A 72,089-nucleotide genomic window follows, 5' to 3' on the forward strand; every position below is an offset into this window, starting at 1 on the left:
AATTTACAACAAAGCTCTATAGGACCATTTTTAGGTAATAATGCTAGGTTTAATTTAACTTTCCTGAATGAGGAATTATGATCAGGGAGTTGGAGCAAGAGAGAAAAGGTAGTGAACTTGAGTTAGAGAGAAAAGCTGCCTGAAGCTTCTCCTTTCTTGGCAATCAGCAGACCCTCTTTGAAGTTTCTGTTAATCATCAGGCCATAAATAGCAGCCATAGCTGATTTTTGATCCATGTCTTCCACCTCATCCAATCCTTCCCTGATTTCTCCTTACATCTCAAATACAGTTCAGGGTCAGATTCGGGGTGCAGTTGAGCCTAAGGAATCCACCCTGTCAATCCTACTATTCTTATAATGCAGTAGGGCTTTCAAAGCTGCTCAGATTTTAAGGACGGGAGGAGCTTTCAGGATCCAAGTCTGCAGCCCTGGGGTTACCTCCCGGCGTGTTCTGGGTGACGCCACTGATTCCTCCATTCCTTGGATTGGGTCTGAGTCCCCAAATCACCTGTGTGTACCAGCACCCCAAAATCTCCCCTCTCCCTTTCTGGCATTACCTCGTCTCTGATCCACTGCCTCCCTTCTTCCTTAGAGACCGGGTTCTTGGCGTCATGGGCACCTGTACCATCAGAGTCCCCGCAGTTATGAAAATATTTTTTTTGTCTGGCTTCCTGTTAAAAAGATAAATCTTCTCCACCAAGCCTTGTGTGAGGGGCATTAAAGCACTCTCTACCACCTTGCAGCTCAGACTCCAATAACTGTAGTTGAAAATGGAACCAAAATCCCATTTGGTCAAGGTCTGGAAGAACTGCACAGTAAATAGTTAATTATTTAAAAGAAATCAAATTCTTCCATGTTTACATATATGAATCTCTCTCTCTCTCTATATATATATATATATGTATATCTATATACAAATATATATGTGTATATATGTATATATCTTATGAAATAACATAGTCCTATTTCGAACTCTTCAGCACACAGAAGTGTGCATATATATACATATACAGTTTATGTGGAAAAGATTCATAGATATATTCACATGTAGGTGAATATATACATGTGAACATGTGCATATATGAAGATCATAATTATACATGTTCATGTGCACGTGAACACATGCGTATGCACGAAGATGCATGTAAACATCCATGTGTAGGACAGTGAGCCATGTTCTCTTCTCCAGCCACAGAATGAAAGCAATAAAACCTCCTGGGTTGAAAGCAGTGATTATGTTCCTTCTCCCACTTTGCCCCAAGAATCTCCAGGTGACAGGATTTACAGAGAAGCAGCATGGCCTAGTGGAAAGAGTGTGGGCCTGGGAGTCGGAGGTCGTGGCTTCTAACACAGGCCCTGCCACCGGTTTGCTGTGTGACCTTGGGCAAGTCATTTAACTCCTCTTTGTCTCAGTTACTGCAACTGTAAAAAGGAGATCAAGACTGTGAGCCCCAAGAGAGACATGGACAGCGTCCAACCCATCTTATATCTACCCTAGCACATAGAACAGTGCTTGGCACATAGTAAGCACTTAACAAATACCACAATTATTATTGTTATTATTACCCTCAATCCCCAGATTGACATAGTCATTGCCAATCAATTAATCGGTCATTGGTATTTATTGAGCTTCAACTGTGCAGAGCACTGTATTAAGTGATTGGAAAAATATAATACAATAGACTGGGTAGGCACAATCCCTGCCCACAGGGAGTTTACAATTTAGAAGGGGGAGATAGACATTAAAATGAATGAATAGAGGAAATGTCAGTGTATAAGGATATGTATTTAAGTGCTGTGGGGCTGGAGATGGGGTGAATATCTAAGTGCTTAAGAGTTGCAGACCCAAGTGTATGAGTGATGCAGAGGGGATGGTGAATAGGTTGGGGAAATGAGGAGTTAAGGAGGTTCTCTCGAAGGAGATATTATTTTAGTAGGAATTTGAAAATAGGGAGAATGGTGCTCTGTGAATGTCAAATGGGAGGGAGGTACAAGTCAGAGGGAGGATATAGGTAAGAGTCCTGCAGCAAAGTAGTGTAAGATTGAGATACAGAGAGTAGTTTGGTGTCAGAAGAGGGAAATGGGCAGACTGGGTTGTAGGAAATAGTAATAATAATAATAAAGGTATTTGTTAAGCACTTACTATGTCCCAGGCACTATACATAGCTCTGGGGTGGATACAAGCAAATCAGGTTGGACACAGTCCCTGTCCACGGGGCTCACAGTCTCACTCCCCATTTTGCAGATGAAATAACTGAGGCCCTTAGAAGTGAAGTGACTTGCCCAAGGTCACACAGAAGACATGTGGCAGTGCCGGGATTAGAACCCCTGGCCTTCTGACTCCTATGTCTGTGTACTATCCTGTGGATAAGGTAGGTGGGGGAGAACTGATTGAATGGCTTTAAGCTAATGGTAAAGAATTTCTGTTTGATGTGAAGGCGAGTGGTCAATCACTGGATGTTCTTGAGGAGTTGAGAGACTTCTTTTAGAAAAGAAGTTTCTGAGCAGCAGAGTGAAGAAATGACTGGAGCAGGGAGAGACAGGAGGCAGAGAGGTCAGTGATAAATCTTATGCAATAGTTTAGGTGGGATAATATATGTACTTGGATCACCATAGTAGCAGTATGGATGGGGAAGAAAGAATGGATTTTAGCAAGGTGGTGAAAGTAGAACAAGCAGGATTTGGTGACAGACTGAATATGTAGGTTGAATGAGAGAGATAAGTGGGGCTTCACTCTATAGAAACTACCCTCTCAAAGTTCATCAATGACCTTGGTCTTGGGGTATAGAGTCTAAAGGGTGAGTGGCTATGGGCAGCAAGGTTCAAGGCCAGGGAGTGTTTCCAGGTTACATACAGCCCCAAGAACTCAAAATCTGTGGGGTCTGACATTCAATCAATCAATCAATCAACCGTATTTATTGAGCGCTTACTGTGTGCAGAGCACTGTACTAAGCGCTTGGGAAGTACAAGTTGGCAACATATAGAGACAGTCCCTACCCAACAGTGGGCTCACAGTCTAGAAGGGGGAGACAGAGAAAAAAACCAAGCATATTAACAAAATAAAATGAATAAAATAGATAGGTGCAACTAAAATAAATAAATAAATGGAGTAATAAATATGTGCAAACATATATACATATATACAGGAGCTGTGGGGAAGGGAAGGAGGTAAGATGGGGAGGATGGAGGGGGGTCGAGGGAGAGAGGAAGGAAGGGGCTCAGTCTGCGAAGGCCTCCTGGACGAGGTGAGCTCTGAGTAGGGCCTTGAAGGGAGGAAGAGAGCTAGCTTAGCGGATGTGGGGAGCGAGGGCATTCCAGGCCAGGGGGATGACGTGGGCCGGGGGTCGACGGTGGGAAAGGCGATAACGAGGCACAGTGAGGAGATTAGCGTCAGAGGAGTGGAGGGTGTGGGCTGGGTTGTAGAAGTAGAGAAGGGAGGTGAGGTAGGAGGGGGCGAGGTGATGGACAGCCTTGAAGCCGAGGGTAAGGAGTTTCTGCCTGATGCGCGGATTGATTGGAAGCCACTGGAGATTTTTGAGGAGGGGAGTAACATGCCCAGAGCGTTTCTGGACAAAGACAATCCGGGCAGCAGCATGAAGTATGGATTGACATGGGGAGAGACACGAGGATGGGAGATCAATCAATCGTATTTATTGAGCACTTCCTGTGTGCACAGCACTGTACTAAGCGCTTGGGAAGTACAAGTCGCCAACACATAGAGACAGTCCCTACCCAACAGCGGGCTCACAGTCTAGAAGGGGGAGACAGAGAACAAAACCAAACATACTAACAAAATAAAATAAATAGAATAGATATGTACAAGTTAGATAAATAAATACATAAATAGAGTAATAAATATGTACAAACATATATACATATATACAGGTGCTGTGGGGAAGGGAAGGAAGTAAGATGGGGAGATGGAGAGGGGGATGAGGGGGAGAGGAAGGAAGGGGCTCAGTCTGGGAAGGCCTCCTGGAGGAGGTGAGCTCTCAGTAGGGCCTTGAAGGGAGAAAGAGAGCTAGCTTGGCGGATGGGCAGAGGGAGGGCGTTCCAGGCCAGGGGGATGACGTGGGCCGGGGGTCGATGGCGGGACAGGCGAGAACGAGGCACGGTGAGGAGATTAGCGGCATAGGAGCGGAGGGTGATGAGAGAGAAGGCTGATGCAGTAGTCTAGACGGGATAGGATGAGAGCTTGAACAAGCAGGGCAGCAGTTTGGATGGAGAGGAAAGGGCGGATCTTGGCAATGTTGCAGAGCTGAGACCGGCAGGTTTTGGTGATGGCTTGGATATGAGGGGTGAATGAGAGAGCGGAGTCGAGGATGACACCAAGGTTGAGGGCTTGTGAGACGGAAAGGATGGTAGTGCCGTCAACAGTGATGGGAAAGTCAAGGAGAGGGCAGGGTTTGGGAGGGAAGGCAGGGAGTTCAGTGTTGGACATGTTGAGTTTTAGGTGGAGGGCAGACATCCAGATGGAGATATCCTGAAGGCATGAGGTGATGCGAGCCTGGAGGGAGGGGGAGACAGCAGGGGCAGAGATGTAGATTTGGGTGTCATCAACGTAGAGATGATAGTTGAAGCCGTGGGAGTGAATGAGGTCACCAAGGGAGTGGGTGTAGATAAAGAACAGAAGGGGACCAAGAACTGAACCTTGGGGAACCCCCACAGTAAGGGAATGGGAGAGGGAGAAGGAGCCTGAAAAAGAGACTGAGAATGAACGACTGGAGAGATAAGAGGAGAACCAGGAGAGGATGGAGTCTGTGAAGCCAAGGTTGGATAGTGTGTTGAGGAGAAGGGGGTGGTACACAGTGTCAAAGGCAGCTGAGTGGTCAAGGACGATTAGGATAGAGTATGAGACATTGGATTTGGCAAGCAGGAGGTCATTGGTGACCTTTGAGAAGGGAGTTTCCATGTAATGTAGGGGACGGAAGACAGAATGGAGGGGGTCGAGGAGAGAGTTGGTGTTGAGGAATTCGAGGCAGCACGTGTAGATAACTCGTTCAAGGAGTTTGGAAAGGAATGGTAGGACGGAGATGGGGCGATAACTAGAAGGTGAGGTGGGGTCAAGAGAGGGTTTTTTTAGGGTTTTGTATCTCTCTCATTCAGCCCATAGAAGGGATAAAACTGAACTCTACCTTTTCCTATCCAAGGCCTGATCTCCCCATGACTTTCCCCTCACTGTAGTGTAGACGACACCACCATCCTTACTGGCTCCCAAACCTAAAACCTTGGTTTTGTCCGTAATTCATCTCTCTCATTCAACCCACACTTTCAATCGGTCATGAAATCCCGTTGGTTCTATCTCTCAATGTAACTAAAATCCGCCCTTTCCTTTCCAAACAATGTGCCCCTCCAATCGAAAGGGATCCATTCAAAGTCCCCTTCCCTAGCTATAAACCTGTTCATGGCATTCTTCAACTCCGTATTTCTCATGGGATTCAACATGGGGATGACTGCTTTATAGAACACAGAAGTCACTTTGTCCAAGTCCAGGGAGTAGCTGAAGCTCTGCTGCATGTACATGAAAACTGCGGTCCCATAGAAGCTGGTCACAGTTGCCTGGTGGGAGGTGCAGGTAGAAAAAGATTTGTGCCTCTCTTCGGCAGATCCAATCCTCAAAGTGTGGTGAGGATGAATATATAAGAGAGGAGAATTTCTAGAGATGTGAACACCCCCAGGAAGATAGCAAACAGGAGAAGTGCAGTCTCTTTGACGTGTACTGTTCCAGCAGGGGAGGGAGTTCACAGAAAACGTAGTTGATGACATTGGAGACACAGAAAGATAGACGGAATTTCAGAATGGTCTGGGTGGGTTGCATTCACAAAATCCATGAGGTATTGTCCGATCACCAGCTGGGCACAGATTTTGGGCAACATGGTAACCGCATAGAGCAGCAGGTTACAGATCGCGACATAACGGTAATAAGCTATTGCTGCTGAAAGGTAGCATAATGTGCTTTCAAAGTGACAACAAATGCATCTGGGTAGCACGGTAGCTGAAAGAAATTGACTTACCCTTCCTTAAGATGTCTGATAGCATGTGTGGAGTGACAGTGCAGGAATAACCAAGAACAACCGGAGACAAATGACTGATAAAAAGTACATGGGAGAGTGAGGTTGAGAGTCAATCCAGATTAACAGGATCATTCCAAGATTTCCCACTAACGTTACAAGATACATGCCTGAAAATGTCATGAAACATCCATGTATTAACAGTCAGGCCCAAGAGGATGAACCCTGCAACTCTGTTTCCACCAAATGCCCCACCTCCAGGACTCATGCTCAACATAGTTTTAAAGTAGATTCTGATTAAGAGATGGAAACTAAATATGGAGAAGTCAATCACTTTGCCCCCTCTTACCTTACCTCATTTGTCTCCTAATAGCCTACACCCTCTTTTCCTCTAGCATTACTTATTCACTGTACCATGATCTCACCTCTTTTTTTGCCTATCTCTTTCCCACGTACTCCCCATAACCTGAAACTCCATTCCCTTCCATATACGCCAGATCACCATTTTCCCCACCTTCAAGTCTCAATAAGGTCACATCTCCTCCAAGAAGCCTTCCCTGATTAAGCCCTCTTTTCCCCTCTCTCTTCTGCATCGTCTATGCACATGGATCGATGACCTCTGTACCTTTGATATTCACCACATCCTCAACCCTGTGGCAGTTTTGTATAAATCTATGAATTATACATTATGAATTATTTTCAGTAATGTCTGTCTCCCCCATAGACAGTAAAGTCATTGTGCACATGAAATGCGTCTAGCAAATTTGTTGTATTGCACTCTCCCAAGTCCTTAATACGGTGTTCTGCACATAGTAAGTGCTCAATAAATACCATTGATGATGACTACGATGATGATAAGTCAAACACGGGAAGTGGGCTCACAACCCTGTCTACATTGGTGTCAAACCGGAGATCACCAGCAGGTATCGTCTCCACTCCCGGCCAAAAATCCTTTCCTTCTGCAAAACTCCTTTGGGTTGGTTATAGACAGCAGTATGTCACCATCAATAATTATTAGGCAAAGTTACTTTTTCTACTCATCTAGGTTTCTCTTCCAACACAAGCCCCCTCATTATATAGCATCCTTAACCCTTTTTAAAAATTTAAAAGAAGCATCCTGGCCTAGTAGATAGAGTGTGGGCCTGGGAGTCAGAAAGACTTGAGTTCTAATCCTGGCTTTGCCACTTGTCTGTTGCATGATCTTGGGCAAGTCACTCAACTTCTCTGAGCCTCAGTTACCTCATTTGTAAAATGGGGATTAAGGCTGTGAGTCCCATGTGGGGCATGGATATGATTAGCTTGTATCTATCCCAGAGCTTAGTACAGTGTTTGTCACGTAAAAAGCACTTAACGAATACCATTTTTTTTATTTAACAAAGCCTTCCCCATGGGCAGGTTGTCAGACCCTAGGGAGTTGTAGGATCATTTTTCTATAAAGGGCTTCAGTCCATGTTTCCCCACTCAAGAACCTCCATTTGTTGCCCATCCACCTCAGTGTCCAACAGAAACTCCTTACTATTGGCTATAAAGCACTCAACCACCTTGCTTACTGCATGCCTACCCCCTCTGTACTCTCTCAAGCACTGAGTACAGTGCTCTGCATGCAGTAAGCACTTAATAAATAGGATTGATTGATTGTAAGTGGGGTATGATGGAAGTTGGGCATGACGGGGTATGAAGGATAGCTCTTCATAGACCAGACGGCCTCACTAAGACATTGAACGAACCCCTTCTCTACATTCTATGCCAGCAGGGAGAGCAAGGATGGGGTGGGAGCTTAGTTTGGTGAGGGTGCATGTGGGTGAGCAGAAAAGCCTGAGTTGGGAGCACGTTTAGGAGGATGGAACACTCTAATTCCCTAAACCCATTCTGTTACCCCACTGCTTCAGTCACTGAATCCATCCTGCTCAGGCATAAACTCTATCCACTGGGCCGTGCTGCTTCTCTGCAAGAACAGGGCAAAATATGGCCTGAGAAGAAGTATGTGTTTATGTTCTTTCAACCCAGGGAGAAAAAGGAAATAGGGGTGTATTGGTAGATCAATCAATCAATCAAATTTATTGAGTGCTTACTGTATCCAGAGCACTGTACTTAGTGCATGGAAGAGTACAGTACAATAGAGAGAGTAGACATGTTACTTGTCCACGAGGAGCTTACAGCCTAGAAGGAGATGGGAGAGGCGGGGAATGTTGGGAAATATTTTATAGCCTTATGAAAATTGAACACTACTAGTAAAGCATGTTTAAAGTGATTTTCGTATTCAGTAACCAAAATATTAATTGGGGTATTTGTTCAGCACTTACTCTGTGCCAAGCATTATATTAAGGTCTGTGGTAAATACAAGATAATCAGTTCAGACAGTTCAGACCTTGGGCTCATAGTCTAAGTGGAAGTGAAAACAAGTATTGAACCCCGTTTTACAGATGAGGAAATTAAGACACAGTGAAATATTTGCTCAAGGTCCCACAACAGACAGGTGGCAAGAGATGGAATTAGAATTCAGATCTACTGGTTTCTAGGTGTGTGCTCTTTCCCCTAGGCCATACTGCTTCTCAGGCATGTCTGCAGGTCTCTGCCCAATATGTGGAAATATTGGCTAAGACTGTGTCTGGGCTGGATTAGGGGGACTGGGAGATCTGTTCCTTATCATCCTCAGTGATATTTATTGAGAGCATAATGTGTGCCAAACACTATACTGAGCACTTGGGAGAGTATTACAGAGTTGGTAGACAGGTTCCCTGCTCAAAACAAGTTCAAATAGAGTGGAATTGAGCAGTCTATGAAGGAAGCAGAACAGGTAATTATTCCTCATTTAACAGATGAGAAAATTGAGTAACAGAGAAGCATCCAAAATCACTCAGGAGGCACGTGGCAGAGCTGCGATTAGAATATAGGTCCTGTGACTTGCAGGCCTCTGCTTTTACTACTGTGCCCACTACAATATGAGTCTCGTTAAGCATCAAGTTTCCTTGTACGCTTTCCTTTCAGAGGTCCTTGAGACAGTCATCCAAGTCCAATCAATCAATTATACTGAGCGTTTACTGTGTGCAGAGCACTGTACTAAGCATTTGGGAGAATACAATATAAGACCATAACAGCTATATTCCCTACCCACAATGTGCTTGCAGACTAGAGGGGAAGACAGGCATATTAATATGAATAAATAAATTAGAGATATGTACATAAGTGCTGTGGGGATGAGGTGAGCGGTGAATAAAAAGAGCAAATCAGGAAGTTGCAGAAGGGGTTGGGAGAAAAGGAAATGAGGGCTTAATTATGGAAGGCTTCTTGGTGGAGATGTGTTGTTCAAGAGTTGAGCAAGAGTTGCTCCAGTTTGGTGGCTGCTCTAAGAGGACACAAGTAAGGCGATGTGCAGAGCAGTCTAGTCCACTTTGCACAGAACAATGACAACCTGAAGGAAAATGTACCAGAAAACTGCTTGGAGAAGAAGTGTGGTGTAGTGGAGAGCCCAGGCCTGGGAGTCAGAAGGACCTGGGTTCTAATCCTAACTCGGTCACTTGTCTGCTGTGCGACACTGGGAAAGTCGTTTCACTTCTCTGTGCTTCATTTACATTGTCTGTAAAATGGGGATTAATTATGTGAGCCGATGTGTGACAGTGTGTTCAACCCAATCACTCCAGGGCTTAGTACAGTCACATAGTAAGTGCTTAACAAATACCACAATTATTATTATTATCATTATTACTAAAACCTTTCACAACTAAGGACTTAATTCAACACTGCAGAGCTGAAATCAGAAGCTGAATTTCTCCCTTTGCTCTCTGTGAGAAGTACTCAGATTCCTATGCCTCTACCTGTCGGTATTTGCTTCCCAATATCAGGGATTGAATCTATCAGCTGTATTGTAATAATAATAATAACAACAACAACAACAACAACAACAACAACAATAATAATAATAATAATAATAATAATAATAATAAATTTGTTAAGTGCTTACTACGTGCAAAAAAATGTATTAAGCACTAGGGAAGAGACAAAGGCTGGCTACAGCCCATCTGCTAAATGAGCTTCACAATCTAAGTTAAGAGGGAGAACAGTCACTTAATCCCCAACAGTCACTGAATCCCCTTTTACAACTAAGTAATTGGAGGCAGAGATAAGTGAAATGACTTACCTTCGGACCCTCTGCAGGCAAGTGCCAGAGTTGGGATTAGCACCCAGGTGCTCTGACTCCCAGGCCCGTGCTCTTTCCACTAGGTCATGCTGTGACAATGCTCAGCACAGAATAGAAGCTCCATAAATAATAATAATAATAATAATAATAATAATAAAACATTTATTAAGCGCTTACTATGTGCAAAGCACTGTTCTAAGCACTGGGAAAGTTACAAGGTGATCAGGTTGTCCCACGGGGGGCTCAAAATCTTAATCTCCATTATGCAGATGAGGTAACTGAGGCACAGAGAAGTTAAGTGACTTGCCCAAAATCACACAGCTGACAATTGGCAGAGCCAGGGTTTGAATCCATGACCTCTGACTCCAAAGCCTGTGCTCTTACCACTGAGACACGCTGCTTCTCTAAGTAATAAGTTTCTTCTCTAAATGATGTTGATTGAGTGATTGATTGAGGATTTTCTGCAATCTCTTTTCTCCTGCCTCTTTTCAGATTTTTGTCCTGAGGCAGAAATAGGAGAAGGTAAGCTCCTGGGTACACACAAGAACTACTGAAACTTCTCTCAATCTCTTTCTTGGAAAGATCGTAAAAAAATTGCTCGTTGCACTTTTGCTTTGCCTCTTCATTTCAAACTGCTGATCCCTCATTCCTTAGTGAAGGGACAAAATCCCACTTGAGTTACAATAATGTGGAAATAATTCAAAGATTAATTATATTTAGATAAAGCACAAAAGGCCAAAGGTAAATTATTTTACAATGTTAGAAATAGAAACCCTAATCATGAATGTTCCTTAGCACGAGGTATTTCCTTTGGCAAAATGGCCTGTGGAACATTGATGAAAAGAATTCCAGTCCCTCAGTCATGGCCCTAATTTCCAATGATTGGGTCGTTTCAGCAACATTTGAATACAGGAGGGATTACCCTCCTGAGGGCAAAACCGTCCAATGAAAGGACTACATGGAGACGTTAAAGACAATTCAGTCTGAAACCATTCTGCTTTAGAATTACCTAGATAATGGCCTTAATTTTCTCCTTAGATATGGGTTTTCGCACCTCACTTGTTTATACAGGCATAGCAGGCCCTGTCTATGGCATTTTAGCAACTGCTGTTGAATGTAAATATCTTAATCCCTGATCCAAAGATACAATGCACAATTTACAGAACGACCTTGATGAGAACATGCATCTTGACAGAAATTCATCATTTGACATGGGAAATGTATTACATCCTCCAAGACAATTGTTTTCTTTGTGTTATTTTCCACAATGCATCTTTCACATCCTTGTTTCTCAGGCTGTAGATCAGAGGATTCAACATTGGTATCACAAGAGTATAAAACACAGAAACCACTTTGTCATTCTCTGGCATGTACTGTGAACTGGGACAAATGCATATGAAGATGGCGATCCTGTATGATAGGCCAACCACCGTTAGGTAGGCGGCACAGGTGGAGTAGGCCTTCCATCTCCCTGCTACAGAACAGAACTTCAGGATGGTGATGAGGATATATATGTAAGACACAACAATTTCCAGAGAGGTGACAGTTCCATTGAAAACCCACAGGTTGAAAAGCAAGACCTCACTGGGGATGGTGTTACTGCATGATAATTTTAATATTGGGGGGAGATCACAGAAGAAATGATTGATGATATTTGGCTTGCAAAATGGTAGACAAAATATTAGCAGCACCTGAATGAGTCCCTGGAGAAAGCCAATGAGATATGAACCAAGCATGAGCTGAGTGCAAACACTGGCGGACATAACAACCATGTAGAGCATAGGGTTGCAGATTGCCATGAAGCGATTGTATGACATGACTGCCAGGAGGTAACACTCATCGGATACATAAGCCACAGAGAGATACATCTGAATGATACATTTTATCAAGGAAATAGTTCTTGCCTCCAGAAAGAAGTCTGTGAGCATCTTGAGATCAATGGTGGAAAAATATTAAAGATCCAAGGCAGACAAATTGCCAAGAAAGAATTACATTGGGGTGTGAAGTCGAGAGTCGATTGTGATTAGCACAATCAATCCCAAATTTCCCAAAAGGCTGATCAGATCGATTGCCAGGAACACCAAAAAGAGAAGCAGCTGGAATTCTGGGAGATCAGTGAGTCCCATAGAATGAATTCATTGACAGCAGTTAGATTGCCCTGGTCCATCTCCCTAATGCATGTGGATCATCTGAAAATAAATGGAAAAGAAGTGGCATTAGAGTAAATGATGACAAAGTTACATTTGATTCCATTAATTCAGACCCAAGCATGATTCCTTTAGTTCCTGAGAGAGGGCTGCTCACATTCTTCCTGTGGTCCTCACTGGGCTCAACTATCTTCCAGCCCTTATTCTATATCTAAGTATGCAAGCCTCCTGAAGTCAGATCCCGAGTCTTCTGCTTCTGGTGTTTCCTCAGTCTTAGTGCAGGTGCTCAGTGACTTGACTGGTTGTTTATTATGCACTCAGTCCCTGTGCAATAAATTAATCCAACCACTCAGGAGCCATCTGGCCCATCACTTAATATAACCCTCCCCACACAGTAAGAGCTCAACAAATACCAATGATTGACATTTTCCAGTACTGCATGAACTGCTAAATGGCCACTAGTTGACTCAGTCTGGGAATGCATCTTTCATAGTACCTGACACACTAACAGGGAATGACTAGGGTAAGAGGGGATTTTTATTTGCTCTGTAATGTTCTTCCATCTATGCTACCATAATGTTGACTCTTACATTTCCAAATATAAATTATAGGTTCTTATCATTCAAGAGGATCTGGCCCTAGAATCCACTTTTTAACTGAAATTTCCCAATTTTTTTTTGTTATTGCAGGCAAATTGGGTTGGGGTTATTGTAAATATAACAAAATCATATGTATTTTTGTTAAAGTAAGCAAAAAAAGTATTTGTTAAGTGCTCACTTTTTGCCAGACACTGTACAAAATGCTGGGGTAGATACAAGCTAATCAGGTTGGACATGGTCCATGTCCTACATGGGGCTCACAGTCTTAACCCCCATTTTAAAGATGGGGTGACTGAGGTACAAAGAATGAAAAGACTTGCCCAAGGTCATACAGCAGACAAGTAGAGCTGGGATTACAACCTAGGTCTTTCTGACTCCCAGGCCAGTACACTACCTATTAGACCACACTGCCTCTCAAATGTTATGTCACATTCAGTATGTTGTATTTTAAGCAATGTCCAAGTCAATTTCAAATAAAATAAATTTGAGATTAAAAACTGTAAAAAGCCTGATCTTTTTGGGAATAGCTTCTTTTCCACCTGATTTTTTTTTGGCGGGGGGGATTTGATTTTATGGGGCCATTTGCATGAATTTATTTGACAACCTATTTTTTAAAAAAATCCATCTGCAAACCTTTGTCTCATGCAAAAATATAGCAGCTTAGATGGGGCAGATGTACTCATTTTTACTATTTCCCCAATGTCTGTAGAGAAGGAACCAGAAAATCAAAGAAAATCTGCCATTCTTGCTCATTCATTAATTCAATCGTATTTATTGAGTGCTTACTGTGTGCAGAGCACTGTACTAAGAGCTTGGGAAGTACAAGTTGGCAACATATAGAGACGGTCCCTACCCAACAACGGGCTCACAGTCTAGAAGGGGGAGAGAGACAATAAAACAAAACATGTGGACAAGTGTGAAGTCATCAGAATAAATCAGCCTATCCCTACCTCTAGAACTTTTCATTGTTATTTGAAAGGAAGGGAATATTCTTCCAGGTTCCATGCTTCATTCTGTGCTGCTCTCTGGGAATTGATTTCATTGGAACAGCAGGTGAGATGCTTATTGGGTTTTGTGCATCATTAAATTGAATTCAAAGGGACTAAGTTATCTCAGGTCATAGGATATCAGAGCAGGAAGTACACAGTGAACCACAAAAGATGAAGGACTGATGGAAACACTGAAATTTGGAAAGACTGAAATGAAAGAATCATATTCTACAAAAAAACTCTCCAAAGGCAAAAAAGACAAAACTCTTAAGATAATTTAAATATGATAACCTAAATCAATCAGTCAATAAATCAATCGTATTTATTGAGTGCTTACTGTGTGCAGAGCACTGTACTAAGCGCTTGGGAAGTACAAGTTGGCAACATATGGAGACGGTCCCTACCCAACACCTGGCTCACAGTCTAGAAAGGAGTCTGCTCCTTCTGTGCAGGTGGGAGACTTGTGTATGTTTAGCTAAAGGACCTCTGGGATCTGATTACCCAGAGATGACAACCCTACAGAGCTCTTGTTGAGTAGAAATTTAAGCAATTATAAAATATCACTGGGGCAGGATGTTGATAATAATATCTCCATATATTGTGCTCACTCAACTCCAGCTGCTTCAAGAAGCAGTGTGACCTAATGGGTAGAACACAGATTTGGGAGTAGAAAGTCCTGGGTTCTAATCCTGATTTGACTAATCACCTGTAACCTCCTCAGCGCTTAGTAAGTGCTTAATAAATGCCATTATTATTATTATTATTATTATTACTCCTCCTTGCCCTAACCGAAGCATGGCTCACTCTGGATGACACAGTCTCTTCTGCTGCTCTCAACAGTGGAGGCCTCTTCTTCTCCCACTCCCCCAGAGTCACCAGAAAAGGAGGAGGTGTTGGCTTCCTTCTCTCTCCCCAATGTCGCTTTTGCAGTATCCATCCTCCTCCTTCCCTTTCCTTCCCCTCCTTCGAAGCCCACATTATTCGCCACGACCACCCACTCCAAATTCTTGTAGCCGTCATCTACCACCACCCTGGCCCCACTTCCAACTTCTTTAACGATTTTGACCCCTTTCTCATCTTCCTTCTCTCTTTTTCCATGCCCACTCTGATCCTCGGAGACTTCAACATCCACATGGATTTTCCTGGTGACTCCTTTGGCACCCTCCTTCTATCTCTCCTTGACGCTGCCAACTTCCAGCTCCACCTCACCTTGCTCACTCACCAACTTGGTCACACCCTCAACCTCATTATCTCCTACCGCTGCACTTTCTCCACCCTCACCAACTCTGAAATCCCTCTCTCTGATCATAACCTTCTCACCTGCCTCCTCACTCACAGTCCTCTCCCCTGTAAATCTATATAACTACCTCATAGAGGACTCCACTCTCTCGACCCCATCCATCTTTCTCAGCGCATCATATTCCACCTCGCCTCCCTTTCCTCTCTATCCAATCTTGATGACAAGATTACTGCTCTCAACTCTACCCTTTCTACTCAGCTCAACGTGCTCACTTGCCTTTCCCTTCACCACTCTCGTACCACTAAACCAGAGCGTTGGATCACTGCCACTGTCTGCCTCCTTTGCTCTTACACTCGGGCTGCTGAACGCTGCTGGCGAAAGTCTAAACACCAAGCCAACCGTGTTCACTTCAGGTTTATCCTTTCCTGCCTTAACTCTGCCCTCTCCTCTGCCAGGCAAAACTATTTCTCCTCCCTTATTGACACCCATGTCCATCATCCCCGTCAGCTCTTCCGTACATTTAATTCCCTTCTCAGGCCCGCTGTTCCTCCCCATCCTCCATCCCTCACCAACAAACTAGCCTCGTACTTCATTAATAAAATTAACTCCATCAGGTCTGAGCTCCCCAAAGTCACTTCTCCCCCTTCTCCAGCTCCACCGCTCTCAACCCTCTCCACTACTCTCCCATCATTCCCAGAAGAATCTTCAGATGAGATCTCCTCCCTCCTCTCAAGTGCTACTCCATCCACCTGTGCTTCAGACCCTATTCCCTCTCATTTTATGAAATCTCTCTCCCCTTCCCTCCTCCCCTGTTTAACTTCCATTTTCAACCGCTCACTCTACACTGGTTCCTTCCCCTCTGCCTCCAAACATGCCGACGTCTCCCCCATCCTAAAAAAACCTTCTCTTGAACCCACCTCACCTTCTAGTTATCGCCCTATCTCCCTTCTACCATTCCTTTCCAAACGCCTAGAACGAGTCATCTACACCCGCTGCCTCAAATTCCTCAACGCCAACTCTCTCCTTGAACCCCTCCAATCTGGCTTTCGTCCCCTACACTTCACCGAAACTGCCCTCTTAAAGGTCCCCAATGACCTCCTTCTTGCCAAATCCAACGGCTCATACTCTATCCTAATCCACCTCTATTTCTCAGCTGCCTTCGATAGTCTGAACCACCCCCTTTTCCTCAAAACGCTATCCAACCTTGGCTTCACTGACTCTGTCCTCTCCTGGTTCTCCCCTTATCTCTCTGGCCGCTCATACTCAGTCTCTTTTGCAGGCTCCTCCTCCCCCTCCCATCCCCTTACTGTAGGGGTTCCTCAAGGGTAAGTTCTTGGTCCTCTTCTGTTCTCTATCTACACTCAGTCCCTTGGTGAACTCATTCACTCCCACGGTTTCAACTATCATCTCTACGCTGATGACACCCAAATCTACATCTCTACCTTTGCTCTCTCTCCCTCCCTTCAGGCTCGGGTCTCCTGCTGCCTTCAGGATATCTCCATCTGGATGTCTGCCCGCCATCTAAAACACAATATGTCTAAGAATGAACCCTGCCCCCTCCCTGACTTTCCCATCACTGTAGACGGCACTACCATCCTTCCTCTCTCACAGGCCCACAGCCTTGATGTCATCCTCGACTCCGCTCTCTCGTTCACCCCACACATCCAATCTGTCACCAAAACCTGCCGGTCTCACCTCCACAACATCGCCAAATTCTGCCCTTTCCTCTCCAACGAAACCGCTACCTTGTTGGTTCAATCTGTCATCCTATCCCGACTGGATTACTGCATCAGCCTCCTCTCTGATCTCCCATCCTCCTAACTCTCCCCACTTCAGTCTATACTTAACTTTGCTGTCCGGATCATCTTTGTGCAGGAACCCTCTGGGCATATTACTCCCCTCCTCAAAAATCTTCAGTGGCTGCCTGTCAACCTACGAATCAAGCAAAAACTCCTCCCTCTCAGCATCAAGACTCTCCATCACCTCGCCCCCTCCTACCTCACCTCCTGCTTCTCCTTCTACAGCTCATCCCGCACCCTCCACTCCACTGCTGCTAACCTCCTCAATGTACCTCGTTCTTGCTTGTCCCACCGTCGACCCCTGGCCCACGTCCTTCCCCTGGCCTGGAATGCCCTCCTTCCGCACATCCGCCAAGCTAGCTCTCTTCCTCCCTTCAAAGCCCTACTGATAGCTCACCTCCTCCAAAAGACCTTCCCAGACTGAGCCCCCTTTTTCCTTTCCTCCTCCCCATCCCCCAGCCCTACCTCCTTCCCCTCCCCACAGTACTTGTATATACAGTATATAGTCTAGAGGCAGCGTGGCTCAGTGGAAAGAGCACGGGCTTTGGAGTCAGACGTCACGGGTTCAAATCCTAGCTCTGCCAATTGTCAGCTGTGTGACTTTGGGCATGTCACTGAACTTCTCTGTGCCTCAGTTCCTTCATCTGTAAAATAGGGATTAAGATTGTGAGCCCCCTGTGGGACAGCCTCATCACCTTGTAACCTCCCCAGCGCTTAGAAGAGTGCTTGGCACATAGTAATCACTTAATAAATGCCGTTATTATTATTATTATTATATTACTATCCTATTCATTTTGTTAATTATGTGCATATAGCTTAAATTCTATTTGTTCTGAAGACTTTGACACCTGTCTGTATGTTTTGTTTTGTTGTCTGTCTCCCCCTTCTAGACTGTGAGCCCATTGTTGGGTCTATATATGTTGTCAACTTGTACTTCCCAAATGCTTAGTACAGTGTTGTGCACACAGTAAGTTCTCAATAATACGATTGAATTATAATGAATGAATGTAGCTATCTGTAATCCCCTGCTCTATGCCATCTCCACATCGAATAGGGTCTGCATTCAGCTCATAACTGCTTCCTATTTGGGGGGCTGTTTGAATGGCATGCTAGCTACCTCTTTTAATTTAATTTAGCCTGCTGTGTACCCAATGAAATCAATCGTTTCTTTTGTGATGCTCCAGTCTTAATGGAACATTCGCTTTGACATTCACCTAGTACAAATTCTTTCTTCCATCTCTGCTGCCACTATTATATTGGGCAACGTCCTTTCCATAGTCATCACCTATGTATACATCTTAACTACCATCATGAGGATCCAGGCAAGTGATGGGAGACAGAAAGCTTTCTCTACCTGCACCCCTCACCTGGCATTATTCTACATTATGGAACCCTTGCATTCACTTACATGCAGCCCAGTTCCAGCCACTCTTTGGAGCAGAATAAAGTTGTGTCTCTGTTCCACACAGTAGTGATCCCCATGCTGAACCCTCTAATCTACACTCTGAGGAACAAGGATGTGAAGGGGGTAGTGATTAAGATAATGGGTAAAAATTTTTGTTATTTGTAATACTGGATAATAACATTTTGATAATGAACCTGGGTTAGTATGCATTGTGTGACATTTTGGGATTTTGGGTCTGTTTTCAACCATAAATCGCTTTTATGAGTTGTGGGTAGGGAACGTGTCTACCAACCATGTTCAGTCAATCAATCCATAGTATTTATTGAGCACTTCAGGCGTGTAGGGCATTGTACTAAGGGCTTGGGAAAGTACAACACTTTATTATAACAGACAAATTCCCTGCCCATAACAACCTTGTAGTCTAAAGAGGGGACACACATTAATATAAAACAACAAATTCTGGGTAGGTACAGAACTGCTGTGGGGTGGGGGGTGAATAAATGAAACATGTAAGGGTGATGTAGATAGAAGTGGGAAAAAAGTAAGGGCTCAGTCAGGGAACATCTCTTGGACGAGATGTCCCTTCAGTAAGCCTTTGAATAATAATAATAATAATAATCGCATTTGTTAAGCACTTACTTTGTGCAAAGCACTGTTCTAAGCGCTGGGGGGATACAAGGTGATAAGGTTTACCCACGTGGGGCTCACAGTATTCATCCCCATTTGACATATGAGGGAACTGAGGCCCAGAGAAGTTAAGTGACTTGCCCAAAGTCACACAGCTGACAAGTTGTGGAGCCAGGATTAGAACCCATGACCTCTGACTCCCAAGCCCGGGATCTTTCCACTGAGCCTTGCTGCTTCTAAAATTTCAATGTTTCCACCCGGTTTTGAATGGAGGTCCTTTTATGTGTTAGGCGAACATGATAATCACTACACTATGGAAACGATAAAGTGAGGGGAGAGTATTTGTCCTTAGGATATGCAAAGGGAGGGTGTTCCAAGCCAGAGACAGGGCATGGATGAAGGGGTGGTGGTGAGATAGATGAGATCAAGTACAGTGAATTGTTGGACATTAGAGGAGCAAAGTGTGCAGGCTGGTCTATGTAGGAGAGCAGCGAGAGGAGGTAGAAGGGGGCAAGGCGACTGAGTATTTTAAAGCCATTGGTAAGGAGTTTCTGTTTGAGGCAGAGATGGATTCATTCATTCATCATTCAGTCGTATTTATTGAGCACTTATGGTGTACAGAACACTGTACCTAGCGCTTGGGAAGTACAAGTCGGCAACATATAGAGATGGTCTCTACACAACAATGGGCTCACAGTCTAGAAAGGGGAGACAGACAACAAAGCAAGACATGTAGACTTGTGAGACAGACAACAGAGGAAAACATGTAGACATTCCTTAATGGTAGCTTCCACCATGGATGTTTCTTTCATTTTTGCAGTAGTTTAAAATATAGACAACCTGCTTTTTTCTTGTGGCTGAGGTTCTTGAGAAGACACCTTAGGTTCTGTTCCAACATTTTTTGCATGCGATGTCTCCTCTTTCTAATTGGTGCAATGTCTGGGACATCTGGACGTAGAACGTTGGAATCTTTTCTGCTTGAAGTGGCTGGACCTACTGCAGAGGGCTCACTCTTATTTTCACCTGGCACCTGGTGAGAACTTAACAAATACCATGAAAAATACTGATATATTGATCTGTGTTCACTCAGCTCAGTGTTCTCTTCCCCATAGGGACACTAGGATTCTTGGAGGATTCATGTGAAAATTTCCCTCCTTAACTATAGAGCCTGGGAGCATACCATTCAGTATTCATAACTTCCATCGCTAAAACCCATTTTGCTACACTTTCCTATGCATTATCCAACCCCCTCTCGAGCCTGCTGATATCTCTGGCCTATATAAATTCCTATCATAATTAATTTCTTATGCTCACTATCCCAGAAATGAAGAGGTTTTCCTCAGACTTCCACAGTCTCAAATCCCCATTGTACAGATGAGGTGTCTGAGGCAGACAGAAGTGAAGTGACTTCCACAAGGTCACAAGTGGCAGAGTCAGAATTAGAACATAGGTCCTTCTGACTGCCAGGCCCAAACTCTATCCACTAGGTCACACCACTCCTATCAATGCTGGGTTATTTCCCCTATCATGATACTATTTTCCCTTTCCCTAATCAATTTTAATGCCTGTCTCTCCCTGAATACTGTAAGCTTCCTGTGGATCAAATTTACCAACTCTGTTGTATTGAATTATACTTCCCAAGCATAAAGAACAGTGCTCTGCATTCGATAACTGCTCAATAAATACCACTGATTGATTGAGTGATTGAATTAGTGTTCATGGGTCCTTGGACTCCAGGACAAAAGAGTCCAGAGAGAAGCGGCTTGGCTTAATGGATGGAGCACAGAATCTAATCCTGGCTTGGACACTTGTCCACTGTGTGAATTTGGACAAGTAACTTCACTTCTCTGGGCCTCAGTGACCTCATCAGTAAATAGGGGTAAAGAGTGTGAGCCCCATGAGTGACAGGGACTGTGTCCACCCTGTCCACTACTGTAGTTTTTAGAATTGTGCTTGGCACATAGTATGCCCCTAACAAGTACCATAATTATAATTACTATTCCACAGACCCAACACTCAATGACCACTGATCTCACAAGGCTGTTTCAGGGAGCTCGGTGCAGTAGCTCACCAAAGAATTGAAATCATAGGACAAAAACTCTGCCATATCCATTTGATGGATCTTATTATTAATAACAATAATGGTAATAATAAACTGTGGTATTGGTTAAGTGGTTCTTTTGTGTCAAACACTGTACTAAGTGCAAGACCTTAAATTACTGCAAGGAGAGAGGATGTTCCTTTTCACTGTCCAGTTCAGATTTGAAGCCTTGGCAAAGCAATTTTGAGGACAATGCCTACAAAGGTTCTGAACGCCAAGGAGTCAATAGCTATGGATGTGTTCTGCTTTTAATTAGGTGCCATGGGTGGGAAGGATTCTGTGTCTTAAGACATTTCTTGAATCCCTTATCCCATAGTGAAGAAATATCTGGGGAAAATATTGAAAATGTATTCGGAGTCCCCAGCAGAGATCTATTTATAAGGAGGGTCATGAGACCTGGATTTAAGGCAACACATTTTGTCAGGCAGCCCAGCTTGACATTTCTGCCCTTTCCAGGCTGAATCCATCAAATTTAGCCATAGACCTTAACTGGTAGTGTCATTCCTTCCCCCAGGCAAGGGGAACAGAAAGGAAAGGGAAAGTCTATCTCTCCAGGATAAAAATAGAGACGTCAGGCAGCAGAGAGTACCTGTGGGAAAGGAATTGATCATAGCTCTAATAGTCTGTACAGAACCTCTTGCACTCTCACCCCTGCCACTCACATTACCACAGAGAGCCAGAATACGAAGAACATGCAAGCGGTCAGTGTTGTTGCAAACGCTTACAAAATGGAACATATACAGAAATGTTGTTAAAAACTAATACTAGGAGGTAAAGTTGAGGATGAATTAACAATGGCCTTGAAAAGCAGCATGGCCTAATGGAGAAATCATGGGCCTGGGAGTTAAGAAGACCTGGGTTCTAATCTCAGTTTTGCCACTTGCCTCCTGTGTGACCTTAGAAAAGTCATGTAACTTCTTTATGCCTCAGTTTTCTCATCCATAAAATGGGGATTCAGTACCTACTTAGACTGTGAGCCCCATGTAGAACAGGGACTGAGTGTAATTTGGTAACCTTCTGTCTATCTTAGTGTTTGACACATTGTAAGTAATTAACAAATACTGTTAAAACAAGTCTTCAAATTTTCAAACGTTTAGTAAAAGAAAGGCTAGGAATAAATGTAATCCAACACCATGAGGAACATACTTAGATATAAAGGGATTTATCTGGAAAGAGATATATTGATTACTTTACATTGGGTAGGAGAGAATTCCTGACATTGGAACAGGTTAGTGAATAGACTTGAATAGTGGGAAAAATATTAATTTAGTCTCCTATGCCTAGATGTGTAGTTCTTATTTCAATATCTGGAAGAGTAAATATTAGTTTATTTATTAAATCCCTGTTAGGTTCTCTTAAGACTCTGAACTCCTTCTGGGCAGGGAACATAGCTACTAACTCTCTTATATTGTATTCTTCCAAATGCTTAGTGCAGTGTTCTGCACACAGTAAGTGCTCAATACCACTGATGGATACTATTAACAAAGTATTGGGATCACAGTCATTTTCCCCTTCAGAAGTAACAAATTTAGAGGGAGGGAAGGCAGATATTTTGTTCCCATTTTAGAGTTAACTAAGGCCCATAGAGATTAAGTGATTTCTTTCTCAAGGTTACCAAGTAGGTCAGTGGCAGGGCTGGGCCTAGAAATTGACTTCTAGTCCCAAAATCTTTCCATTGAAGAAATGTTTTCTTCTTTTGAGAAAATGGAATAAAAAAACTTTAAAAAAGCAATGAGGTTTCTGGAGGTAGAGTTGAGCTAACATTCACAATTAATTTTGCTGATATTTTTCATCTGTTCTTTTCCTTCTTCAGCAGAAATGGCTCCAAACCATCTTAAACTAAGACCTGAATTCACCTCCTCACAAGATCCAGGAATAATCAGCAATATAGATTAGCAACCACCTCTCATATCAACAGTGTTGTTTCATTCAATTTTAATTTACCACATACGAAAAAGGACATTTCTGATGTCCAACTGAGAGATGTAACCCTGGCTTGTAGCTCCAAGGGAGACAGTTCCCAAATGCCCTAAACCCATGGCAGCCATGATAAAGGACTATTTATACTTCAATGATCCCTTTGTGATCCAGAGATCTTTCTTTCCTGCTCCAAAGGTGAGTTTCATACTTCAAAGGGATTTTAAAATCTGATTTTAGATTTTAAAGCCATAACAATGCAGCAGACTTTATTATGTGCCTACTATGTGCCATGCACTGTACTAAGCACTGGGTGTAAATACAAGATGATCAGATTGACCACAGCCCCTCACAGCCTTCCCAGATTTTAATGAAGTGATACAAAAGGACTAGAATCTGCAAATTCTAAAGACTGTGTCAGGTTATACAGGGTTATTTGGATTTCAGAGTAGAGAACTAATTTCCAAAATTGAATTCTCACATACGGTGGCAAAAATACTAGAGATAGTGGATCTTGTATAGCTCAAAGGCAGTTAATTTCACCAAGTGAGTAGTGCTTTAGAAAAATACACTTATTTAGCATTTTCTGCACATCTGAGATGAATTACAGAGTTTATGAACTACTTACACGGCAATATCTATCAATGAATCAATCATATTTATTGACCGCTTACTGTATGCAGAGCACTATTACTATCATTCTAGTTTTCTTTGACTTCTGTGGTTCATATTTTTAAATACAAGATACTCTCTGGAGCTCCAGTGGTCTTTAGTACCACAAGTACAACAAATAGTTCCAATTTTTCGCACTAAATATCCTAGTTCATATTGTTGTACTTTTTCTTTTATATTTAGTTTCCTATCTTTCCTTTTAGGTTACATGGCTTAGTGTAGTAGCACCATGGCTTAGTGGAAAGAACTCAGGCTTGGAAATAGGAGGTCGTGGGTTCTAATCCTGGCTCTGCCACTTGTAAACTATGTGTCCTTGGGCAAGTCACTTAACTTTTCTGTGCCTCAATCTCCTCATCTGTAAAATGGGGATTAAGACTGTGAGCCCTACCTGAGACAACCTGATAACTTTGTATGTCCCCCAGAGCTTACAACAGTGCTTGGCTCCCTAGTAAGCACTTAACAAATACCATCATCTCATCATCATCATCTCCTTATGTCTTTGTGACTTTTATTGAAATAAATGTTCGATTAGAATGTAGTAACTCAGTAAGACCTGTTACTATGACAACTACTATAGAAGGTTCTTGGATTTCAGGCTACCATTGCAATTGCTGGCTCCAATAAATGCCCATTTCTCTCAGCATGTGGTAGTATTATAATATTAAGTGAATGGGAATAGTTGCTGAGACTGACATTACAGTATTCTTGTCCATATTCTCTGGTCTAGTAAGTAGTAATAATGATAACCATAAAATATAATTGTGGTATTTGATAAGCCCTTTTGATATGGCAAGCATTGTGTTAAGTTCTGGGAACTATGCAAGAAGGAGATCAGACACAGTTTTCGTCCTACTATCTGCCACGTTAGACTTCATTACGTAGAAGGGGGATCTATTGCATTTATCGTTTCTGTCAAGCTCTTTGTTGTCAAACTGTGTAATGAATCATTTGGTTTAACAAAATTGACTCGGGTAGACCCTGAAATAAACCAGAGGGCTCCGACCTGAAACAGTAGTGGAAGGTAGCCAGAAAACTATTGTCACCTACTTAATATTAGGAGACCCTTTGCTGTCTCCTTCCTCCCACTCAAGAAGCACAATGGGCAGAATTGTCATTAGACCCAATATATTTGACCTAAATAACATTCTGCAAATACACCAACATTTTTCAGCTTTTGTAAAGGAATTTATTTGTGGGTGAATTACAACTAAGTCTAAAGTACATATTCAACTAAGTCTAAAGTACATATTCAATTAAGTCTAAAGTAATAATAATAATGATAACAATAATTATGATATTTGTTAAACACTTACTATGTGTTGAGCACTATTCTAAGCACTGGGGTAGTTACAACGAAATCAGGTTGTCCCACGTGGGGCTCACAGTTTCAATCCCCATTTTTACAGATGAGGTAACTGAGGCATAGATAAGTGAAGTGGCTTGCCCAAGATCACACAGCAGACAAGTGGCAGAGCTGGGATTATAACCCATGTTCTCTGACTCCCAAACCCATGCTCTTTCCACTGAGCCACACTATGGCAACACATTGTCCACACCTGACTCCTTCACAGGGCATTCAGGGCAGGATTACTGCTCTCTGTAGCTGAGAAAGAAGCATACCTTTCTGGTCCAACTTCCAACTCCAGTTTCCATCTGCTGTCATGCCCTGACTTCTGAACAGCCCTACTGGGATAGTATCTAGCAAAGGGAGTCAGAGAATAGGAGAAAGATGGGCAATCTTTATAACACCAGTCTTGTTGCTTTTAGTTTTGATCAGGTAGAAGATTGCACAGAGAGAAGTCAATGAGGAAGATACTTCTCTGAGAAGAAAGACTCCCAGCCATCAGGAGACCTTTGCTGAGTTGCGATGATTGAGTAGGTAACTGAATGCGTGTGATGTCACCCTAAGGATGCCCCCATTAGGGATGCCATTCTATGGAGGGTGACCATTTCCTGTCTGCACGTGGGAAAGAATTGGCTATATCCTCTTTGGGGCTCCATTACCAAAGCATACAGAACTCTGGGTTTGGTGCAGGGCAAACAGTGCTACGCAGTGATGTCATGTGAAATATTTTGCAACATTGCAATTGAGCACATCTCAAGAATATATATGACAGCAGTAAAAAATGATGTGTGATCTACTAGTAATTTTAATCGCAAAATCATCGAATGTCAAAAATGAAATTCTTCTAAGATGTGAAGTGAAACTCCTTGCACTTTGCAAGGTTGTCCTGCCACGCCCACACAATTTGCTGTATCCTGGTGACAGTGAATTCTGTGAGCTGCCTCTCTTTGTTATCATCTGAAGTCAACCCTGGTTTGAAAGAGCATGTGTGGAATCTCTAATAAATGACATTCTGTAGTTAATATTGCAGTGGAATTTGACAAAGGTCTGAAGGTCTCTGCTTTTCTTGAATGACGTCTTATGTTCTTTGTCTTTCTATCCACTAGCTTGGCAACTGAGTTTGGATATGATTTCAGGAGATAGTATTATTGATCTTTATGTACTATACAAAGAATTAGCTTCTCATGAGAGCACTCTCCGTAATTACCCAAATTATGCAGTCAGTTTTACTAGAGAGGAAATACAAAACTGTTATTTCTGACTAATAAATTTAGTTTGTTGCCTGCTAATACATTTTTTCAGTTATTAGTAATTCTAGACTCCATTTTTCTTAGACATTTTATCTTAAAAATGGGTGAAGAATGTATTTATATCAGTCTATCAATGATGTTTACTGAACACCTACAGAGTGTAAAACACTGTACTAAGCATGTGAATGAGAACATTGGATGTAAAAGATGCAATCCCCACCCTCAAGTAAGTCAGATTAAAGAAGGGGAGATTAGTGAAAAATTGTTTAAAGTGAGGAAGAGAAAAAGAATGAAAAGTGATAATGATATTGGATTGCATAAGTCCTTAAATGATGAAAATTGTTATATACAAAATGCTATGTCGCTGAGTTCCCGAGAGCTGAGACCTCTTCCTTGACTAAACCCTTATTTCTGCTACTTCCTCTCCCTTCTGCATTCTCCTTGCACTTTTATTTTTAAGCTTTATTCACCCCAACCCCAGCCCCACAGCACTTATGTACATATCTGTAATGTAGTCTAATGTCTGTCTCCCCCTCTAGACTGTACACTCCTTGTGGGCAGGGAGCATGTCTAACCGACTCTGTTACGTTGTCCACTCCCAAATGCTTAGTATAGTGCTCTGCACACAGTAAGCACTCAATGAATTCGATTGTTTGATTGATTGATTATTTTTTGGGAAGAGAAAACCTGGGGAGAAGAAAATTAATGGAGGAATTCCACCTGGAGGAAAAAGGTCATCAGGAGGATTTTGAGGTTGAGGAGAGCTGTGGACTGATAGATTTGAAAGGGAATGAAGCTTCGAGCAGAGGGAAAGGCATGAGCAGAAGGTGGGGGGCTGGAGAAAATGTCTACTACAGTTCTCTCCCTCCACCTATTCTTGCTCCTCTCCCACTATAGCTCAACCCACACACCCTGCTCTTCTAACACCAACGTACTTACTGTGCCTCAATGTGGTGTTCCTCGCCATCAGCCCTTTGCTCCCATACTCCTTCATGCTTGGAACCCCCTCCCCAGGTCATATTCACTGTGGTAAAGCCCTTTTAACTGTGGTACTTGTCAAGTGTTTACTATGTGCCAGGCAATGTACTAAGTGCTGGTATGGATAAAAGCAAATCAGGTTGGACACACAGCCTGTCCCACATGGGGCTCACGGTTTGAATCCCTACTTTACAGATGAGGGAACTGAGGCACAGAGAAGTGAAGTGACTTTCCCAAGACCACACAGCTGACATGTGATGGAGCTGGGAATAGAACATATGACCTTCTGCCTCCCAGGCCTGTGCTCTATCCACTATGCCATTAAAATCAATTCTCTTCCAGGAGGTCTTCCATGACCTAATAATAATAATAATGATAACAATAATAATGATAATAGTGGTACTTGTTAAGCACTTACTATGTACCAAACCTTATTCTAAGCACTGGGGTAAATACAAGTTAATCAGGTTGGACACAATCCCTGTGCCATTTGGGGCTCACTCTCTTAATCCCCATTTTACAGATGAGATAACTGATGCCTAGAGAAGTTAAGTAACTTGCCAAAGGTCATACATCAGATATGTGACAGGTCCAGGAATAGAATCCAAGGCCTTCTGACTCCCAGGCCTGTGATGTATTCACTAAATCACACTACTCCACCCCTGTGAACATTCTCCTTCCCCTCTGCCTCATCTTTACACCTTGGTCCTTTCCTTCAAAGCATTTTGTTAGGCACACCATCCACTCAGCACTTATATACATATTCTAATTCTTTGTTACCTCCTGGTTATAATTTTTTTAGTGCCTGACTTACCCAATAGACTGTAAACTCCTTGAGAGCAGGAATCATGTGAACAAACTATATTGTTATTATTATTATTATTATTATTATTCTTTTAGTAGTGTTTAGAACAATGCTCTGCACACAGTAAGTGCTCAATAAATGGCACTCAATGATTGACAGTTAGGGATGGTTACAGTATTTGGCAGGTAGGACTAAGGCTGGCAATTATTGGGTGAAAGGGGAAGGTTAGTGTGAAGGCGAGAGCTGGCAGAACTGGAATGCTTCTAAAATCTATCTTTTTCAACCACAGTCTTAGTCGTGAACAACATGGCTGATGGAAATGACACTTCTATGAGAGAGTTCGTTATTTTGGGATTAACAGACGATATTGTCCTTCGGATCTTCCTCCACGTTGTTTCTCGTGGTTTATGTTGTCACAGTCATGGGTAATCTCAACATTATTATGTATTATTATGTTAATCAGGGCCAGTTCCTAACTTCACATGCCAATGTAACATTTTCTGAACTATTTGGCTTTCATCGATTTTTGGTATTCATCAACTGTCACGCCAAAAATGCTTAAGGACTTAGTAGAGAGAGACATAGTATCCTTTGCTGACTGTGTTGCCCAGCTCTGTTCTACCTTTGTCTTTGGGACCTCAGGGGATCTTACTGGCTATGATGGTTTATGACCGTTTTGTGGCCATCTGAAATCCCCTGCTCTATATCATCTCCATGTCCAATAAAGTCGGTGTCCAGCTCATAGCTACCTACTATGTTGGGGGTTGTTTAAATAGCGTGCTATTCACCATTTGTTCATTTGGTTTAGCCTTCTGTAGATCCAATGAATTCAATCATTTTTTCTGTGATTTCCCTCCATTATTGGAACTTTCTTGTTCTGATGTTTACCTGGTTGAAATAGTTTCTTCCATCTCTACTGACATCACTATTTTGAACACCATCATTACAATAGTCATCTCTTCGGTACACATCCTATATGTCATCGCTAGGATCCAGGCAACTGGTAGGAGACAGAAAGCTGTCTCTACCTGCACCTCTCACCTGACCGCCATTATTCTATATTATGGAACCATTGCATTCACTTAGGTGCAGCCCAGCTCCAGCCACTCCTTGGAGCAGAATAAAGTTGTGTCTCTGTTCTACACAGTGGTGATCCCCATGATGAACCCTCTAACCTATACTTTGAGGAACAAAGATGTGAAAGGGGGAGTGATAAGGATAATGGCCAAGTATGAATAATTCTTTTTAAATGAAATTTGGGATAATGCATTGATAATTCAAGGGCAGTCAGAAAAAAGTACGTGCTTGTTTGTTGTTTTGTTGACACATTCTAATTGTGAGTTTGAAAGAAATGAAAAATTAGGCATAACTCGTGGAAAAGTATCATTTTAGTTAAGAAAACATTCGTTATAATTCACATCTATATCCCAGGGATGTGTTCTGGACTAGGATTATGATGACAGAAAATTCATTTTTCTTGGGTTAACAGTTCCTTTAGTCCGTGTTGGGAAGCAGTGTGGTCTAATGGAAAGAATACAGGCCTGGGAATCATAGGAACAGTGCTTGACGTGTAGTAAGAGCTTAACAAATGTCATTATTATTATTATTATCATTATCATCATTACTCTCCCAAGCGCTTAGTAGAGGGATTGCACTCAATAAATATCGTTGATTAATTGAACGATTGTAATTTTATCTTGCTTTCTAAAGTCATTTTTCCTATCTGATCTTTAATGAGGCTTTTTTTCCTACTATGTCTCCATTTTTTAAAAAAAATATTCCTTCTGGAAGCTTTCCCATGAGTTGTGGATACTCTTCTTTAGTGCTGTGTTCTAATTTAGCCTCCAGTTTCATCTCCCAAAAAAGAGGTGGCTGATAAATGGCTGGTGGAAATCAAACTACGGTCATGGAACTCATTCTTCTTGGATTAACAAATGATCAAATGGTCCAGTGGTGAAAACACTTTGAGGTGTTTCTAGTGACCTATATGGTCATCATGTTGGGAAATTTTATTTTTCCCTTTAACCACTTATCCTCAACAGATGTAAGTAAGTCCTCAACCACAAATTCTAAGTTATTTGAGAACAAAACCTTTGGAGAAGAAGAGCATTTCACATATGGACTGTGCTCTCTAATTCTTTATCACTAAGATCTCTGGACAGGCTAAGTGCCCCCTTTTGACTGTGATGGCATGAAATCGATAAATAGCCATCTGCACCCACTGGCTTATCCAATGACTACGTCTAAGATACCCTAATGGTAGTAGGCCCCTATTTAGGAAATATTTTAATCAATTAATCAGTCATACATCTTAAATGCCTACTGTGCATGGAACCCTGTACTCGGGAGTTTTGATTTATTTATATTATCCTTCAGTAGACCCAATGTTATCATCATTTATTTCTGTGATTTTCTCACATTATTGAAGCTTCCTTGCTCTCCCAAGACGTTTAATAAAATAATTCCTTCAGTCTTAGGGTCCCTTATATTTCTACCTACTCTGGCAAATCCAGTTGCTTTTTCTTGTAGATCCTGTTGACCACTCTCAGAATAAAGCCATCTGAAGGACAAAGAATATCCTTCAACACCTGTGCCTCTCATTTGAAACGGCCATTCTATTCTATGGGTCTTCAGATACCAGGAAGGGTCGTGGGTTTGTAAATGACTCTTTTAACCTCAATCCCTTAATATGAAATCTAGTCTGCACATCTTTCATAGTACATGCATGACTTCTTCGGAACTGATTCAGATTCTTTCCATATTTCCCTCTAGAGTATAAGCTAGTTGTAAGCAGGGAATATATCTGATTTATGTGTTATTTTACTTGCCCTGCACAAAATACCCAGTACAAAGTGCTCAATAAATACTGCTGATTGATTGATTTCCCTGAATCTAATGAACACACCTTTCAGTAGAGTGATATTTTTATGGGAATTTGTCCAACAATTACATTCTATTTCTAGAATATTTTATCACTGGAAGAAACCAGAGCACTGTAATGGAATTCATTCTTTTGGGGTTAAGTGAGGATGCCACCCTTTGGGCCATCCTCTTTGTAACATCCTTAGGGATCTATGTTGTGACTTAAATGGGAAACTTCAATATCATCTTGCTAATTAGGGTCAGTTCCAAGCTTTATACCCCAATGTATTTTTTTCCTCAGCCATTTGGCTGCTGTTGATAATGGGTATTCCTTCTGTGTATCACCAGTAACGTTTGAAGGTTTCTTGGCTGATCTCTACTGCCGTGCTTCTGGTCAGGTGTATTGTTCAACTATGCTCTGAGGTGACTTTCGTGACTGTCTAATCTCTCTAGCTATTTTGCTTATGCACATATTTCTTGTCTTGTCTTGTGCTGTCATCTCCGACCCATAGCAGCACAATGGATACATCTCTCCCAGAATGTCCTAGCTCCATCTGCAATTGTTTTGGTAGTGTATCCACAGAATTTTCATGATAAAAATACAGAAGTAATTTACCATTGCCTCCTTCCACGCAATAAACCTGAGTAACCACCCTCAACTCTTTCCCATGTGGCTGCTCCCAGCACAGCAGGTTTGGGCGTTAATTTATAGCAGATTGTCTTCCACTTGTTAGCCACTGCCCAAGCTAGGAATGGAATGGATATGCCTCTGTTTGACTCTACCTCCCATAGTCGTGACTGGTTGAGTACTGGAAACTCTTCAGGTATGACCCGGAGAGCGGACAAAGTTCTAAGATATCAATATTTTTTAAACTTTCCTTCTTCAGTTATAGTGATTTACAATGCCTTTTAAAAAAACAACCGCAAAACCGTTTTTTATAGAAATTGATGCAGTAGCCCGGAGGAACATATGGTAAATATGGCCTTTCCAATCAGAATCTGTAGGAGGTTAAACTAGCAATCTATGGCACCAAATCGATACTTATGGAAGTGGCCCTGAGAACCTTGTGACCCCATTTCCTTTTCAAGTCCTCCCTTAGTTAGCTCTGATGTTTCCCACTTTATTGAGGGACCGTGACAGTTTGGGACCACTCTTGTTGCTCTGCCTTTTGTTTATATTTTAGCAATCTTTTCACACTGTTTTTCCTTGGGAGCTCAAAATAGACCTGACTTAAGTGAAACCTTCAGAACGTATCTCCCTCCTACCCTTCCTCTCAAAACTCCTTGAGTGAGCCGGCTACACTTGCTGCTTTGAATTCCTTTCCTCCAATTCTCCCCTGGACCCCCTCCGATTTGGCTTCCAACCCCTTCTCTTCAACATGTTATCCAACCTTGGCTTCACTGACTCTGTCCTCTCCTGTTCTCCTCTTATCTCTCTGGCAGTTCATTCTCAGTCTTCTTTGTGGGCTCTGCCTCCTCCTCCCAACTCGTAACTTTAGAGGTCCCTCAATTTTTAATTCTAGGTCTCCTTATATTCCCCATCTATACTCACTCTTTTGAAGAACGCGTTTGCTCCCGTGGTGTCAACTATCATCTCTATTTGAATGACACCCAAATCTATATCTCCTCCCATGTTCTCTCTCCCACCATCCAAGTTCACATCTCCTGCCTTCAGGACATCTCTACTTGGTTGTCCTCCTGCCACCTCAAGCAAATCATGTCCAAGACAGAGCTCCATATCTTCCCTCCAAAACCCAGTCCTCTCCCGAACTTTCCCAACACTGTAGATGACACAACCACCCTTCCCGTCTCACAAGCCCATAAACTTGGTGTCACCCTTGGCTCTGCTCTCTCATTCACCCCACATATCCAATCTGGGACCAAATCCTGTCAGTCTCACTTCACAAAATTGCCAAGATCCACCATTTCCTATTCATCCAAAACGCTACCATGTTAGTACAATCTCTCATCCTAACCCGACTGGATTACTGTATCAGCCTCCTTTCTGACCTCCCAATTTCCTGCCTCTCCACACTTTAATCCATACTTCACTCCTCTTGCCAGATTACATTTCTACAGAAACGTTCAGGACATGTCATTCATTCATTCATTTAATCGTATTTATTGAGCACTTACTGAAAGGCTCTCCATCTTACTGGAGAGAGCTGGAAAGGAACAGGTTAAGGATGAAAGGGAGCTTACCTATAATGGAGCGGGGGTTCCAAAGGCCACACATGGCAGCTGCTGTGGAGGGAGGGGAGGGAGAGGGAAGGGTGCGAGGGGTGGGGAGGGTTTGTATTGGAATGAGTTGGCGGGGGCCTGGGCAGGGAGGGGGGAAGAGGGGTGAAGAGAAGAAAGGAGGAATGGGATGAGGCAGGGGCGGGGAGGAGGGGAGGGAGGGGGTTGGAAGGGAGGAGTTGAGGGTTGGTGCTCCTACAGAGGGACTCTGAGGAGGAGGTGAGAGGAAGGGGTGGTGGCGGGGAAAAAGGAGAGAAGGAGCTGGATGGGAGAGAGGAAGGAGAAGGTGAGGAATGGGAAGGGCAGATGGGAGCAGGGGAATTGATAATTCATGGTGAGGTCAGCAAGATAAATGACAGCATAGCAAGTAGTTAATAATTAACATGCAGTAGCAATAATAAAATAAGTAGATGATGGCATTCATTCATTCATTCAATCGTATTTATTCAGCGCTTATTTGTGTGCAGAGCAGTGTACTAAGCGCTTGGAAGGTACAAGTTGGCAACAAATAGAGATGGTCCCTACCCAACAACGGGCTAGCAGTCTAGAAGAGGGAGACAGACAACAGAACAAAACATGTGGACAGGTGTCAAGTCATCAGAATGAATAGAAATAAAGCTAGAGGCAAATCATTTACAAAATAAATAGAATAGTAAATATGTACAAGTAAAATAAACGGAGTAATAAATATGTGCAAGCATATACAGGTGCTATGGGGAGGGGAACGAGGAATGGCGGGGGGGATGGGGAGGAGGAGAGGAAAAAGGGGCTCAGTCTCTGGGAAGGCCCCTGGAGGAGGTGAGCTCTCAGTAGGGCTTTGAAGGGACGAAGAGAGATGGCAGATGTGTGAAGGGAGGGCATTCCAGGCCAGGGGAAGGACGTGGGCCAGGGAGCGACGGCGGGACAGGGGAGAACGAGGCACAGTGAAGAGGTTAGCCGCAGAGGAGCCAAGGGTGTGGGCTGGGCTGTAGAAGGAATGAAGAGAGGTGAGGTAGGAGGGGACGAGGTGATGGAGAGCCTTGAAGCTGAGAGTGAGGAGTTTTTCCTTGATGCGTAGGTTGACTGGCAGCCACTGGAGAATTTGGAGGAAGGAGTAACATGCCCAGAGCGTTTCTGCACAAAGAGGATCCTGGCAGTAGCATGAAGTATAGACTGAAGTGGGGAGAGACAGGAGGATGGGAGATCAGAGAGGAGACTGATGCAGTAATCCAGTCGGGATAGGATGAGAGAATGAACCAGCAAGTTGGTGGTTTGGATGAAGAGGAAAGGGCGTTTCTTGGTGTTGTTGCGGGGGTGAGAGCGGTAGGTTTTGGTGACAGATTGGATGAGAGGGGTGAACGAAAGAGCGGAGTCGAGGATGACACCAAGGTTGCGGGCTTGTGAGACGGGAAGGATGTTAGTGCCATCTACAGTGACAGGAAAGTCAGGAAGAGGGCAGGGTTTGGGAGGGAAGATAAGAAGTTCAGTCTAGTACATATTGAGTTTTAGATGGCAGGCAGACATCTAGTTGGAGATGTCCTGAAGGCAGGAGGAGATACGAGCCTGGAGGGAGGGAGAGAGAGCACGGGCAGAGATGTAGATTTGGGTGTCATCAGCGTAGAGATGATAGTTGAAGCTGAGGGAGCGAATGAGTTCACCAAGGGAGTGAGTGTAGATTGAGAACAGAAGGGGACCAAGAACTGACCCCTGAGGAACCTCTACAGTAAGGGGATGGGAGGGGGAGGAGGAACCCACAAAGAAGACTGAGAATGAACGGCCAGAGAGATAAGAGGAGAACCAGGAGAGGACGGAGTCTGTGAAGCCAAGGTTGGATAGCGTGTTGTGGAGAAGTGGGTGATCTACAGTGTCGAAGGCAGCTGAGAGGTCGAGGAGCATTAAGATAGAGTAAGAACTGTTGGATTGGGCAAGAAGGAGGTCATTGGTGACCTTTGAGAGGTAAGTTTTTTTGGAGTATAGGGGACAGAAGCCAGATTGGAAGGGGTCAAGGAGAGAGTTGGCATCACAGAGAGCAGCTAACAATTAACATGCCATGGCAATAATAACATAAGCAGATGATGAGATCACAGAGAGCAGTTAATTAACATGCGGTGGCAATAAAATAAGCAGTTGATGACATCACAGAGAGCCATTTTCAATTAACATGCGAAAGCAATAACAAAATAAGCAGATGATGACATCACAGATTGCAGTTAACAGTTAACATGCGATGGCAGTAAAATAAGCAGGTGATGACATTAGTGAAAGCCATTAACAGTTAACATTCGATGGCAATAATAAAATGAGCAGATGACATAACAGAGAGCAGTTTAAGCAGCGTGGCTCAACGGAAAGAGCCCGGGCTTTGGAGTCAGAGGTCGTGGGTTCAAATCCCGGCTCTGCCCAACTGTCGGCTGTATGACTTTGGGCAACTCGCTTCACTTCTCTAGGCCTCAGTTACCTCATCTGTAAAATGGGGATTGAGACTGTGAGCGCCCCGTGGGACAACCTAATCACCTTGTAACCTCCCCAGCTCTTAGAACAGTGCTTTGCACATAGTAAGCGCTTAATAAATGCCATTATTATTATTATTATTATTATTATAATTAAAATGTGACAGCAATAATAAAAAGCACATGATGACATCAGAGAGGGCAGTTAATTAACCTGCAGAAGCAACCATAAAATAGAACCACAGCAGAAGGATTAATTGTCCATGGGTCAGTCAAATCAAATCAAAAAGGCTAATGGCAAGGAGAGTCCAGTGGCTATTGGCAGAAATGTCTCCGAGTTGGTAGGAGATGGAGTCCTATAGATGGCAGTTCTGGAGTAGGACGGAACTGTTAAGGGGGGGTCATGGAGGAGGAGACACCTGGGAAGAGAAGTAAACAGCCAAATAGCATGGGTGGACAGACTAGGTGCAAACGGAGTTGTTGTTAAAGTAACTCGGTGATAACAAGGGCCTTTTTCCCCGGGGAAGGGAGCGGGGATGTGGGGGGAATCAGTCATGTCCGATCCGGGAAGGAGGGAGTGAGGAGGCTCCTCAAAGAAGGTCGCTTTTGGGGTCGGGGTGTGGGGAATGGAAGAAGGAGGACACAATGTCCAACTATCCCATTTGTCTACTTGGACAGAGTGGAGGTGGCTTCGAGGCGTGAGTCTAGTGATGATGGTTGGAGGGCAGCTCAGGGGCCTTCGGATTCCCGGGTGGAGATGCAGATGTCCGAATTGGGGGCGGCCAGGAGTCCGGCCGTGGGTCCTGGCGCCCGATAGCAGAATGCTTGGGGATGGACAGAGGGAGATCTCCGGCCCTTGGGGCGGTGTCCGGTGGAGAGGATCATACCAGGAGCAGCAGGGGCCACTCGGGCCGATGGTGGGCGGGCCTCTCAGGTTCATGTCCCACTTGGGGCTCACAGACTCAATCCATAATTTACAGATGATGTAACCGAGGCCCAGAGAAGTAAAGTGACTTACCCAAGGTCACAAAACAGATAGGTGGCAGAGCTGAGATTAGAACCCAAATCCTTCTGACTCCCAGGCCTGTGCTCTATCTACTGCTTCTCTATGTCTATCATGACTATCTATTCTGAAGTACTATACTCTCTCAAACATTTAGTACAGTGTTCTATACACAGTAAGTGTGCAATAAATGTTATTAATTGATACGGTTGTTTGTACACACATAAGCTCTTAATAAGTATCATTACTACTATTAGTTCTGAAAGGAGGATGAATGAGGCAAGTCTGGGGTAGAGTAAGGTCCACTAATCAATCAATCAATTATATTTATTGAACTCTTACTATGAGCAAAACACTGTTCGAAGTGCTAGGGAGAATACAATACAGGAGAATTAGCAGACATATTCCTTGCCCATAATGAGCTTATGTCTGGAGAGGGAGCTCATATGTTGACATAAAGAGGAGAATAGAGCCCAAAGGTATGGCTCACCTATGGGATATCTGACTCTTTCCTTAGGGCAATAGGTGTGTCTCAGATACAGAAAGGCCATTTAAATCAGTACCAAAATGTTTCCTTAGATTCACTTCCTGTTACATTTCCAACTGGTAGTGAGCATACTTCCAGGATATAACTGCTAAATAATTTATACTGCCCCCTTCGACTCACCCAGTGGTAAATCTGCCCTGAGAATCCGAAGGTGTAAGAGGGTGGGAAGAGCAACTTCCAAGGGAAGTAGAGGGAGGAGGAGACACAGTGATAAGCAAGGTGACTTGTAGAAGTTAGAGTTCTAGAGGCAGGACTAGTGGCTTCTGCTTCCAAAGGTGCCTCTGTCTAATTGGCACAACCACAGAGTCCAAATAGTGAGTTTGTTTGTATAGAGCAGAGGCCAAACTTCTCTCTTCTCCTGGAAAATGATCTCCCCAACACATCTTTGCCTTGACTGGAAGGGACAGAAAGCTGATTTTCCACAGGCTACCATTCCTTTAAAACTAGATTTAAAAACTGCTTTGCAACAAATGTCATAGCTTAACTCAGCCACCAGGAGCACAATTGATAAACACCACCTGGTCTTTAGTTGAATAACAAGGCTGTTATTTCAAGAGTAATTGAAAGGAGTTGAAATGACACTCAGATATTTCCACATTATGAGAACACAGCCTCTATGCAATTATTTAAAGTCTTGAGGCATTGATTCTAATGATCCATGTGGGCCTGGATTAGATGGGGATGCATCAGGGGTTTTGTCTTCACGTGCTACTCAATGAACTTAAGCATAGCCACAGCCTATATTCCACTTAAAAATCAACTGTACCAACAGTTAAGGATCAGATGGGGAAATTGGATATGTGCAGTTGGACAACTTCATGTTCTTTCCCTTTTGTTCCATTTTACTTTGGAAACGTTATTTCTCTCTGTGTGTGAAACGGTTTCACTTTGCAGAATAAGTACTAATGGAAAAGTGAAAGATGGGTATAAGCCACTGAGTGGTGGATAAGAACTCAGCACCTGTTGCATTTTAGAGGTTTAAGAGAGCTGGTGAGGTAATCTAGTCCATTCCTCTGCCTCCAAAGACAATTTACAATCAAAAAAAGATTTGAAAGATCTGAAACAAAACTGGCAGAGCAGAAAGTTCAACCTCTCACCTCAGTTAAGACGGCAAATTACCCCTTTGGACTTTATAATGCCAGAAACAGTAGTGTTGAGTAACCCTACTTAATTCTTGGAAGTGATGAAATTGGCGAGAGAAGCCGAGAGATTGTGGAGAGAAAGGAGGGTGGCGAAGGGCGTGGTTTTCTACAGTTTACTTCTCTGTAGACAGCTGTCACAGTCTGCCTTCTAGGAAAGGGCAAAACCAGAGGAAATGTAGGAAATGGGAGAAGATCTTTATGTGCAAATAGGTGATCCATTGTAAGTACAAGGATAAAGACGAATTAAACTTTCTGTAATAGGCTTTTGATAAAATTTATCTCGTGATAGATGGGGCTCAGCCATTAAACTCTGGGGTTTATCTGGTAAAAGTGATTCATTCATTCATTGAATTGTATTTATTGAGTGCTTTCTGCGTGCAGAACACTGAACACTTGGGAAAGTACAGTATAACAGTAGACACATTCTCTGTCCACAATGAGCTTAGAGTCTATCAGAGTTCATTCATGCATTCAATCGTATTTATTGAACGCTTACTGTGTGCAGAGCACTATACTAAGCGTTTGGGAAGTACAAGTTGGAACATATAGAGATGGTCCCTACCCAACAGCGGGCTCACAGACTAGAAGGGGGAGACAGACAACAAAACAAAACATATTAACAAAATAAAATAAATAAAATAAATATGTACAAATAAAATAAATAAATGAATAGAGTAATAAATACGTACAAACATATATATATATACAGGTGCTGTGGGGAGGGGAAGGAGGTAAGGCGGGGGGTGGGGAGGGGGAGAGGAAGGAGGGGGTCTGGGAAGGCCTCCTGGAGGAGGTGAGCTCTCAGTAGGGCTTTGAAGGGAGGAAGAGAGCTAGCTTGGTGGATGTGCGGAGAGAGGGCATTCCAGGCTACGGGGAGGACGTGGGCCGGGGGTCGAAGGCGGAACAGGCGAGAACGAGGCACAGTGAGGAGATTAGCGGCAGAGGAGCGGAGGGTGTGGGCTGGGTTGTAGAAGGAGAGAAGGGAGGTGAGGTAGGAGGGGGCGAGGTGATGGACAGCCTTGAAGCCCAGGGTGAAGAGTTTTTGCCTGATGCGTAGGTTGATTGGTAGCCATTGGAGATTTTTGAGGAGGGGAGTAACATACCCAGAGCGTTTCTGCACGAAGACGATCCAGGCAGCGGATTGAAGTAAGGATTGAAGTGAGGAGAGACAGGAGGATGGGACATCGGAGAGGATGCTGATGCAGTAATGCAGTCGGGATAGGATGAGAGCTTGAACAAGCAGGGTAGCGGTTTGGATGGAAAGGAAAGGGCAGATCTTGGCAAAGTTGCGGAGGTGAGACCGGCAGGTTTTGATGACGGCTTGGATGTTAGGGGTGAACGAGAGAGCGGAGTCGAGGATGACACCAAGGTTGCGGGCTTGTGAGATGGGAAGGATGGTAGTGCCGTCAACAGTGATGAGAAAGTCAGGGAGAGGACAGGGTTTGGGAGGGAAGACAAGGAGTTCAGTCATGGACATGTTGAGTTTTAGGTGGCGGGCAGACATCCAGATGGAGATGTCCTGAAGGCAGGAGGAGATGCGAGCCTGGAAGGAGGGAGAGAGAGCAGGGGCAGAGATGTAGATTTGGGTGTCATCAGCGTAGAGATTGTAGTTGAAGCCGTGGGAGCAAATGAGTTCATCAAGGGAGTGAGTGTAGATCGAGAACAGAAGGGGACCAAGAACTGAACCTTGAGGAACCCCTACAGTAAGGGGGTGGGAGGGGGAGGAGGAGCCTGCAAAAGAGACTGAGAATGAACGACCGGAGAGATAAGAGGATGCAGTCTACTGATGGATTACAAGCTGCATTCTTAGTTGCTCATTTGTTCTCATTTCTAGTTGCTCATTCTAGCTAGGGATATCGCTCTCAATGCTGAAATAAAAGACTGACAGGGAACGTGCTGCTAATTCTGTTGTACTGCATTCTCCCAAGTGCTTAATACAGTGCTCTGCACATAGTAAGTGCTCAGTAAATTCGATTTATTTATTGATTGATTAATTGATTGAATGGTGAGTGCATCAATGGACAGTTTCTAGTGGAAAGAACATGGACTGGGAAGTCAGGGGACCTAGTGTTTAATCTCACCTCTGTCACTTGCCTGCTGTGTGACCTTGGGCAAGTCACATACCTTCTGAGGGCCTCAGGTCCCTCAACTATCAAATAGAGATTAAATACCTCTTTTCCCTCCTTCTTAGATCTTAGATTGTGAGTTTTTGGGAGATAGGGACTGTGTCTGACCTTATTAAATTGTATCTATCCCAGTGCTTGACACATAAGAAGTCCTTAAGAAATACCACGGTTCATTATTATTATTACTCTTATTTTGACGATTATCTGTAAATTATTTTTTCTTGAAGTTCCAGGAAATGAAAGTGCCAGAAATGAAGGAAAGAAATTGCACCATGGCATCCCAGTTCATTCTTTAGGGATTAACAGACCACCCAGAATTGAAGCTCGTTGTGTTTCTGATGTTTCTCACAATCTATGTGACCAAGCTCATGGGGAATCTCACTATGGTAACCTTGATCTAGATCAGTCCCCAGCTTCACAGCCCCATGTACCTTTTTCCTCAAGAACCTATCTCTCTTAGGTTTGGTCTATTCCTCTGACATTTTCCCCAAAGTTTTGATCAACTACTTATTGGAAACCAAGGTCATTTCATTTGGTGAGTTTTTCTTTCTTTCTCTCTGTGCAAATATGGAACTGTTCCTTTTAGCCACAATGGCTTTTCTGAGACCCTGAACCACTACAAGAAGCTGAAGTGAGGAGAGGAGAAATCAGAGAAACTTGCTCAATGGTTTCTAGGACAGGCCCAGCAATAAAACTAAATATAAAGGCTCATTTTGTTCCCCATTTCTGCCTCTGACTTTCCCATTATGTTTTGTTCATCTTGTTTTCCCATCCCTAGTTCCATCTTTTCTCCTTTTCACCTCTCAATAAAGTTGCCTCTCTGATATTTGCCTCCTGGTTCTTGTTCTGAAACAATAACAATACCTGAAAGCAAAAGAAAAGGATGAAGCCCAAGAGAAATCACATAGTTTTGGGTCCTAGGGTTGTAAGAGAGGCAAGAAAATGTATTATTGTGGGAAGTCACAAGCCTGCTGTGTGACCTTGAGCAAGTCCTTCAACTTCTCTGTGCCTGTTTCCTCATCTATAAATAAGGATTAAATATCTGCTATCCCTCTCCCGTTCACCATGAAACATTTGGGATAGGAACTGCTTAACTTGCCTCTATCCCAGCGCTTACTACAATGCTTCACATAGTAATAATTATGATTATGGTACTTGTTAAATGCTTGGTATGTCCCAGTCACTGTTCTAAGGGTTGTGGTAGATTCAAATTTATAAGGTTGGGCACATTCCCTGTCCCGCATGGGGCTTACTCTCTTAATCCCCATTTTACAGATGGGGTGCCTGAGGCACAGAGAAGTGACGTGACTTCCCCATGGTCACACAGCAGACATCCTGTTGAGCCAGAATTAGAACCCAGGTCCTTCTGACACTCAGGCCCATGCTCTCTCCACCAAACCATGTTGTTCTCAAGTAAGCACTTAACAAATACTGCTATTATTTTTATGATCAACCAGTTACACAGAAGAATTGGGAAGGGACAAAGTGGGTGCCATGTTTTTGGTGAAGGAGCTCCTCAACTATTTGGGGAAGAAACTTTGGGCCGGGACTCTTGTAGGATGACACAGGGTGCTGAAAAGTTTCCTGAGATGTGATCTGGGAGGTCAGAACATAAGAGGTTGGACATAAGACCTTAGAAGAACAAAGGGAACAGAAGGGGGATCTGAGATGTGGCCCTAAAAGGTTGTTACCCAGAAGATTTGAGGTCCTTAGGAGAGGAGACCAGAAGAGATGGTCTTCTATCCCTGAGAGGGAGAATGACCAGCGGACTAAGAGCTGAACTAAAAGGGCATTCAGAGATCACCCTGAGAAAGGAAAGGAAAAGGAATAATGTGTAAACCAGAACATCAACAGGAAAATAGAAAGGGACCCAGGGAAAGGCGCAAAATTTTAGAGAAAGAGAAAAACATATGGATAAGCATTATGTTCAATTTGCAACCCAATCAATGGGTCGGTAATACTTGCAAACCATCTATTTAAGTCCTGTTCAGATCTGTAATCAATGTATTTGTCTGAGGTATGAACTGGGGAATTCTGGGTGCTCAGTAGACACGTTTACCTGGGAAGCTGAGGGAGGGGGTTTGAGCCTGTTCTTCTCCAAGCTCCCTCTAGCCTCTCTCAGAGAAGGTCATGCCTGGCCAGAGTTCAAGTGATCCCCTTGCTGTTCTGAAGTATTTTTGGTTGAGAGACAAAAGTAGTGTCAGGGAAACCTTCTCCTTCCCAGAAAGGGAAGATCTGGAAGGCTTTGTGACCCAGTGGACATTAACAGGGATCCAGGATCCCCTAAGTTACTCCCAGGTCTATTTCAAGGATTATTTTTATGGTGTTTGTTAAGCATTTACTATGTGCCAGATACTATACTAACACTGGGGTAGATACAAGACAATTATGGTTGGACACAGTCCCTGTCCCAAATTCATTCATTCATTTAATTGCATTTATTGAGTGCTTACTGTGTGCAGAGCACTGTACTAAGCGCTTGAGAAGTACAAATTGGCAAGCTATATAGAGACAGTCCCTACCCAACAACGGGCCCACAGTCTAGAAGGGGGAGACAGACAACAAAACAGGTAGACAGGTGTCAATACTATTAGAATAAATTGACATTCTGGAGAAGCAGCATGGCTCAGTGGAAAGAGCCAGGTCATGGGTTCTAATCCTGACTCTGCCGCCTGTCAGCTGTGTAACTTTGGGCAAGTCACTTCACTTCTCTGTACCTCCGTTCCCTCATCCGTAAAATGGGGATGAAGATTGTGAGCCCCACCTGGGACAAGCTGATGATCTTGCACCCCCAGCGCTTAGAACAGTGCTTTGCATATAGTAAGCGCTTAACAAGTACCATTATTATTATTATTATTATTATTATTATTATTATTAATTATAGCTATGTACACATAATAAAATATAGTAAATTCGTACAAATAAAATAAAGTAATAAATATGTAGAAATATATACAAGTGCTGTGGGGAGGGGAAGGGGGTAGGACACATGGAAGGGGGGCAATGGAGAGGGGAGAAGGAAGAGGGGAAGGAAAAGGGGGAGCTCAGCCTGGGAAGGCCTCCTGGAGGAGATGAGATCTCAGTAGGGGTTTGAAGGGAGGAAGAGAGATAGTTTGGTGGATATGCAGAAGGAGGGCATCCCATACCAGAGGAAGGACGTGGGCCAGGGTTCGTTGGTGGGACAGGTGAGAATGAGGCACAGTGAGGAGGTTAGCCAGAGGAGCAGAGTGTGCAGGCTGGGCTGTAGAATGAAAGAAGGGAGGTGAGGTAGGAGGGGGCGAGCTGGTGGAAAGCCTTGAAACCGACAGTGAAGAGAGTGAAGAGAGTGAGGAGTCCCACATGGGACTCACAGTCTTAATGCCCATTTTACAGATGCGGCAACTAAGGTCCAGGGATGTTAAGTGACTTGCCCAAGGTCGCACAGCAGACAATAATTGTACTGGTATTCGAAGCCAAGTCTTTCTGACTCTCGGTCTGTGCTTTATCCACAGGGCCACACTGCTTCTTTCGGGCTGGTTTAGGGTGGAAGATTCCTGGAACAATTACAGGTGGTCCTAAGAATGATATGGGGACAGAGGCAGAAGGTGAACTGTCACACTTAGGAACTAGAGTACATTGCTGTGTTCTTGTGTGGAAGAGAACTGGAAAGTCCAGAAGTCTAGAACTCACATGAATCTAGGACTAAACAAATCTCTGGCAAGGAGCTACAATCTGTGAAATCATTTGTGAGGATCTAAAAACCTATGAAGTATTGGCCATTAACTTCATATCCCCTTTCAATTCCCTAGGCCTTTCCTAGTTCAGTATATTTTCCAGCCCCAATCCCTAGAATAATTGTTGGGTATTCTCATTCACTCTGTTTAAGCCAGTACCAGTGGATCTGGATAGAGACAGTTTAACTCTTAAACTGTGAGCCTGAGGTGTGATAGGGACTGTATATGACATTATTATTTTGTATCTATCCCAGCATTTAGTCCAGTACTTGGGTCATAGTAAATGCTTAACAAATGCTACTATGATGATTAGTAGTAATAACAATAATGATGATAATAATGAAATAATAATAATGGTTAATCATGCATTGTTGATTTCCTGATGGTCTGCCTCCCCACACCGTCTAATCCAAGTGGTTATCCCTTGATCCTTCGTTAGATGAGAGCCACTCTGAATACCTAGTGTGTCTCCCAAACACTGGAAACATTCCAGAGTCTTCAAGCCCAGTGCTACTAATAACAATAACAATAATAATGATTATAATTTGTAAAACACTATGTACTAAACATCATACTAAGTACTGGGTTAGATATAAGATAATCAGATAAGCCATAGTCTCTGAGCCATGTGGGGCTCATAGTCTAATCCAAACTACTACTATGCTGATCTAAGCCCTCATCCTATTCATTCATTCAATCGTATTTTTTGAGTGCTCACTGTGTGCAGAGCACTGTACTAAGCGCTTGGGAAGTACAAGTTGGCAACATATGGAGACGGTCCCTACCCAACTGTGGCCTCGCAGTCTAGAAGGGGGAGACAGACTACAAAACAAAACATATTAACAGAATAAAATAAATAGAATAAATATGTAAGTAGCCTCCTTCCTGACCTCCCTGTTCCCTGTCTCTCTCCACTTCTGTCCATAGTGCACTCTGCTGCCTGGATCATTTCTTTAAAAATAGTTCAGACCATGTCCCACCACTCCAGAAGAAGCTCTAATGGTTGCCCATCCACCTCTGCATCAAACAGAAAATCCTTACCATCGGCTTGCCCCCTCCTATCTTACTTCACTGACTTCTTACTATAGCCCAGACCTCTCACCTCGCTGCTTTAACACCAGTCTACTCACTGTATCTCGAGCCTATCTGTCTTGTTGCTGGCTCCTAACCAACATCCTGCCTCTGGTCTGGAACTGCTTCTCCTTTAGGTACCCAGAGACCAACACTCTCCCCACCTACAAAGCCTTATTAAAATCATATCTCCTCCAAGGGACTTTCCCTAGGTCAATCAATCTATCAATATTATTTATTGAACACTTACTTTGTAAAAGAAAGAACACAACAAATATAATTGATTCATCTACGAAGGAAGAAGAAGTACTTCGTCCCCATTTTACAGTCATGGAAAATGAGGCACAGAGAAGTTAAATGACTTGCCCTAGTTCATTCAGCAGACAAATGAACCTCAAAATTGAACCTTGGGTCTCATTTATCTTACTCCAGTATGAAGGTTTCATAGGGAAAAGAGTTGCAAGGAACTGAAATAATCAAGAAGAGTCCAGTTTTGCTTCCATGCTATACAGTTGCTGACAATAGTGCTCTTTGGGAGCTCAGATTATCCAAATTACTGAACACAGAAACTTCTTCCTTTGGAGATTTGACACAACTCTGCTTCTCGGGCCACAAACTTTTGCTTAAGGTTTCAGAGTGGAATTTGCATTTTCATTCAATCATATTTATTGAGCGCTTATTAAATCCAGTACATTGGTCAGGAACCCCTGACATGCCAGGGAGAAATTCTAGTGGTGTTTGAAGATCTAAGTGGCCCCAAACCTAATCTGACCCTGACAAATGCTGATTGGTTTAGGGGAAAGTGGTGTGTATATTTTGCTTTTAAACCACCAAAACAATTGTCTTCTCTTCTTTCTGTTCCTCCATCATCGCTAGGATGGTGATTCTGAATTAATCAGAATTATATCATTTATACAATTATATGTTATACTTATATTATGTAATGATTACTCTATATTACATTAATTATATCTTCTTGAAAGTGCCATGTTTCCTGTAAGGCCTTCAGATACTTTTGGCATCCTGGCTGTGCTAATTTACATGAAAGAAGGAAAGAGGGATCTTCAGAAAACCCATTTCCACACACAAACTCCCATGAGGTGGCAAATCAGATGTAAATCATTTTCCTATCCTCCCAAAGAACAACTGGTACTCCAAATATTCCAAATTCCTGGAATGAGATCTGGAGTACAGAGCTGCCTTTGGGACTTAATCCCTCCCGCTCCTCCCACCGACAAAATTCCACCAATCTGAGCATAAAGCTGGAAGCATCTTCCTACTGAGTTTTGAGGAAACCATCGTATGTCCAACAGAAGCGAAATCAATCAATCAATCAATCAATCAATCAATCGTATTTATTGAGCACTTACTGTGTGCAGAGCACTGTACTAAGCGTTTGGAAAGTACAAGTTGGCAACATATAGAGACAGTCCCTACCCAACAGTGGGCTCACATTCTAAAAGGGGGAGACAAAGAACAAAACCAAACATACTAACAAAATAAAATAAATAGAATAGATATGTACAAGTAAAATGAATAAATGAATAGAGTAATAAATATGTACAAACATATATACAGGTGCTTTGGGGAAGAGAAGCAGGTAAGATGGGGGGATGGAGAGGGGGATGAGGGGGAGAGGAAGGAAGGGGCTCAGTCTGGGAAGGCCTCCTGGAGGAGGTGAGCTCTCAGTTGGGCCTTGTCGGGAGGAAGAGAGCTACCTTGGCGGATTGGCAGAGGGAGGGCATTCCAGGCCAGGGGGATGATGTGGGCCTGGGGTCGATGGCGGGACAGGCGAGAACGAGGTACGGTGAGGAGATTAGCGGCAGAGGAGCGGAGGGTGCGGGGTGGGCTGTAGACTGAGAGAAGGGAGGTGAGGTAGGAGGGAGCGAGGTGATGGAGAGCCTTGAAGCCCAGGGTGAAGAGTTTCTGCCTGATGCGCAGATTGATTGGTAGCCACTGGAGATTTTTGAGGAGGGGAGTAACATGCCCAGAGCGTTTCTGGACAAAGACAATCCGGGCAGCAGCATGAAGTATGGATTGAAGTGGGGAGAGACAAGAGGATGGGAGATCAGAGAGAAGGTTGACGCAGTAGTCCAGACGGGATAGGATGAGAGCTTGAACGAGCAGGGTAGCTCCTTCCTACCATCCTTTCATCTGTGAATGTGACCTCCATTGTTTTTTTCATCCCTTTGGTTACAACTTTTTCTACATTGCAATTGGAGCCTTCTTGGTTCTCCAATCTATTTGGACCAAGATAACTCCTGGATTCAGATCATGTGACGATAAAGATACAACAATTTTTTAATGTTGATAAATAGAAGGTATCCAGTGTATAATATTTGTATGTAGATTTTATGTTGGATTTGGTGAGGTTGGGGAGGAATCCCTGTTCGTTCAAAGAGAAGTACGAGCTCTTATGTTGAAGAAACTTCTTTGAGAATTAATGTGTTATCAATATTTGTTAGGATGTCAAAGTCCTCAGGAGAGTGGAATATTTATATATATTCCATGATATGAGCTCTCCCCCTGCATTTCCTCACTGCCTTCCAGCATTTAATTTATGTGTAATTATGAGAGGGAGACCAAATGTTGAAGAAGGAAGGTGTTGGAACTAGGAATTTCCTTTGGCTCCCTGATAATCTACCCTTTATTTCCCTGCAGTAACTAAGGTTATGCATTTTTATGTGTTTTTCAGTCTGGGTTCCCATCCCTATTTGTGTTTTTGTGTGCCTTTATGTGTTTTCCTGGGGGTGGTGGAGTGGGATGGACATCTAATGCTTTTCCCTACATTTATAAATGCGTGTATCTCTGGATGTGTGTTCAGGTATGTCTACCTGTGCATGTTCATGCATGTCCTTGGACATTTCTCAGCATCTCTCCATAGATTGTTTAATGTGTGAGCCTCTCTCTCTGCAATTTAAGCGTGTCTTTCCCTTCGTTTTTGTGTCCATGCTTGTTCTCCTGTGGGTTGTGTTCATGTATTTTTTTGTATACTTTTCTGTCTGTATGTCTGTGCATCTGTGATTGCGTACTTGTACGTGCTAGTGTGTCCACATGTTTTTCTGTCTCTGGGTGGTTGTTAATGGATTTTTTTTTACTTTTTCTTTGTGCATCTGGGTGTTTCTCTGTGCACTCGTTTCTGCTACTACATAGGTTTTCACTGTGTGTTTTGGCTAGAACACTGTTAGGGAATTAGAGAATGTTTTTCCAACAATGTGAGTGTGTTAAATACAGCATACCATGGTTCTGGAAGAAACTGTGCCCCATGCACTGCCTGCCACATTGAACACTACAATATGAGTTTTCTTTAAGCCAGAGTTTGCAAGGAAGCAACCTCCCTTCATTATGAGAGGACTGGATTCATTTTTTATCTGTGTGTGTGTGTGTGTGTGTGTGTGTGTGTGTGTGTGTGTGTGTTTGTAAGTGTGTCTTCAAGCTTTGTAGCCAGGGTCTGTCTCTCCAATCCTACCATTGGGATTACTTGTATTTGGAGATCGGGATTTTGAGCTGCACACTCAGAGCTTCCTTCCTTCCTTTCATTCATTCATTCATTAAATCATATTTATTAAGTGCTTACTGTGTGCAGAACACTATACTTCCCTGCCTTCTTCCCTCCTGACTCATGCTACAGACACTGCAGAATGGGAAAGTGGATAGAGCATGGGCCCTGGAGTCAGAAGGTCATGGGTTCTAATCCCGACACCACCACTTGTCTGCTGTGTGACCTTGGACAAATCATTTAACTTCTCTGTCCCTCAGTTACCTCATCTGTAAAATGCCGTTGAGACTGTGAGCGTCATGTGGGACAGGGACTGTGTCTAACCAAATTTGCTTGTATCCACCCTAGCGCTTAATACAGTGCCTGGCACATAGTAAATGCTTAACAAATACCAGAATTTTTATTATTATTAGTGCAGTTGCTGCTCACAATAGCCAAGTCTTCCCATGCCCCTCCTGAATGTGCTTCCCCAATCCTGATGACTGGGATTGTAGTCACAGTAGCAGACATCTGTGGCTTGTATTTCCCTCCTCCTGCTCTTTGTCACCTGCTGTGGATCAGATTCCAGTTTCAAACTATTTCACATAAGATACCTTACAAGAGTATCTGGGAGTACACTAACGTCTCAATTATTCCCTAGAGGTTTGGCAATGCAAGCTGGGTATTGGTTCTAAGTGTAGTTTTCCTTAGGCAAAGAATGGTCCAAAGACAGTAACTGTTGAGGAGAGCTGGTATAGGGAGTGTATGAAGAGAGCAGGAAGATACCAACCTGCACATTGTTTATTCCTATGAATCAAACACATTTCTCCTTTCATAAAGCATGCAGTTACTGAAATGATTTTCAGGGAAGATGCATAACCTCAGGAAGGACATTCTGTTAACACCAGTGAGTCACAGACAGTTCTATTAGGGTAAACTCTCTGGACGAATTTGGTTCCATTCTAATGATAAACAGCTTCTTCCTAGTTCTAATGGGCACGAGGGAATAAATGGAAGAGAAGAATGGTACCAGAGTTACTCAGTTTATTATTTTGGGATTTACGGACCACCCAGACTTACAATTTGCCATCTTTCTGCTGTTTTGGGCTATCTAACTCATCACTGCGGTGGGGAATCTGACCATCGTCTTGTTGATCAAGAAGAGTTCGCAGCTTGACACCCCCATGTATTTTTTCCTCAGCAATCTATCTCTCTTGGATGTACGTTATTCTATTATTTCTCCTAAAATGATGATGAACTACCTTCTGGCCAAAAAGGTGATATAGTTTGCAGAATGTTTAACCCAATTTTTCTTGTTCTCCTTAGCTGCTAGTGCTGAACTTTACCTGTTGGCTGTAATGGCCTATGATAGGTTTCTTGCCATTTGCAAACCACTGCTTTATACCGTTTTGATGTCCAAGAAAAGCTGCATCCTTTTGGTAGCCAACTCTTACTTCTACACTTCTGTGAATTCAATAGCACACACCAGTACGTTGTTCAGGTTGTCCTTCTGTGGCTCCAATATTATCAATCACTTTTTCTGTGACATCCCTCCTCTCCACACGATCTCCTCCTTGGATACCCACAAGGCAGCGTTGGTCCATTTCATCTTTGCCAATATCATTATCATAAGCACCATCCTGGCCATTCTCCTGTCCTATGCATACATCACAGCTGCCATCCAGAGGATCCATTCCTCTGAAGGGAGACGCAAAGCCTTTTCCACTTGTGCTTTCCATCTAATGGCTGTGTCCATTCTCTATGGGACTTTGATTTTCATTGTATGTATGTCCCATCTCCAGCTTATCGGCATACCAGAGCAAAATAATGTCCACGTTTTATTCCTTGGTGATCCCCATGTTGAATCCCCTGATCTATAGTCTGAGGAACAAAGAGGTGAAAAAGGCCCGGAAAAGGACTCTAGGAGGGAAATTGCCCCTCTTTTAATGTAACTGTAGCATTTTAGTGATAATGAATTGTTGAGTCATGTGGTTTCCTTTACTACATATTACCAGGTAAAGGACATTACGAACTACTAAATAAAGATCTATTTTGTTTTACTCTGGGATCCAGTAATATTACAGTCTTTGATAATATACAGTCAATGTTATCTCTTCAGGTATATTATAAATTTCCCATTTATTTCCTGTTTGTTCATGTATATCACATGCAGGCTAGGCTTATATGATTAATCTCAATCCACTTACTATTTCTCATATAAATTGTAAATTCCTTGAAATATTTATAGCCACATAAATATCTTTTTAAAATGAATATGTCAATAATATTTACTGAGTGCTTACTCTGTGCAGAGCACTGTACTAAGATCTGATTTCTGATCTTAAGGTGCTCACAATCTACTTGGAAAGACAGACCATAATATAAATTACAAGTAGAAGGAAGCAATAGAGTATAAAGTGCAATAGAGTCTAAAATTCGTACGTGCAATGGAGGATGTGAGGACCCAAGTGCTTACTTGATGTGGAAGATCTGAAGTAATATTGGAGGGGGATATAGGGCTTGTATTTACTTATGCCATCAAGTTATTTCCGACGCATAGTGACACCATGGGCACATCTCTCCCAGAACGCCCTGCTCTCCATCTGCAATTATTCTGATAGTGTATCCATAGAATTTTCTTGTTTAAAATATGGAAATTGTTTACTATTGCTGCCCTCCATGCAGTAAAATCGAGTCTTGCCCTTGACTAGGTCTGACCTCCCCAAAGTCACTCCCCCCCTCCAACCTCCCCCAGCTCTCAACGCTCTCTGCTACTCTCCCATCCTTCCCAACAGTATCCTCAGAGGAGATATCCTTCCTCCTCTCAAGTGCTACTCTGGCCACCTGTGCTTCTGACCCCATTCCCTCTCATTTTATGAAATCTCTCACTCCATTCCTTCTCCCCTCCTTAGCTTCCATCTTCAACCACTCACTCTCCACTGGCTCTTTCCCCTCTGCCTTCAAACATGCCCACGTCTCTCCCAACCTAAAAACCCTCTCTTGACCCCACCTCACCTTCTAGTTATCGCCCTATCTCCCTGCTACCATTCCTCTCCAAACTCCTTGAACTAGTCGTCAATATGCGCTGCCTCGAATTCCTCAACACCAACTCTCTCTTCGACCCCCTCCAATCTGGCTTCTGTCCCCTACTTTCCACGGAAACTGCACTTTCAAAGGTCACCAATGACCTCCTGCTTGTCAAATCCAACGGCTCCTACTCTATCCTAATCCTCCTCGACCTCTCAGCTGCCTTCAACACTATGGACCACCATCTTCTCCTCAATACGCTATCCAACCTTGGTTTCACGGATTCTGTCCTCTCCTGGTTCTCCTCTTATCTCTCCAACCGTTCATTCTCAGTCTCTTTTGCGGGCTCCTCCTCCCCCTCCCATCCCCTTACTGTAGGGGTTCCTCAAGGTCAGTTCTTGGTCCCCTTATGTTCTCTATCTACACTCACTCCCTCGGTGAACTCATTCGCTCCCATGGCTTCAACTATCATCTCTATGCTGATGACACCCAAATCTACATCTCTGCGCCTGTCTCTCCCCACTTCAATCCATACTTCACGCACGGCCCGGATTGTCTTTGTGCAGAAACGCCCTGGGCATGTTAATCCCCTCCTCAAAAATCTCCAGTGACTACCAATCAACCTATGCATCAGGCAAAAACTGCTCACCCTCGGCTTCAAGGCTCTCCATCACCTCGCCCCCTCCTATCTCACCTCCCTTCTCTCCTTTTACAGCCCAGCCCGTGCCCTCCGCTCCTTTGCCGCTAATCTCCTCACTGTGCCTCGTTCACGCCTGTCCCGCCGTCGACCCCCAGCCCACGTCATCCCCCTGGCCTGGAATGCCCTCCCTCCACACATCCGCCAAGCTAGCTCTCTTATTCACTTCAAATCCCTACTGAGGGCTCACCTCCTCCAGGAGTCCTTCCCAGACTGAGCCCCCTCCTTCCTCTCCCCCTCCTCCCCCTCTCTATCCCCCCGCCTTACCTCCTTCCCCTCCCCATAGCACCTGTATATATATGTATATGTTTGTACGCATTTATTACTCTATTTTTTATTTATTTTATTTGTGCTTATTTATTCTATTTATTTTATTTTGTTAATACGTTTTGTTTTGTTGTCTGTCTCCCCCTTCTAGACTGTGAGCCCACTGTTGGGTAGGGCCCGTCTCTATATGTTGCCAACTTGTACTTCCCAAGCGCTTAGTACAGTGCTTTGCACACAGTAACCGCTAAATAAATACGGTTGAATGAATGAATGAATGGCTGTCTCCCATGCCACTGCTGCCCTTGTAGCAGATTGCCTAACACTCACTAGCCACTGCCCAAGCTAGGAATGGAATGGATAGGTCTCTGCTTGACCCTTCCTCCTGTAACCTAGACTGGCAGGGTACTACCTGGAAACTCTCCAGGTGTGACCCTGAGAAGGGGGATATAGGGCAGGGAGATGAAAAATTAAATAGGGAATATCTTCTGGAGAAGATATGATTTTAGGGGGCTTTTGAAAATGGCAAAAACAGTAATTTGCCATATGTTGAAGGTGGAAGGGAGTTCCAGATTGAGCGGAGGGCAGAAGTGAAGATTCAAAAGTGACAAGTAGGAAGCGCAGTGCATAGGTTGGTTTCAGAAGAGCAAAATATGCACATTGGGTTGTTGTGGGAGAACAAGGATAAGCAGTGGTGGGAGAGTTAGTTGAGTGACTTTTAGCCAAGAGGAATGGGTATCCATTGGAGGTTTATAGAGAGTGGAGAAATATGCCCAGATTAATGCTTCAGTAAAAGGACCTGGGCAACATAATTAAATATAGACTTTCTAAGGGGAGAGTTTGGAGGCTGGGAGGTTTGGGAGGAGGCTGATACAGTAATCAAATCAAGATATGACAAGTGTCTAGACCAAGGTGGTAGTGGTCAGGATGGCAAAGAAGGGGTAGATTCTGGAAATATAGCTTCCTGCAGGGTTGGGAAGGACACCGCAGGATTTGATGCAAGAGTAAGTTCTATAGTAAGTGCAAGAGTAAGTGTATAGTATATAGTTGCTCCTCTCTAGAGCAGGTTCCAGTCAGTGGTCCCATCCACCCTGGGTTAAAGATCTCAGTATTGTGAGGATGGGAGAGTTGGAAAAAAATGACAAGGGAGAAGCGGTGTGTTTAGTGGTAAGAGCACAGTCCAGGGAGACAGAGGATCTGGGTTCTGATTTCAGCTCGGCCACGTTTCTGCTGTATGACTTTGGCCAAGTCTCTGTGCTCTGTTACCTCATCTGAAAAATGTGAATTAAGACTGTGACTCCAATGTGGGACATGGGTTATGTCCAACTTGATTAGCTTATATCTACCCCGGCACTTAATAAAGTGCCTGACACATAGTAAGTGCTTAACAAATACCATTTTAAAAAATACGGGTAATGTAGGTGACAATCCAGATTGGAAAATCAGGTTTTGCCCACTAAGCTACCCATCTCCACTGTCACTACCTCAAAGATCTCAAAGAGGCAAAATTATTTCCTACCAATATGGAAGGAAGTTGTAGTGGAATCCTGTAGTGGGATTCCTTAAATCTGGAAGGAATGAACAGTCAAGTTCATTCATTTCCTGTCTGTCTCTCCTCCCCATCTTCATTTGTTTTTAGCTATTAAGAGCTTTCTCCTGCCCAGACATGTGAACTAAGGCAAGAGCTAGAGAGCCACTCTCCTCTGCTCTGAGTTAGTGTTTAGGGATAGAAAGAAAATGAAAAGAGAATCAACGTGTTTTTCAGCATTTATTCATATTTATTTACCATACCCTGATAGAATAACTAACCCTTACAATATTTTATATTTGGAGATTCCCAGCTTCGCATCCAAGTAGCGTGGCATAGTGGAAAAACAGCATGGACCTGGGAGTCAGAAGGACCTGGGGTCGCATGCCGGCTACACCACTTGTTTACTGTTGTATCTCGGGCAAGGCACTTATCATCTCCGTACCAAAGTTTTCTCATCTGTAAAATGGTGATTGAAACAGTGAGCCAAATGTAGGATATGGATTGTATCCAACCTGATGATCTTATATCCACCTCCAGTATTTAGTACAGTCCCTGGCACATATTGAGTGCTTAAGAAAAGAAAAGAAAAAAAAAAAGCATTGATCTAAGACAGTCAAGACTGATTTGAGGAGCAGCACAGCCTAAATGGAAAGAAGAAGGACTTGGGAGTCAAATGACCTGGCTTCTAATCCCCGCTCTACTACTTGTCTGCTGTGAGACCCTGGACAATCCCTTAGCTTTTCTATGCTTCAGATGCTTCATCTGTAAAATAAGGATAAAGACTGAGACGTACGTGGGGCAGAGACTGTGTCCATCCTGATCATTGTGTTCCTACCCCAGTGTGGTGTCTGACACATTGTAAGTGCTTAACAAATACAATTAAAATAAAGACTGTATTCATTGCTCTTAGTATCTGAAAATCAGTCAGTAGTGTTTCTGCAGAGAGGAAGAAAGCAAAGTTGTGTGTTCATCTTTTCTTTGTTGGTTTTGACTAATCACAAACAGCCCAGTTTTCTATCATTTCAACCATATAGGTGCATCCTTATCCAAATTTCCAACAGTGTTGTTCCATTAAGTTCATTTCACTCCTAAAATAATATTAAAGCCCAATAAAGTGAAAAATAGAAACAAGCAACTCATATTCCACAAGCTTAAAAAGTAAGGGAGCAAAAGAAGATCTTTCAGTAGCAAACAGCCAATGGAAATTTGGTAGACATTGTTATCATACAGGCCACACTAAGAATGACAGAGCACCTTATGAATCAATCTATCAATAGTATTTATTGAGCATATATTGTGTGTAGAGCACTGTATGAAGTGGTTGGGAGGGTACAATAGAGAAATGATAATCATTGCCTTCAGCGATCTCACAGTCTAGCAAGGGGGACTGAAACTAAAATAAATTACCTAAAGAAGTGGAGTTCAAAGTCATGTATACAAATGTAACTGGGACTGTGAGTTCCCAAAATTCTTAGATCATACAGAAGTGCTGAAATAGAATTTGGGAGGAAATGACATGATGAGAAGAGAAATTAATTGGAAAAGGCCTCCTGGAGGAGGCAGTATTTCAAAAGGGCTTTGAAAAGGTAGAGCCAAGGTCTGATATATTTGTAAGAAGAGGGAGTTCCAGACAAAATAAAGGATATGAATACGAAGTCTGAGGCTTGAGAGTTGATAAGGAGAAACAGTGAGAAAATAAACTTGAAATAATAATAATAGTAATCACAGTAACAATATAATAAAAGGAACAGTGCCCAACCAGATTATCTTGTACCTATCCCAGTGCTTAGTAAAGTGTGTTGCCCATAGTAACCAATGAACAAATAAGACTTTAAAAAAAAGAAGAGTGAAAGCTGAGGTACAGTTGAAAAAGACAGTGAATAATTGAGGAGAAAGCTAGTGAAGTGACTTAAATCAAATGGTCAGGTGTGCTGCTTTATGAGGAGTGGATTGGGTAAGGATTGAAGTTTTTTTGAGGAGTAGAGAGATGTGCAGAAGGATGTTTAGATAAATGATCCAGACAGCAGATCCAAGTATGATGTAAGCCCAGTGTGGGCAGGGATTGTCTCTCTCCTTACTGCTGAATTGTACTTTCCAAGCCCAGTACAGTGTGCTGCACACAGTAAGTGCTCAATGAATATGATTGAATGAAATATGATTGAATGAAAGTATGGACTGGAGAGGGGTCAGACTGGAGGCAGGGAGATCAGTGAGGAGGCTGACATGGTAGTCAAGACACAATGTGGCTGTTGGACGGAGAGGAAGAGTGAACCTGGGTAAGGTTTTCGATGAAAAACTCACAAGATCTGGAGAGTTGAGAGTGAGAAGTCAAGGAAATTACTAAGACTGTGAATTTTAGAAACAAGGAGGATAGCAGTGTTACAAATTATGATGGAAACTGCAGGTGGCAGAGAAGATTTGAGAGGAGACATGAGTTCAGTTTTAGGTACATTGAGCTTAAGGTACCAGTGAGACTCCATGGTGCCTTGGAGGTGGTAGGAAATGTGAGATTGTAGACACGGAGGTAGGAACTAACAAGAATTTGGGAGCCAGCTGCGTGAAGGTGGTTTCTGAAACCATGGTAGTGGATGAGATCCCCAAGTAAGTGAGTGTAAAGTGAGAAAATAAGGGAACCTAAACCAGAATCTTAGGGGATACCTATAATGGGGAGTTTGGAGAGGAAGAAGAACCAGGTAGAAATACTGAAAAGGAGTGACCAGAGTGGTCAAAGGAGAACCAGGAGAGATTGGAAGCAATAAAACCGAGGTTGTATAATATATACATAGGAAAGGTGTGGTCTACAGTGTCAAAAACATTTAGGTGATTAGTCTACAATATATTTGGCATGAAGCAGGTCATTGGTGAACTTGTAGAGTACAGTCTCAGTGGAGTGTAGAGGATGGAAACAAGATTATGGAACGTCAGGAATAGAGTTGGTAAAGAGGGAGTGGAGAAATGGGAGCAAGCCTTCTCCTGAAGACCTTTCACTAAAAAGGAAGTGCCACTATGGAGTCTACACATTTCTGGCAGACTGAGCCAAGCGCTATCTCTCTGTGTTGCACTAAACTCCAGGTGACTCAAAAATGGCACAGCTGAAGGAATCCCTTTTGCTCTTTCCTGGACATAGTTGAGGCAAAGCCACACAACAACGTGGGAGCTGCAAGAGACATGCTGTTATTGTTGTTGCTTCATTTGGCTTAGGTAATTCACCGTAACTGCATTTCAATAATAATAATTATGGTATTTATTAAGCACTTACTATGTCCTTCCTCACTATCGGTGTCAAAGCTCTCCATCACCTCGCCTCCCTTCTCACCTTCTACATCCCAGCCCGCGCACTCCACTCCTCTGCTGCTAGCCACCTCACTGTGCCTCATTCTCACCTGTCCCTCCATCGACCCCTGGCCGACATCCTACCGCTGGCCTGGAATGCCCTCCCTCCACACATCTGCCAAATTAGCTCTCTTCCTCCCTTCAAACCCCTACTGAGAGCTTACCTCCTCCAGGAGGCCTTCCCAGACTGAGCCCCCCTTTCCTCTGCTCCTCCTCCCCTTCCCATCGCCCCCCTCCCTCCCTCTGCCCTATCATCTTCCCCTCCCCACAGCACTTGTGTATATTTGTACATATTTTTTACTCTATTTTTTAAATGATGTGTATATAACAATAATTCTATTTATCTATTCTGATGGTATTGACACCTGTCTACTTGTTTTGTTTGTTTTGTTTGTCTCCCCCTTCTAGACTGTGAGCCCGTTGTTGGGTAGGGACCGTCTCTATAGTTGCCGATTTGTACTTCCCAAGCATTTAGTTCAGTGCTCTGCACATAGTAAGTGCTTAATAAATATGATTGAATGAATGAACGAATGAGAAGCAGTATGGTCTAGTGGATACATAATGCGCCTGAGAGTCAGAATAACCTGGGTTCTAATCCCAGTTCTGCTACTTGTCTGCTGTATGACCTTGGGCAAGTCACTTCACTTCTCTGTGCCTCAGCTACCTCATCCATAAAATAAGGATTAAAACAGTGAATCCCCTGTAGGACATGGACTATGACGAACCTGATTTATTTGTATGTACTGCACCTAGTACAGTGCATGGCATGTAAAAAATACCTAACAAATAATAAAAAAGTGCCAAGGACTGTACTAAGCACTGAGGTAGATACAAGATAATTAGGTTCTACATGGGGCTCAAAGTCTAAGTAGGAGGGAGAAAAAGTAATGAACCTGCATTTTGCAGATGACAGAACTGTGGTACAGAGAAGTGAATTGACTCATCCAAGGTCACAAGTACGTAGTGGAGCAGAGATTAGAATCGAGGTCATCAGACTCCCAGGCTAGTGCTCTTTCCACTAGGCAACACTGCTTCTCTAAATCTTCAAATCTTAAAAGAGAATTACCCCGTGATAATTTTAACCCATATATGTCTGACAGCCTGCATAACTTAATACCCCGTGGCACTTGACATCAAGAACTGAAAGATTTGTTCCCTCCTCCACTAGAGTCACTAACTTTTCATCTTCCCATTCATTGAAAATATATTTTCCTCTGCATTATCCTTCTCAAACCCTCCTGGACCTTCTTGTTTCCTATGCTGTAAATCAAGAGATTCAGGATGGTTAACAAGAGAGTCCCCCTCTCAGGGAAGCACCTGGAGAGTTTCCAGTATTCTACCAATCTCAGCTATGGGAGGGAGAATCAAGCAGAGGTATACCCATTCCATTCCTAGCTTGGCCAGTGGCTAGCGAGTGGATGGCAACCCGCTACCTCACCTCCTTCTTTCCTTCTATAGCCCAGCCAGCACCCTCTGCTCCTCTGCCGCCGCTAACATCCTCACTGTGCCTCGTTCTCGCCTGTCCCGCTGTCGACCCCCGGCCCACGTCCTCGCCTTGGCCAGAAATACCCTCCCTCCGCACCTCTGCCAAGCTAGCTCTCTTCCTCCCTTCAAAGCCCTATTGAGAGCTCACCTCCTCCAGGAGGCCTTCCCAGACTGAGCCCCCTCCTTTCTCTCCCCTTCCACATCCCCCCACCCTACCTCCTTCCCCTCCCCACAGCACCTGTATATATGTTTGTACAGATTTATTATTCTATTTATTTTGCTTGTACATATTTACTATACTATTTATTTTATTTTAATATGTTTCATTTTGTTATCTGTCTCTCCCTTCTAGACTGTGAGCCCGTTGTTGGGTAGGGACCATCTCTATATGTTGCCAACTTGTACTTCCCAAGCGCTTAGTACAGTGCTCTGCACACAGTAAGCGCTCAATAAATACGATTGAATGAATGAATGAATGAATGAATGAATGCTACAGGTCAAAACTCACCCATGCTGGGCAGCAGTGGCATGGGAGAGAGTCGAGTGCAGAGACTCGAGTTTACTGCACAGAAGGAGGCAATGGTAAACCACTTCCATATTTTTGCCAAGAAAACTCTATGGATACACTTCCAGAACGATTGCAGATGGAGAGCAGGACATTCGGGGAGATATGTGTCCATGGTGTTGCTATATGTCGGAAATGATTTGACAGCTAAAGACAAGACAAGAGCAACAGAGTAAAAGACACAGACACTATTTTGGCCTGAGACAACGGATAGGTGAAAGTTGGATAAAAATATGCAAATATCATTGTTCCATAGAAAATGGTGACCATGGTCCGGTGGGAGGCACAGGTGGAGAAGGCTTTGTGCCTGACTTTGGCAGAGGGAATCCTTAGGATGGTGGAGAAAATACACACATAGGAGCTAAATACCATCAGAAGGTGCTCACTGTAATGGCCCCAGAGAAAGTCAAGAGCAAGACCTTATTTCTATAGGCATTGGAACAGGAGAGTTTGAACAACAGTGACATGTCGCAGAAGTAATGATTAATGACATTAGGTCCACAGAAAGACAAACTCAGTAAACCACCCGTATGCGTGAGTTCAAAAAGCCCGTTAGGTAGAATTCAGTCTCCAGATACATAAAGGCCTTTCGGGTCATAATGCCTGTGTAGTGAAGTGGGTAGCAAATAGCTAAATATTGGTCGTAAGCCATCACAGCCAGCAGGAGACACTCTGTGGTTATGAGCATGTGAGTCAGGAATATTGGAGGATACACCCTGCATAGGAGATGATTCTCCTCTCTGGTATGAAGTTCATCAGCATCTTGGGAGGTAAAAATGACGAAGAGCAGAAATATAAGAAAGCCAGGTGACCGAGGAAAAAATACTGGGGGAATGAAGCTAGGAACTCACCCCAGTTAACACGATCATCCAGAGGTTTCATACCACAGTTACCAAATAAATCAAAAGAAACAGCACAAAAAAGGTCATTCCCAAGCCAGGGATATCTGTCAGCCCCAAGAGAATAAATTGACATCACAATATCATTCCCTTTAGCCATTTATGAGACTTCTACAAATGATACCTGCCAGAATAAGAAAAGAAATCAGATCAATCATCAGGTAAGGAACTCGGATTAAATCTCACCTGTTTAGGTTGTATCTACCCCAGTACTTAGAAGAGTGCCTGACACATAGGAAGAACTTAACAAATATGCAGCATGGCCTAGTGGCAAGAGCACAGGCTTGGAAGTCACAGGATGTGGGTTCTAATCCTGGCTCCACCACTTGTCTGTTGTATGAGCTTGAGCAAGTCATTTAACTTCTCTGTGCCTCAGTTACCTCATCTATAAAGTGGGGATTAAGACTGTAAACCCCTCGTGGGACAACCTTATTATCATGTATCTACCAGCGCTTAGCACGTAGTAAGTGCTTAACAAATATCATTATTTTTATTACATACATACCAACTCTGATATATTCTCCCAAGTGCTCGGTATTGTGCTCTGCACACTGTCAGTACTCAAAGTAGCACTGATTGATTGATTGATTGATTGATTTAAAAAAAATACCACTCATGTTAATAGGCAAATTCACTTGCCTCAGAATGCTCAGATCCTGGAGTCCCCTGATCAAGATCAGCAGCTTCATAGAGGAAATGGAAACACACACCACCATGGCTATTGGTCTAGAGTCTTCTAGACTGTGAGCCCGTTGTTGGGTAGGGACTATCTCTATATGTTGCCGACTTGTACTTCCGAAGCGCTTAATACAGTGCTCTGCACACAGTAAGCGCTCAATAAATACGATTGAATTAATGAATGAATAGAGTAGCCAGCCACGGTTAGCCTGCTCAACCTCTTGAAGATGGAAGGGGTACAGAAATGGAGCTGAGATGATGACTATTACCCCAGCAAGTGAAGTGTTCTCGGCCAGAGATTCATTCATTCAATCGTATTTATTGAGTGCTCACTGTGTGCAGAGTACTGTACTAAGCGCTTGGGAAGTACAAGTTGGCAACATATAGAGACAGTCCCTACCCAACAACGGGCTCACACTCTAGAAGGGGGAGACAGACAAAAAACCAAAACATGTAAACAGGTGTCAAAGTCATCAGAACAAATAGAATTAAAGCTATCTGCACATCAATAACAGAATAAATAGAATAGTAAATATGTACAAGTAAAATAGAGTAATAAATCTGTACAAATATACATACAAGTGCTGTGGGGAGGGGAACGAGGCAGGGTGGGGAGGATGGGGAGTAGGAGAGGAAAAAGGGGGCTCAGTCTGGGAGGGCCTCTTGGAGGAGGTAAGCTCTCAGTAGGGCTTTGAAGGGAGGAAGAGAGCAAGCTTAGCAGATGTGTAGAGGGAGGGCATTCTAGGCCAGGGGAAGGACGTGGGCCAGGTGTCGAAAGCGGGACAGGCGAGAACAAGGTTCAGTGAGGAGGTTAGCGGCAGAGGAGCAGAGGGTTCAGGCTGCACTGTAGAAGGAGGGAAGGGAGGTGAGGCAGGAGGGGGCGAGGTGATGGAGAGCCTTGAAGCTGTGTGTGAGGAGTTGTTGCTTGATTCGTAGGTTGAGAGGCAGCCATTGGAGATTTTTGAGGAGGGGCGCAACATTCCCAGAGCGTTTCTGCAGAGACATAATCCAGGCAGAAGAGTGAAATATACACTGAAGTGGGGAGAGACAGGAGGATGGGAGATCAGAGACGAGGCTGATGCATTAATCCAGTCAGGATAGGATGAGAGACTGAACCATCAGGGTAGCGGTTTGGATGGAGAAGAAAGGGCGGATCTTGGTGATGTTGTGGGGTTGAGACCGGCAGGTTTTCGTGACAGACTGGATGTGTGGGGTGAACGAGAAAGCAGAGTCGAGGATGACACCAAGATTGCAGGCTGGTGAGATGGGAAAGATGGAAGTGTCGTCTACAGTGATGGGAAAGTCAGGGAGAGGGCAGGGTTTAGGAGGGAAGATAAGTAGTTCAGTCTTGGACATATTGAGTTTTAGATGGTGGGCAGACATCCAGATGGAGATGTCCTGAAGGCACGAGGAGACACAAGCCTGAAGTGTGGGAGAGAAAGCAGGGGCAGAGATGTAGATTTGGGTGTCATCAGCATAGAGATGATAGTTGAAGCCGTGGGAGTGAATGAGTTCACCAAGGGAGTAAGTGTAGACAGAGAACAAAAGGGGACCAAGAACTGGCCGTTGAGGAACCCCTATAGTAAGGGGATGGATGGGGGAGGAGGACCTCACAAAGGAGACTGAAAATGAATGGCCGGGGGAATACGATGAGAGCCAGAAGAGGACGGAGACAGTGAAGCCCATGTTGGATAGCGTGTTGAGGGGAAGGGCAGTGTTAAAGGCAGCTGAAAGGTCGAGGAGGATTAGAATAGACTAGGAGCCATTAGATTTGGCAAGAAGGAGATCATTGGTGACCTTTGAGAGGGCAGTTTCTGTGGAGTGTAGGGGACGGAAGCCAGATTGGAAGGGATCGAGGAGAGAGTTGGCATTGAGGAATCTGAGGCAGCGGGTGTAGACGACTTGTTCTAAGAGTTTGGAAAGGAATGGTAGGAGGGAGATAGGGCCATAACTAGAAGGTGGGATAGGGTCAGGATGGGGAAGAAGAGACAGTCTTAAAAAGATAGGAAGTTCCAGAGATGCTTCCAGATTTTAACTGCTGATTTCAGTCTGATAAAGGTAGTTTTCTCAAATGACTAGATGTGGTTTCTCTTTTTACTTCCCCACTGATCCTCCAGCCCCCCAGAGAAAGAGGGTCTCCCTAAATGCCAAAATAAAAAAGGGAACTTTTCCTGACTCCCTCATCTGATTAGGTAACTTGCTGAAAGGAGATTATCCTCTTTTCCTCACAGTGAAAATTAAATGCACATTTGTGGATTTTTTGCCATGCTAAAAAAAATGTCATTTTTCTTTCTTTTCAGAAAGGGTGGAGAGGGAAACATATTAAATGCATAATAAGAACGGGAAATCTTATAGGAGGAGAACAGGGAGAAAATCCAGGGCAAGTCTCAAGTTTGACTGCATCTCCATAATTTGAACACTTTTTAAATGTTAACCCACCTTCAAAGCCTTAATAAAAACACATCTCCTCCAAGAGATCTTCCCCGACTAAGCCCTAATTTCAATTTACCCACTCCCTTCCGTATAGCTCTTGCATTTGTATTTGCACACATTATCCACCCATCTGTCAGCCCCATAGCGCTTTTGTACATATGAGAAGTAGCATGGCATAGTGGATAGACACAGGCCTGGGAGTCAGACGGTAATGGATTCTAATCCTGGCTCTGCAACCTGTCTGCTGTGTGACCTTGGGCAAGTAACTTCACTTCTATATGCTTCAGTTACATCATCCGTAAAATGGGTATTGAGGCTGTGAGATCCAGATAGGACAGGGACTGTCTATTTGCTTGTATCCACCCCAGCACTTAGTACAGTGCCTGGCACATAGGAAGCACTTAACAAATACCATTACAATTATTATTATCAGTAATGTATTTACTTACAATATTGTCTGTCTCCCCATCTAGACTGTAAACTCGTTGTGGCAGGGACCATGTCTACCAACAGTGATATACCCTACTCTCCCTAGTGTTTAATACTGTGTTTTGCAAACAGTAACCACTCAGTAAATGCAGTCCATGGATTGATTTAAATATCAACACCCCTTATCCCTTCAGGACGGGAATTAACTGATTAGGACATTTTTCTTCCTCTTTCTCGAACCCTCCATACCTGTGTAACACTGACAGACATGGATAAAGGATGTCAGAGGGAAGAAAGGGAAGTCAGAGTGGAATGGGCAATTAGCAAAAGAAAAGTACACTCAGGTCCTTAGAGTGAGGGAAAATATTTCCAGGACATTTGTAGAGAAGAAATGAGGGCAGTGACTTGATTTCCCAAGCTTACAATTCAGGGGAGGAAATAGGTTTTATTCCTTTTATAGCTAGATGGACAACTTTTTGTGAGGACTGTGGACTCAGGAAAGCTCAGGATACTTTATTTTATGTGTTAATTGGATCAAACTGGCTAACATTTAAAGTTTATCTCCTTCCCATAGCATTAATAACAAAGTTACTACACCCCAGTGTCCCAGATTTCAAAACATTCACTTTGAAAAAGAAAGACATATGTTTGAAACCCTGGCAATCTTCTATTTTTTTAAAATAATCAATCAATCAATCAATCGTATTTATTGAGCACTTACAGTGTGCAGGGCACTATACTAAGCGCTTGGGAAGTACAGGCTGGAATAGTTCCCCATATGTTTGCTAGAAGTTCTCCTTTCAGATGTACCCAGGCATTTCTAGGCCAAGATGGGGCTGTCTTTTTTTTTTGACTTCACCATTCCCATTTCTACTAAAAACCTCCTACTAAACCGTAATCACTGGACCTCAACTCTATTGAACATAAAATCAGTCTCTCACTTGGAACAGGCCTATTCTGGCTGCACTAAAACACTGTTATTAATGTCAACAATCCATTCCCTTGGTTCGTTAACTTTTTTAAGCTATTAACTCAGTGGTAACAATATGCATCTCTTTGGAGAATAAGCATTTGCTCTATCTTGTAATTTAGTTTCAAGGAAATGCATTTCTTCCTAACTGATCCTACCTAATTCTACTAGAAAGGTCATCTTCAAGGGATTGTGAAAGAAATTTGACATATGTCTGCAGTTCAGACCCATATGAACTTCATTTGAGGTGTTATGGGCCTCAAATGAACAGTGCCTACCTGATGCTGACTAAGATTTCGTTCTGGCTTCCTTATGTATAGAGAAGCAGCATGGCTTACTGGAAAGAACATGGGCTTTGGAGTCAGAGGTCGTGGGTTCCAAACCTGGCTCCTCCACTTGTCAGTTGTGTGACTCTGTGCCTTAGTTACCTCATTTCTAAGATGGGAATTAAGACTGTGAGCTCCAAGTTGGCCAACCTGATTACCTTATAACTACTCCAGCATTTAGAACAGAGCTTGGCACATAGTAAGAATTTAACAAATACCATTATTATTATTTTGGCTCCGCATTTATATGTGGTTTAGGGACAATTGGGGTTTGAATCTCTAGTGATTTGTCAAGCTTTGATTTTACACTAAACATGTTCCTGATTATGAAGAACTGAGCTAGGTTTGGGAATAAGAAGTCACAAATACTCTGCCACTTCCAGATGTTGTGCTTATTAATGTGTTTTGTTCTTTCCTCAGCTTTCAAGAAAATTGCTCCATATTTTCTTGGCATATAAATCAATGGGAAGAGACCTGAGTCTAGGTTCAAATGAAAGCCACGTTGTCCCTGAAACCTTGCAATTCATTCTAGTGGTGGTGATAACAGATTAATGGGAGTTAGATTGTTGGTGCTATATATCCATTGGATAGTAGAAATTTCAGGGGAAGGAAAACAATTAAAAAGAGAAACCTCATCTAGCCTAAATCACGACAGGTTGGTATATATATATATCTGCAAAGCACTCTGCTGAGAGCAAAAACACACACTCCCAAACACACACACACACACACACACACACACACACACACGCTATCATTTGGAATAAAGGATGATTTTACTGACTTTGGTTTTTTTGTCAAAGAACACTAGTGTATCTGGTAAGAAATGGAAAATCCCTAATTATCCTATCAGGTATCTGCCCCAGGACTTGGCACAATATTGTCACAGAGTAAATTCCTAACAATTATATCGTTGTTTCATTAATATTTGCAAATAATAACTAATATTAATAATAATGATCCTTTCCACCTCATATGCTTGTAAAGATTGTAAAAGGTGGGGAGTAGTTTTTCTGGGAAGAGGTCATGCTTGAACATTGCTGTCCCCTTAGGGCAGAGTTAAGCAGAAATGCTTCCCTCATTGTTCTCCCCTCAATCTAATATAGGTAACCTATCCTTTTGAATTTGAGTTTTCTTCCAGAATCTTACAAATTAGCACCTCATTATCACCAAGGTTAGTTCAGAAGTGTTACAGTTTAATAAACATTTTGCAAAACAAGTAGATTCTGCTAATTTTTTTTCCATGCTATTAAACAGAATCTCCAGATATTTATTAAAATTATCTGGTTCCTATACCCTTTCTCCTGGTATATTGCAAGCTCAGTCACCCAGGGTTACCAGATTATTAGACCTGAAGTTTAGGCTTTAGGAGATTGGTATTGCTTAAGTTGATCAATTGGTACAGCAGTGGAATTTACTGGGCACTAGCCATGTGCAGAAAACTGAACTACAACAGAATTACCAGGCATTTTCACTACACATAACGAGTTTACAGTCTAGATGAACTGAACTGAACTTTTTAACGCTGAACTAGGGATAAAATAAAACAAAAAATTAGTGACCTTCCTATGTTCAGAGAAATCCATGGAAAAAGAGTGGTTAGAAATCAATCAACTGTAATTACTGAGAACTTATTATCATTGGGGAACACGTACTGTGTCCAACCTGATTTTCGTGTATATATCCCAGTGCTTAGTGCAGTGCTTGGCACATAGAAACCTCACGGCAAAATATTATCATTACTGTTAGTAGGTGCTTGGAATAATACAGTGGGCCAATACAATTCCTGCTAGTTACAGTCTAGTGAGAGCTAAGTACTAGTAATAATAATAATAATAATTAATATTTGTAAAGTGCTATGTGCCAAATATTGTGCCAAGCACTGGGGAAGGTACAATGCAATAGAGTCATTCATTCATTCATTCAATTGTATTTATTGAGCACTTACTGTATGCAGAGTACTGTACTAAGCGCTTGGGAAGTACAAGTTGGCAACATATAGAGACGGTCCCTACCCAACAATGGGCTCACAGCCTAGACGGGGAAGACAGACAACAAAATAAAACATGCAGACAGGTGTCAAAATCATTAGAACAAATAGAATTAAACCTATATTCCCATTATTAACAAAATAAATAGAATAGTAAATATGTACAAGTAAAATAGAGTAATAAATCTGTACAAATATATACAAGTGCTATGGGGAGAGCTGTGTGTGTCTAAACACCATGCCAACCTCGTTCACTTCAAGTTTATCCTTTCCAGCCTTATCCCAGCCCTCTACTCTGCCAGACAAAACTATTTCTCCTCCCTTATTGACACCCATGCCCATCATCCCCGTCAGCTCTTCCGTACATTCAACTCCCCTCTCAGGCCCCCAGTTCCTCCCCCTCCTCCTTCCCTCACCCCCAACTATCTGGCCTCCTACTTCATTAATAAAATTAAATCCATCAGGTCTGACCTCCCCAAATTCACTCCCCCACCTTCTACAACCCCCCGGCTCTCAACGCTCTACGCTACTCCCCCACCCTTCCCGGCTGTATCCTCAGAGGAGCTCTCCTCCCTACTCTCAAGTGCTACTCCGGCCACCTGTGTTTCTGACCCCATTCCCTCTCATCTCATGAAATCTCTCGCTCCGTCCCTTCTCCCCTCCTTAACTTCCATCTTCAATCGCTCACTCTCCACTGGTTCCTTCCCCTCTGCCTTCAAACATGCCCAAGTCTCTCCCATCTTAAAAAAAACCCTCTCTTGATCCCACCTCACCTTCTAGTTATCGCCCCATCTCCCTCCTACTCCTACTCCCTACTCCCTCCTACTCCTTTCCAAATTCCTTGAACGAGTCATCTACACGGGCTGCCTCGAATTCATCAACACCAGCTCTCCTCGAACCCCTCCAATCTGGCTTCCATCACATACATTCCACAGAACCTGCCCTCTCAAAGGTCACCAGTGACCTCCTGCTTGCTAAATCCAACGGCTCCTACTCTATCCTAATCCTCCTCAACCTCTCAGTTGCCTTCGACACTGTGGACCACACCCTTCTCCTCAACACGCTATTCAATCTTGGCTAAACAGTCCTTTCCTGGTTCTCCTCATCTCTCTGGTCGTTCATTCTCAATCTCTTTTGCAGGCTCTTACTCCCCCTCCCACCCACTTACTGTAGGGGTTCCTCAAGGTTCAGTTCTCGGTCCCCTTCTGTTCTCGATCTACACTCACTCCCTTGGTGAACTCATTTGCTCCCACGGCTTCAACTATCATCTCTACGCTGATGACACCCAAATCTACATCTCTGCCCCTGCTCTCTCTCCCTCCCTCCAGGCTCGCATCTCCTCCTGCCTTCAGGACATCTCCTTCTGGATGTCTGCCTGCCACCTAAAACTCAACACGTCCAAGACTGAACTCCTTGTCTTCCCTCCCAAACCCTGCCCTCTCCCTGACTTTCTCATCACTGTTGACGGCACTACCATCCTTCCCGTCTCACGAGCCCACAACCTTGGTGTCATCCTCGACTCTGCTCTCTCGTTCAGCCCTCTCATCCAAGCCATCACCAAAACCTGCCGGTCTTTCCTCCACAACATGGCCAAGGTCCGCCCTTTCCTCTCCATCCAAACTGCTACCCTGCTCGTTCAAGCTCTCATCCTATCCCGTCTGGATTACTGTATTAGCCTCCTCTCCGATCTCCCATCCTCCTGTCTCTCCCCACTTCAATCGATACTTTACGCCGTTGCCCGGATTGTCTTTGTCCAGAAATGCTCTGGGCATGTTACTCCCCTCCTCAAAAATCTCCAGTGGCTACCAATCAACCTATGCATCAGGCAAAAACTCCTCACCCTCGGCTTCAAGGCTCTCCATCACCTCGCCCCCTCCTACCTCACCTCCCTTCTCTCCTTCTACAGCAGAGCCCACACCCTCCACTCCTCTGCCGCTAATCTTCACACCATGCCTCGTTCTCGCCTGACCCGCTGTCGACCCCCGGCCCACGTCATCCCCCTGGCCTGGAATACCCTCCCTCTTCACATCCGCCAAGCTAGCTCTCTTCCACCCTTCAAGGCCCTACTGAGAACTCACCTCCTCCAGGAGGCCTTCCCAGACTGAGCCCCCTCCTTCCTCTCCCCCTCCCCATCCCCCGCCTTACCTCCTTCCCCTCCCCACAGCACCTGTATATATGAATATATGTTTGTACGTATTTATTACTCTATTTCATTTGTACATGTTTATTCTCTTTATTTTATTTTGTTAATATGTTTTGTTTTGTTCTCTGTCTCCCCCTTCTAGTCTGTGAGCCCTCTGTTGGGTAGGGACCTTCTTTATATGTTGCCAACTTGTACTTCCCAAGCGCTTAGAACAGTGCTCTGCACACAGTAAAGCGCTCAGTAAATACGATTGAATGAATGAATGAATGAATGAATGCCACTGTCTGCCTCCTTTGCTCTTATGCTCGAGCTCCTGAACACTGCTGGCGAAGTCTAAACACCAAGCCAACCTTGTTCACTTCAAATTATCCTTTCCTGCCTTACCTCTGCCCTCTCCTATGCCAGGCAAAATTATTTTTGTCCCTTATTGACACCCATGCCCATCATGCCCATCAGCTGTCCCATACTTTTAACTCCCTCCTCATGCTCCCTGTTCCTCCTCCTCCTCCATCCATCACTCTCAACAGTCTGGCCTCCTACTTTATTAGTAAAATTAACTCCATCAGGTCTGAGCTCCCCAAAGTCACCCCTCTGCCTTCTCCATCCCCCCGGCTCTCAACCTTCTCTGCTAATCTCCCATTCTTTTCAGCAGTATCTTCAGATTAGATCTCCCTCCTCTCAAGTGCAACTCCATCACATGTGCTTCAGACCCCATTCCCTTTCACCTAATGAAAACTCTCGCCCCTTCCCTCCTCCCCTCCTTAACTTCCATCGTCAACAGCTCACTCTCCACTGGTTCCTTCCCCTCTGCATTCAAACATGCTTAGGTCTTCCCCATCCTAAAAAAAAGCTCTCTAGACCCGGTGCCTCGAATTTCTCAATGCCTACTCTGTCCTTCACCCCCTCCAATCTGGCCTCTGTCCCCTACACTCCACCGAAACTGCCCTCTCAAAGGTCATCAATGACCTCCGTCTTGCCAACTCCAATGGCTCCAATTCTATCCTAATCCTCCTCGACCTCTCTGCTGCCATCGACCCTGTGTACCACCCCCTTCTCCTCAACATGCTATCCAAACTTGTTTTCACAGACTCCATCCTCTTCTGGTTCTCCTCTTATCCCTCCAGCCATTCATTCTCGGTCTTCTTTGGAGGCTCCTCCTCTCCCTCCCATCCCTTTTTTTGTAGGGGTTCCTCAAGGATCAGTTCTTGGTCCCCTTCTGTTCTCTATCTACACTCACTCCCTTGGTGAAATCATTCGCTCCCGCGGGTTCAATTATCATCTCTACGCTGATGATACTCAAATCTATATCTCTGCCCTGGCTCTCTCTCCCTCCCTCCAGCCTCGTATCTCCTCCTGATTCAGGACACCTCCAACTCGATGTCTGCCCATCATCTAAAACTCAATATGTCCAAGACTGAACTCCTTTTCTTCCCTCCAAAACTCTGTCGTCTCTCTGTTTCCCATCACTGTAGACGGCACTACTATCCTTCCCGTCTCACAAGCCCACAACCTTGGTGTCATCCTCGACCCCGCTCTCTTACTCACCCCACACATCCAATCTATCACCAAAACCTGCCGGTCTCACCTCCACAACATCGCCAAGACCCGCCCTTTCCTTTCCATCCAAATCACTACCGTGCTGGTTCTATCTCGCATCCTGTCCCGACTGGATTACTGCATCAGCCTCCTCTCATCTCCCATCCTCCTATCTCTCCCTGCTTCAGTCTATACTTCACTCTGCTGCCAGGATTATCTTTGTACAGAAATACCCTGTGCATGCCACTCCCCTCTTCAGAAATCTCCAGTGGTTGCCTGTCACCTTAAGAATCAATCAAAAACCCCTTACTCGGCTTCAAGGCTCTCCATCACCTCGCCCCCTCCTACCTCACCTCCCTTTTCTCCCTGTAAAGCCCAGCCTGCACCCTTTGCTCCTCTGCCACTAAACTCTTCACTATGCCTTATTCTTGCCTGTGCCTCCGTCGACCCCTGGTCCACGTCTTTCCCCTGTCCTGGAATGCCTTCCCTCTACAAATCCGCCAAAGTAGCTCTCTTCTTCCCTTCAAAGCCCTACAGAAAGCTTACCTCCTCCAGGAGGCCTTGCCAGACCGATCACCCTAAAATCTCTTCTCCTCCCCGCCCCCCCCCCGTCCCTGCCCACTTCTCCTCCCCACAGCACTTGTATATATTTGTATAGGTTTATTACTCTATCGTTTTTACTTGTACATATTTACTACTCTATTTTGTTAATGATGTGTGTATAGCTGTAATTCTATTTATTCTGATGGTTTTGATACCTGTCTACATGTTTTGTTGTCTGTCTCCCGCTTCTAGACTCTGAGCCTGTTCATCATCATCAATCGTATTTATTGAGCGCTTACTATGTGCAGAGCACTGTACTAAGCGCTTGGGAAGTACAAAGCAACATATAGAGACAGTCCCTACCCAACAGTGGGCTCACAGTCTAAAAGGGGGAGACAGAGAACAAAACCAAACATACTAACAAAATAAAATAAATAGAATAGATATGTTCAAATAAAATAAATAAATAGAGTAAAAAATATGTACAAACATATATACAGGTGCTATGGGGAAGGGAAGGAGGTAAGATGGGGGGATGGAGAGGGGGACGAGGGGGAGAGGAAGGAAGGGGCTCAGTCTGGGAAGGCCTCCTGGAGGAGGTGAGCTCTC

At 43.5% G+C, this 72,089-nt stretch overlaps 2 pseudogenes; both read left to right on the forward strand.

Moving 5' to 3' along the window:
- The first annotated feature begins 28,328 nt into the window (after positions 1 to 28,328).
- On the forward strand, positions 28,329 to 29,261 carry LOC119945057 (annotated as a pseudogene).
- A 20,554-nt stretch (positions 29,262 to 49,815) lies between these two features.
- On the forward strand, positions 49,816 to 50,578 carry LOC119945035 (annotated as a pseudogene).
- Positions 50,579 to 72,089: the final 21,511 nt, after the last annotated feature.

Source organism: Tachyglossus aculeatus, chromosome 24 (assembly GCF_015852505.1).
Source record: "Tachyglossus aculeatus isolate mTacAcu1 chromosome 24, mTacAcu1.pri, whole genome shotgun sequence".
Taxonomy (NCBI): Eukaryota; Metazoa; Chordata; class Mammalia; order Monotremata; family Tachyglossidae; genus Tachyglossus; species Tachyglossus aculeatus.